Source organism: Chiloscyllium plagiosum, unplaced genomic scaffold (assembly GCF_037043375.1).
Source record: "Chiloscyllium plagiosum isolate Xiang-an unplaced genomic scaffold, Cpla_swu_hap1 HiC_scaffold_15, whole genome shotgun sequence".
NCBI classification, from domain to species: domain Eukaryota; kingdom Metazoa; phylum Chordata; class Chondrichthyes; order Orectolobiformes; family Hemiscylliidae; genus Chiloscyllium; species Chiloscyllium plagiosum.
The window spans coordinates 4127359-4199447 of NW_028270153.1; the positions used below are offsets into that span (position 1 = coordinate 4127359).

At 46.4% G+C, this 72089-nt stretch overlaps 2 protein-coding genes across 6 annotated transcripts in view; both read right to left on the minus strand.

Moving 5' to 3' along the window:
- Positions 1-557: 557 nt before the first annotated feature.
- LOC122559930 (tyrosine-protein kinase HCK-like) lies at positions 558-38422 on the minus strand. Of its 4 annotated transcripts, none has more exons than XM_043710038.2 (11): positions 38300-38422; positions 35983-36110; positions 32593-32673; positions 26148-26251; positions 22960-23106; positions 20018-20167; positions 14291-14473; positions 8618-8694; positions 7261-7414; positions 5517-5648; positions 558-3305 (listed from the first exon to the last, which is right to left on the minus strand). In XM_043710038.2, exons 2-11 carry the CDS (start codon positions 36084-36086, stop codon positions 3139-3141), a joined length of 1299 nt encoding a protein of 432 aa, XP_043565973.2. In that variant the 5' UTR covers positions 36087-36110; positions 38300-38422; the 3' UTR covers positions 558-3138. The 4 variants fall into 4 exon arrangements, with proteins under 4 accessions (XP_043565973.2, XP_087850728.1, XP_043565974.2 ...); XM_087994602.1 differs by lacking the exon at positions 22960-23106 and adding an exon at positions 24102-24155; XM_043710039.2 differs by lacking the exon at positions 22960-23106.
- A 10034-nt stretch (positions 38423-48456) lies between these two features.
- The window catches only part of mrgbp (MRG/MORF4L binding protein), a 29251-nt gene continuing 5618 nt past the window's right edge, over positions 48457-72089 (minus strand). The window contains exons 3-7 of one of the 2 annotated variants that reach the window (XR_015759510.1): positions 57907-57988; positions 57211-57285; positions 55464-55653; positions 49665-49719; positions 48457-49118 (exon numbers count right to left, since the gene is read on the minus strand). Coding sequence is in view for 1 of the 2 variants with exons in the window: in XM_087994695.1 (XP_087850821.1) it covers positions 55481-55653; positions 57211-57285; positions 57907-57988 (330 nt within the window). In the remaining variant the exon portion in view is untranslated. Of the gene's footprint in view, positions 49119-49664; positions 49720-55021; positions 55654-57210; positions 57286-57906; positions 57989-72089 lie in introns of those variants that run through there. The other variant, XM_087994695.1, reaches the window with a different exon arrangement.

Sequence of the window (72089 nt, forward strand, 5' to 3'; positions counted from 1 at the left end):
AGCTAAGAAATTCAAAGCTCCATTGTGAAAATAGTCAAGGAAGAGGCTGTCAGACTCTCAAGACCAGGAATTGAAAGAAACCTGTAGATATTATAGAAGGGAATCCTCTCTGGTGTTTAAGTACTGTAAAGAGGTGCTGTTAGGAATGGATGGAATATTGTATTTTTACTGTAAGTTTTGGAATCTTTTAAATGTGTTACTTGTAAACAACTTGGTTTTACTATTTTATCTTTCTTTCTTTTGCATAATAAACTTTTGTTTCATTGTTAAAACCAGATCTGCACTGTTATGTTTTTGTATTTCAGTAAGAGACCACATCATTAAATAAAAATGAAAAGATCTATCGAACCAGATTTCAGAGTTGATCTGCTGGGGCAGCATGGTGGCTCAGTGGTTAGCACAGCTACCTCACAGCACTAGGGACCTGGGTTCAATTCTAGCCTCAGGCGACTGTCTGTGTGGAGTTTGCACATTCTCCCTGTATCTGTGTGGGTTTCCTTTGGGTGCTCCGGTTTCCTCCCACATTCCAAAAGATGTGCAGGCCAGGTGAATTGGCCATGCTAAATTGCCCATAGTGTTAGGTATATTAATCAGGGTTAAATGCTGGGAAATGAGTCTGGGTGGGTTACTCTTCAGAGGGTCGGTGTGGACCTGTTGGGCCAAAGGGCCTGTTTCCACACTGCAGGGAATCTAATCTAATGATAACATTATATCCAAACATTACATTCACAGAGTGGGCTAGCATCAATCTATTAGACTATAATTGAGGAGCATGCATTAATAAAGTGTGCTGCTTCAAGTCATTGAAGGTCGGGTGGAGATATTTAAATCTTCAGGTCACAATACAATGATACAATAATGATAGCAAGAACATAACTCATAAAAGTTACACTGACATACTGACTGCGAGACGGAAGAAAACAGAATGACAAATCTTAGTTGATATTTTCACCCTTATCGAAAATGAAATAATGCAGCACTAACAAAGGACTAAACTGTGAAACCACTGGTCTGGGTAAATTGGGAAGATTCCCTATCAGGCTATTTTTCTGAAGGTGCAGTGAACTATTTCCTAGAACAGAGTAGAAAAAAACCCTTTCTAAAACAATCTGAAATTCATAACAACCAGCAATCTGCAACAAATCCAATCAGTGGATTTTAATAAGGTAATCTCCTCAATCAAATCAAATTTCTTGATTTTGTGCTTTAAATAATTAATGCATTTCAGAATCAGATAATTGAATACACTGATGAGAATATTGTAGTTCAATTTCTGTTTCAAAGAGCTTCTCGAATCAGTCTTACTAATGAGATATCGATAAACTGGAGCTCTGGGCAACGAACATTTCACACAAATAAGTAACCTCTCCAGGAGACACCTGGTCTCAGACTGCACATTTTTCTCACTAAAGGTCTTCACATCGCTCAGCAAAGTCAAATTGGTTTGAGTCATTCTCAGACAAGAGTTCATTCAATTTCCACACCAAGTCAAGATTTCAACTAGAGTAGCCAAATGTTTACAAGAGGACTAGGAAGCCAAGTGGATGCGGATACATAGAAAGGATTTACGTTTCTATAGTAAGTACCTTTCCTGACCTCAGCACCCCCCAGTGTGCTTTATAACTAATGTTGTACTTTTAATGTGTCGTCACTATTTCGTTAAAGATCAACTTGCTAAGACATCTCTACTGCTCGAACTTCAAATGATATTGATCTTGCTTTGTGCACCTCCTGTGTAGCCGTAAGCCAGTCTGTCTCGCTCAGATTAAGCTCCCTATGATCCGTATGCTTTTGTTTGCATTGATCTGCCTGCACTACTCCCAAAACAAAACTTTTCATTGTACTTAGGTACATGTGACTACAATAAACCAAATCAAATAAATTCAAATGGGACTTGAACCCATACCATCAGGCTCAAAGGCAGGGACACTACCATTGAACCTCAAGACCCTTTGTGTAGTCAGGGTTATTCTGTAGGAAATGCAGCCAGTAATGTTGAACATATCAAGCTCCCAGCAATAGCACTGAGCTAAATCACCTAATTAATTAATATTGACCAAGACACCAGGAAGAAACCCTTTGGATTTTCTTCAGACATCATGATGTAATGCTCTATATTCATTTGAAAGGACAGATGGGGCATCAGACCCAAAGCCAATGCCTGTCCATATTGGTACTGTGTTAAATTGATATAATCTCTGTTACCCAATGAGAACATATACCTTTTTGGTCCAGTGTAGAGAACCGCATCTAGAGAGAGCAGAAGGGTGGTGAGGGAAATTGCAATGTTGCAGTGATGTCGAATGGTGTGTTTACATGACACCGAAACAATGGAAAGAGCTACTAGACTGTCCTGTATCTAACCTGGTAATGCTCAGTGTATTACTGTGACGTGGAACTTATCCATGCCACCTAACTCTGTGATCTGCCTGCATTGCTCGCAAGACAAAGCTTCTCACTGCGCCTTGGGACACGTGACAATAAATTCAATTCAATTCAATTCAACTCAACTGCAGCAAGGCAGAGAGCCACCACGTTAAAGAGAGCAAAATTGATAAAGTGTGTGTCTTCAAATTACAACTCATTCCTCTGTTCTCTGTTAGAAACTGGAGGACACTGTGGTTATAGAAACATTCTCAGTCACCTTTCCCAGTGAAGGATTCAAACTGATTTTTAGCAAGGCATTGGCTTTGACATTTCTGTCTTCCTTTCGGATTAGATTAGATTAGATTCCCTAAAGTGTGGGAACATGGCCCTTCGGCCCAACAAGTCTACACCGACCCTCTGAAGAGCAACCCAACCAGACCCATTCCCCTCCACCTAATACTACGGGCAGTTTAGCATGGCCAATTCACCTGACCTGCACATCTTTTGGACTGTGGGAGGAAACCGGAGCACCCGGAGGAAACCCACGCAGACACGGGGAGAATGTGCAAACTCCACACAGGCAGTTGCCCAAGGCAGGAATTGAACCCAGGTCCCTGGCGCTGTGAGGCAGCGGTGCTAACCACTGAGCCACTGTGCTGCCCACAATAATTCATTGTGGTTTGGTTTATCAGATATAGTCAGTCCTGGAAACAACAACACACTCTGGATGATAAAACAAGGACTGAAAGAGTTAGCACAGCAAAGGAAGGGTCAGAGGTTTTGCAGCAGGTCACGCAGTAGTTGAAATGATGGCCGGCTGCAGGGCTCCTCCTCCCAGCACATCAACATGACATAATACAGCTCCTCTGGGCAGCCCAGGGGGCGTTGCATGCGAAGACCACTTTCCAAAAACTGAACAGTTTGTGCAAAGGTTAGACCTAAAAACAAGGAGACAGCAATGAATTGCCCAATACAGGTTAACCAGTAGAAAGAAAGATCCATCAATAAAAATCAGATGGCAGTGAATGTGAGCATGAAGTCATTGCACTGTTGTAAAGGCTATCTGGTTCCAAAATGTCTTTTATGGACGCAAACTCAGTCACTGAAACTCAGTCACCGAGTTTTAAGTCTCTGATGAAATGTCACTGACCTCGACCTTTTCTTTATTAAAGTCACAGAGGGGATGTAAGTGCATTGGCTGGGTCAGCATTTACTGCCTGTCCTTAGTTGCCTTTGAGAGGGTGGTGGTGAGGTACATGAACTCTCAGCACAGACCCTCTGACTGGTTTTAGCATTTCCTGTTTGTAAATTAGCTGCATTTTGTTTCTCTATTTAATAAAATCAAGGATCCCAAATGCTCACAACTCTCTCACCTTTCCCAATTTCTGGACGTAAAGCCCAGGGCTTCCAGCCCATGCACATCCTATCAAATAGCACCCTTTAGTTTACATTGCCTATTCATGATCTTCCAACCAAAACATACCGATTCATACTTTGCTATGTTAAATTCCATTCCCATGTGTCAGCCCGTTTCTCCAATCTGCCTGTATCCTCCTAATGCCTGCTACCTCTTCATTGTTTTGTACTTTTCCATGTCTCATGCCATCTGCAAAGTCTCAAATTACATCCTGTATACCCGAACCACAGTCATTCATGTTCTCATGCTCAGTTCCATAGAGACATAGAAAATAGGAACATACAGCCCTTTGAGCCTGCAACAACCTTCAATATGATTGTAGCTGGTCATCCAACTCATGAGGTGAAGACATTCCTCCTCATCTCAGTCCTAACTGGCTTAACCTGTATTTTTAGACTATGATCCTTGGTTCTGGACTCCTGATCATCAGAACATTCATCCTGTGTTTACCCTGTCTACTGCTGCTCGAATTTTATAGGTTTCTACGAAACCCCCTCATTCTCCAAAACTCAAGTGAATATGGTCCAAAGCAATCCAGTGTCGCTTCATACGTCTGTCCGACCATCCCAGGAATCCTTCTGTAGATCAGTCTCCATTGCACTCCTTCTGTTGTCAGAATATCCTTCCTCAGATAAAGTTAAAGATCACACAACACCAGGATATAGTCCAACAGGTTTATTTGGAAGCACTAGCTTTGGGAGCGCTGCTCCTACATCAGGTGGTTGCCTGATGACCACCCGACGAAGGAGCGTCGCTCCGAAAGCTAGTGCTTCCAAATAAACCTGTTGGACTATAACCTGGTGTTGTGTGATCTTTAACTTTGTCCACTCTAGTCCAACACCAGCAGCTCCACATCGTGGCTTCCTCAGATAAGGAGACCAAATTACACACAATACTCCATGGTCTCACCAAAGTCTTTACAATTGCAGCAAGATATTCCTCCTCCTGTATTCGAATCCTCTCACTATGAAGGCCAACATACCATTTGCCTTCTTCACTGCCTGCTGCACCTGGAATTCTTACTTTCAGCAATTGGGAGAGAGTTAAAGACGGGTCATGGGACTTGAAACAACATCTCTGCTTCTCTCTCTTCAGATGCTGCCTGACCTGGCTGAATTTCTCCAGCATTTTCTGTTTTTACCTTTCATGACATTGAATATCCAATGGACTCAGGGTCTGTCACTCCAGATGAAGTCTAACCAACAGTTTGAACATAATTTTTGCATCTTTGTGCATTAGCTCCAGAATCTGGGATCTTCCTAAGTTTCTGAAGAAGGGCTTATGCCCGAAACGTCGATTCTCCTGTTCCTTGGATGCTGCCGGACCTGCTGCGCTTTTCCAGCAACACATTTTCAGCTCTTCCTAAGTTAGGCAATCCAGTTAGCCCTAACCCTTATTATTAATGCTTTCTGATGGAAGTTATTTATCTGGATGCACAGCTCATGATTCTATGATCTCATACCACTCCATTCTCAATATTTCTTTTCTCCAACTCATTTAGTTTTACACAGTGAATTGGTAAATGCTGCCAATTGACACTCAGGCTGCATCAGCTGGTGTTGTATGAACACACATCAGTCACTGGAGATATTTCAGAAATGTGACTTGTCTAAAGGCCAAGATTATGTCAGTGGTTGTTGGAAGCAATGTTGGATGTTGTCAGTCTATAATTGGCAGTTCAACATCTTCACCATTCACAATCATTGGTTCCTTGGGTAAAGGTGGCACTTACCTGGGTATGGTGTCTGTCCAAAAGTCACCAGTTCCATCAAGAAAATCCCAAAGGACCAGACGTCAGATTTTGTAGTGTGTGTCTCCTCTCTGAAGACTTCAGGTGCAGTCCATTTAACTGCAACCTTTTCATCTGGAAGCACAAAAGCATGGGTATTAATTGGACAGCTCTTTCATAGAGCTGACACAGGTATGGTGAAGCGAATGGCCTTCTTTGCAGGATTCTATGATTTTATAAATGGCCCGCATGACGATGCATGGACTGAGATGGATAGCCATATGGGTAAAGTTTGTGTTGGATGGTAGGTCAATGGCCACTATTTTAGGTAAACTATTGCCTTCCCACCCCTCCTGAGGGACAGTGTAAAATGCAGTTTGAGGGTCATGTGAAATGAAGCGAGAAATTGCATATCTACAATCACATAACAGCCATTTAATTACTTTTGAAGAGTCTTTGCCTTCTAGGGCAGTCCCTCGTGGTTGAGGATGACTTGCACTCCTGTTTGATGAGGTTCTGGGATGGCCAATGCATGATTTGCACATTTTACCACATGCATAGCATGTGGTGCTTGAAGGGTCAGAGAGATGAGAGTTTTGTTTGCTCCCTCTCATAGCTCAATATCTCCTTCACATGATCTAATGGAGTTTCTCAAAGAGCTCTGTCCTTTCCCCAGCAAGTCTTCTTCATTTTGGGCAGACACAAACCATTGAGCCATGTTTGAATCGGGTCAGATTAATGCTGTCACCGTAGCTACTCAATGGCAGTTGACTATTTGACTGCTGTTGACCTCACATCCTGACAGTACGTTTGCTGATGTCTACTTGTCTGTACATGGACGTTTTCCAACAAAATAAATGTGCAACTTAAAACAGAATTTTGCCTCCTCTGCCCACCCTGAAGGTGGCGAGGTTAAATCAGCCTTTCTACAGTGACTCAATGGTTAGCACTGCTTCCTCACAGTGCAAGGAACTGGGTTCAATTCAAACCTTAGGTGACTGTCTCTGTGGAGTTTGCACATTCTCCCCGTGTCTGTGTGGGTTTCCTCTGGGTGCTCCAGTTTCCTCCCACAGTCCAAAGATGTGCAGATTAGGTGGATTGGCCATGCTAAATTTCCCCTAGTGTCCAGGGAAGTGCAGGCTAGGTGGATTAGCTATGGAAAATGCAGGGTTACAGGGATAGGGTTGGTCTGGAAGGGTTGCTCTTTGGAGTTCAGTGCAGACTCGATGGGCCATATGGCCTCTATCTGCACTGTAGGGATGCTTGATTCTGTTCAGTCCCTAAATTAGATCCATTCACTCAGTACAGGGAGGATATGTATCCTGGAGCTTGGTCATTCTCAGAGCTCAGCCGTGTATTAGATACATTCATATAGCTCACTGCACTTTATTACCCAGAGTGTCTTCCGGGTTTCTATTGAAACACAGCAGGAAGTGACCACTGAGCCCCTTGATCCTGCTCCACCAGGACATGGCTCATCTTCTGCTGGAGTCCCAGAGCCTGCTCTATTCTCTTCATTGTCTCACACTCTAAAATCTATCAACGTTTGTCTTGGACATCCTCAATGACTGAGCATCCACAGCCCTCAGGGAATACCAAAGATTCACTACCCTCAGAGAGAAGACATTTCTCCTCAGCTCAGTCTGAAATGGCCACCTATATCTCATTCTGTGCCAATGACCTTGTGCTTTTGATTCCCCAGCCAGGAGAGACATGGTCTCAACATCAAACTTTCAGTCACACATACCTTTCAAGAGGATGTATCTCTGTTCTTTCAGTTTCTGAGTGAGGCTGAAATCTCCAATTTTGCACTCCAGGTTACCATTGAGAAGAATGTTTGCCGATCTCAGGTCTCTATGCACATACGCATTCTCTTCCATATAAAGCATTCCATCCAAAACCTGCAGAAATCCAGAGGCTTGTCACCACTGGTTGATTTCCTCCCATATTGTCTGATTTCACTCTCTCTCAGTGTGATTCCCAAGGGTCCTCCAGGTGGTCTTTGGTAGGGGGCTGCTCCTGAATACAAGTCACTGACCCAGCAATGTCACAGCTGAGAACCAGCAGAACTTCCACCCTGACCACCCTCACATTGTCACACACCAGCCCAGATCCCATGTACCCAGCCTGAGTCAATATACATGGAATTACAGTAATGTGATTTCAAAGCACCAACTATGTTGTTTGTTTGAAATCAGCACGAAAAAAATAATAGTTCATCAGAAGAGAACTACTGTGATCATATTATAACTTTTTAGAACATTTCAAGTAAATATATCTGTTATAATTGTATTTTATTCCTTGAATTTCTAAGAAAATGAATTAATGCGATGTGGGTGTCACTGGCTGGGTCAACATTTATTGCCTGTCCCTAGTTGCTCCTTGAGAAGGTGGGGGTAAGCTGCTTTCTTGAACTGCTGCAGTCCATGTGCTGTAGGTTGACCCACAATAGCCTTAGGGAAGGAATTCCAGGATTTTGACCCAACAACACTGAAGGAATGGTGTTATATTTCCAAGTCAGGATGGAGAGTGGCTTGGAGGGGAACTTGCAGGGGGTGGTGTTCCCATGTATCTGCTGCCCTTGTCCTTCTAGATGGAAGTGGTCGTGGGTTTGGATCGTCGGTGAATTTCTGCAGTGCATTTTGTAGATGGTACTCACTGCTGCTACTGAGCGTCAGTGGTGGAGGGAGTGGATGTGTGTGGAGAATGAATCAATAATTCCCTTGTGATATTTAATGAAAAACACGAACGCACATACATTTATTTCATTTAGGAATTAAAAAGCAGCAAATCACATACAACCTATATAAAAATCCCCTTAACTCCAAGAAGTTGTTTGCAGTGGCAAGTGAAAAGTGGATGGGGAAGGACTGGGAGGTGGGTCAAAAGGCTTTTGCCCGAAACATCGATTTTCCTGCTCCTCGGATGCTGCCTGACCTGCTGTGCCTTTCCAGCACCACTCTAATCTTGACTCAAGTCTCCAGCATCTGCAGTCCTCACTTTCACCAAAAAGGCTGTTTACCCCAGTGGTCGGTACAACAATATGTTTGTGAACTGCATCCTGTTAATTGGAAAAATGCAGCACCTCACTCAGGTACACTTACCTGTAAAGCAAAGTCAATCAGCAGCACCAATTCCAACTGCCTACCAAGGTCACTCCTCAAGTAACTGTTTAGATTCCCTTCAGGAGCAGAAAACAGATCGATTATTTCAAGTATCTCTACTTTTTAAGCTTTGCCCCTTTGTCCTAGACTTTCCAACCAGTTGAAATAGTTTCTCTCTGTTGACATTATCTGTTCACCTTAATATCTTGAACATTTCTATCAAACCACACCATAACCATGCAAAATAAAAATCAAAAGAAATGTGGATGCTGTAAATCAGAAACAAAAACAGAACTTGCTGGAAAAGCTCAGCAGGTCTGGCAACATCTGTGTAGAGAAATCAGAGTTAGTGTTACTGGTCCGGTGACCCTTCCTCAGAACTGATGGTAGGCTGGGAAAATGGCAGTTTATATGCAGAAGGTAAGGTGAGGGGAGAGAGTAAAGAGTAAACAATAGGTGGGGATAGAACCCAAAAGGAGAGAAGAACATTTGGGCAGACAAAGGAGTGGATAACAATCTGACTAGGAGGGTGAATAGCTGTTAATGGAGACTGTTAGTGGCTAACAATAGGTAGTGTGTAAGGGCAGACCGTTAAATAACAAGGCCTGGTGTGTGGGGATTAGGATAAGGACATGACTGAGCTCAAACCTTAAAGTTATTGAACTCAACGTTAGGTCTGGAGGGCTGCGGGGTCCGAAGTGGAAAATGAGGTTTTGTTCTTCCAGCTTGTGCTGGGCTTCACTGGAGCACTGCAGCAAGCCTGAGACAGAGATGTTGGCTGGGAACAGGGTGGGGTGGTAAAGTGGCAGGCAACTGGAAGCTCAGGGTCATTTTTTGTGACAGAACGTAGATGTTCTGTGAAGTCTATGCTTCATTTCCCCAATGTAGAGGAGACCACGTTGTGAGCAGCAAATGCAGGAGGCTAGATTGAGTGAAGTGCAGGTAAAGTTCTGGAAGGTGTGTCTGGGCCCTTGGTTACTGAGGAGGGTGGAGGGAAATGGGCAGGTGTTACACCTTCAGCAGTTGCAGGGGAAGTTGTCATGGGGCTGTGGGGGTGGTGTTGGGAGTGAAGGAGGAGTGGACCAGGGTGTCCTGGAGGGAATGGTCCCTGCGGAAGGCAGGCAAGGTGGGGAGGAGAATGTGTGACTGGTGGTGGCATCTCACTGGAGGTGGTGCAAGTGTCCACTAATGATCTTTGGGATATGGATGCTGGTAGGATGGTAGGTAAGGACAAGGGGAACCTTATCAGTATTGTGGGAGGGAAGAGAGGGCGTGAGGGTGGAAGTACAGGAGATGGGTCAGACCTGGCTGTGCTGAGGAATGCTCGGTTGAGGAAGAAGGTGAACATTTTGGAGGCTCCCTTGTTGAAGTTGATATCATCAGAACTGATACAGTTAAAAATCACACAACACCAGGTTATAGTCCAACAGGTTTGTGGGCGGCACGGTGGCACAGTGGTTAGCACTGCTGCCTCACAGCGCCTGAGACCCGGGTTCAATTCCCGCCTCAGGCGACTGACTGTGTGGAGTTTGCACGTTCTCCCCGTGTCTGCGTGGGTTTCCTCCGGGTGCTCCGGTTTCCTCCCACAGTCCAAAAGATGTGCAGGGTCAGGTGAATTGGCCATGCTAAATTGCCCGTAGTGTTAGGTAAGGGGTAAATGTAGGGGTATGGGTGGGTTTCGCTTCGGCGGGTCGGTGTGGACTTGTTGGGCCGAAGGGCCTGTTTCTACACTGTAATCTAATCTAATCTAATCTAATCTAATCTAAGGTTTATTTGGAAGCACTAGCTTTCGGAGCGGTGCTCCTTCGTCAGGTAGCTAGTGGGACATGATCATAGGACACAGAATTTATAGTAAAAGATTAAAGAGTCATACAACTGATGAACAAACCTAGATTACTGTTAAATCTTTCTTCCTTTAGAATTGGTTGCAGGATTTGATTCATTAATATGTAAATCCCACAACTTCTTTCAATCACATTCCTGAGATAGCTTAAGGTTTTATAGATAAAGGTGACATCTCAACTCAGACAATGCACTAGAGGTGTGAAGATAGAGTCTGTCTGTATCCCAATCTTGAATCAGACTGTTTTTTGAGTAAAATAGGCTCCAATTTGCATTTACAGATTTGTAATTGCAGATACATTCTATTTTGTTCAATGAGCCCACAATCTGTAGGCAGTCGGTCCATGTGACATTTTATAAACTCCTACTTTGGAATTGGAACCTACTTTTGAAATAGAACCAGACAATGCATCAACCTTTAATGCATTGTCTGAGTTGAGATGTCACCTTTATCTATAAAACCTTAAGCTATCTCAGGAATGTGACTTGAAAGAAGTTGTGGGATTTACATATTAATGAATCAAAATCTGCAACCCATTCTAAAGGAAGAAAGATTTAACAGCAATTAGATTAGATTAGATTAGATTAGATTAGATTAGATTAGATTAGATTAGATTAGATTACTTACAGTGTGGAAACAGGCCCTTCGGCCCAACAAGTCCACACCGACCCGCCGAAGCGCAACCCACCCATACCCCTACATTTACCCCTTACCTAACACTACGGGCAATTTAGCATGGTCAATTCACCTGACCTGCACATCTTTGGACTGTGGGAGGAAACCGGAGCATCCGGAGGAAACCAACGCAGACACGGGGAGAACGTGCAAACTCCACACAGACAGTCGCCTGAGGCTGGAATTGAACCCAGGTCTCTGGCGCTGTGAAACAGCAGTGCTAACCACTGTGCCACCGTGCCGCCCAATCTAGGTTTGTTCATCAGTTGTATGACACTTTAATCTTTTCCTATAAATTCTGTGTCCTATGATCATGTCCCACTAGCTACCTGACGAAGGAGCACCGCTCTGAAAACTAGTGCTTCCAAATAAACCTGTTGGACTATAACCTGGTGTTGTGTGATTTTTAACTGTATCGGTTCTGATGATACCAACTTCAACAAGGGAGCCTCCAAAATGTTCACCTTCTTCCTCAAGGTTGGGATACAGACAGACTCTAACCTTAGGCTCGGGAATGTGACTTGAAAGAAGTTCTGGGATTTAGATATTAATGAATCGAAATCTGCATTCCCCATTCTCAAAAACAAAAGACTTAACAGCAATCTAGGTTTGTTCAATCCATCACAACAGTTGTAAGACACTTTGATCTTTCACTGTAAATTCTGTGATCCTATCCCACTAGCTACCTGACGAAGAGCAGCGCTCTGAAAGCTTCCAAATAAACTTGTTGGACTATAACCCAACTTTGTCCACCCCAGTACAACACCAGCACCTCCACACCAAAACAGATATGCCAGAGACGGAGAAATTGGGAGAATGGAATAGAGACTTTACAGGAAGTAGGGAAGCAGTCATTCAACATGGTACCTGTCAGGCAGGGAGGAAAGGGTCATGTGAGGGAGCTGTGGTTTAATAAGGAATTGGAATCCCTTGTTAAATGGAAGAGGGGACATGAAAAGATGAGGCGTGAAGGTTCAATTGGGGCGATTGAGAGTTATGAGGTAGCCAGGAAGGATCTGAAGAGAGAGCGAAGAGCAGCAAGGAGGGGACATGAAAAGTCCTTAGTTGGTAGGATTAGGGAAAACCCAAAGGCTTTCTATAGGTATGTCAGGAATAAAAGAATGACTAGGGTAGGAATAGGTCCTTGGATGCTGCCGAAACGTCGATTCTCTTGTTCCTTGGATGCTGCCTGACCTGCTGCGCTTTTCCAGCAACACATTTTCAGCTAGGAATAGGTCCAGTCAAGGATAGTAGTGGGAAGTTGCGTGTGGAGGCTGAAGAGATTGGGGAGACACTGAATGAATACTTTTTGTCAGTATTCACTCAGGAACAGGACATTGTTGCTGATGTCAATATTGAGTCACAATTAATTAGAATGGATGGCTTTGAGGTATGTAGGGAAGAGGTGTTGGAAATTCTGGAAAGGGTGAAAATAGATAAGTCCCCTGGGCCTGATGGCATTTATCCTAGGATTCTCTGGGAAGCAAGGGAGGAGATTGCAGAGCCATTGGCCTTGATTTTTATGTCCTCGTTGTCTACAGGAATAGTGCCAGTAGACTGGAGGATAGCAAATGTGGTTCCCTTGTTCAAGAAGGGGAGTAGGGATAACCCTAGTAACTATAGGCCGGTGAGTCTCACTTCTGTTGTGGGCAAAGTCTTAGAGAGAATTGTAAGGGATAGGATTTATGAACATCTGGATAGGAATAATGTGATCAAGGATAGTCAGCATGGTTTTGTGAAGGGCAGGTCGTGCCTCACAAACCTTATTGAATTCTTTGAGAAGGTGACTAAGGAGGTAGGTGAGGGTAAAGCGGTAGATGTGGTGTATATGGATTTTAGTAAGGCGTTTGATAAGGTTCCCCATGGTAGGCTACTGCAAAAAATAGGGAGGTATGGCATTGAGGGTGAGTTGGAGGTTTGGATTAGGAGTTGGCTGGCTGGAAGAAAACAGAGGGTAGTAGTTGATGGTAAAGGTTCATCTTGGAGTGCAGTTACTAGCGGTGTTCCGCAAGGATCTGTTTTGGGACCATTGCTGTTTGTCATTTTTATAAATGACCTGGAGGAGGGGCTAGAAGGTTGGGTGAGCAAGTTTGCGGATGATACGAAAGTCGGAGGAGTTGTTGACAGTGAGGAAGGATGTGTCAGGTTACAGCGGGATATATATAAATTGCAGAGCTGGGCAGAAAGGTGGCAAATGGAGTTCAATGTAGGTAAGTGTGAGGTGATTCACTTTGGTAAGAGTAACATAAAGACGGGATACTGGGCTAATGGTCGGATACTTGGTAGTGTGGATGAGCAGAGGGATCTTGGTGTCCATGTACACAGATCTCTGAAAGTTGCCACCCAGGTAAATAGTGTGGTGAAGAAGGCATATGGCGTACTGGCTTTTATTGGTAAAGGAATTGAGTTCCGGAGTACTGAGGTCATGTTGCAGTTGTATAAGACTCTGGTGCGGCCGCATCTGGAATATTGTGTGCAGTTTTGGTCGCCATACTATAGGAAGGATGTGGAGGCACTGGAACGGGTGCAGAGGAGGTTTACCAGGATGTTGCCTGGTATGGTAGGAAGATCGTATGAGGAAAGGCTGAGGCACTTGGGGCTGTTTTCATTGGAGAAAAGAAGGTTTAGGGGTGACTTGATAGAGGTGTACAAGATGATTAGGGGTTTAGATAGGGTTGACCATGAGAACCTTTTTCTACATATGGAGTCAGCTATTACGAGGGGGCATAGCTTTAAATTAAGGGGTGGTAGGTATAGGACAGATGTTAGGGGTAGATTCTTTCCTCAGCGAGTCGTGAGTTCATGGAATGCCCTGCCAGTAGCAGTGGTGGACTCTCCCTCTTTATGGGCATTTAAATGGGCATTGGATAGGCATATGGAGGATAGTGGGCTAGTGTAGGTTAGGTGGGCTTGGATCGGTGCAACATCGAGGGCCAAAGAGCCTGTACTGCACTGTATTTTTCTATGTTCTATGGTAAAAAGGGTGTTGAGTGTGGTGACACTTAAAAGTTTTCACTGTTCTTTTTTGAAATGCATGTAACAATAAATCATTTAGTTTGAATCAGATAATCCAATTGCCCTGTGTCAGTACAAAGTGGGTGTGTAGGTGATTGTTAGTGGGACTTCCAAGCACCTGTACCAGGCTTCAGCATTACCTTGGCTCATGAACTCGGTGATAATGAGCATGGGCTGTGATTGTGTCACCACTGCCAGAAGTTGGACCAGCCGGCCATGCTGAAGAGCTTTACGAATGCTGACCTCCCTGAGGAAGGCTTGGTTTGGAGTCCCCTCCACACTCTGCATCTTCACAGACACTCGGACATTATTGCCATTCAACCCTAACGGAATAAAGAGTCCCATGTTTATATTGCACTTTTCACAACATCCAGATATTCTAAAGCAGCTGCTGTCCAAGGTTTGTAGAACCATTTGTAGCCTGGGTGCCAGTTGCTGTGGTTGTGGGTATGTTCGCTGAGCTGGGAAGTTGGTTTGTAGATGCTTTGTCCCCTGTCTGGGGGACATCCTCAGGGCTTTGGAGCCTCCTGTGAAGCGCTGCTGTACTGTGTCTCTGGGAATTTATTTGGTTTTGTTACCACTTCTTCCAGTTGTTGGTTGTAGTGGTGGGTGTATTGGGTCTAGGTCTACGTGCTTGTTGATGGGGTCAGTGGATGAGTGCCATGCTTCTAGGAATTCTCTGGCTGTCCTCTGTTTGGCTTGTCCTATTATTGTTGTGCTGTCCCAGTTGGGTGTTTGGTCCTTGTTGTCTGTGAGTATAGATACTAAGGATACAGCACAACAATAATAAGACAGCAAACAGAGGACAGCCAGGGAATTCCTAGAAGCTTGACACTCATCCATGGACTCCATCAATAAACACATTGAGTTAGCCCCAATATACCAGCCACTGCAATAAACAACTGGAACCAGCAACTGGAAGCAATAGGAATGAAATCAAATAAATTCCAATTGACCCAATATAGCAGCGCTTCACAGGGGGCTCCACTGAGGATGTCACCTAGACAGAGGACAAAATGTCTGCAAATCAAAATCCCACCTCGGCCAACACACCCACAACAACTGTGAGACGCTGTACCTTTCTGAACTGTTGTGTGAGCTATACTCATTGTGTCTTTTTATTTTTCTGTATTTTTGACTGTGGACTGAAATTGGGAATAGAGCGTTTTAAAAACCAAGGATTGTTGAAGGACTGCTTCAGTGTTTGGAAAGCTTGGAACCTGATCTTCATTATATGGGTTGTTTACACAGCTGCTGGTTCAGGCAGACCCGGATGGTTTGCAGACAAGCTGGAGCCATGGGCTGTGTCCAAATGGAGTTTCAGCTGGAAACATGGGCTGATCAGTCTGTGGACTAGTGACCAATTAACAATGACAAAGGCCTACTGCATGTCAAAAGAAACATGATTGCTATGTATCTGAACCGTGACTAAGATCGAGAGGAGCCTCCTGACCTACACAGGTCATAGAAGTCAACCACAAAGAAAATGACCCTTCGGCCCATCATGTCTGCACCAGTGGAAAGCAACCATCCAACTATTCTAATCCCATTTTCCATGCTTGGCCCATAGTCTTGTATACCTTGTATACCTGTGTATTTTTGACAGTCAAAAGCAACCATCCAACTATTCTAATCCCATTTTCCATGCTTGGCCCATAGTCTTGTATACCTTGTATACCATTCCTGAAGAAGGGCCTGTGCCCGAAACGTCGAATCTCCTGTTCCCTGGATGCTGCCTGACCTGCTGTGCTGTTCCAGCAATAAAGTTTCAACTTGTATACCTTGGCATTGCAAGTCCACACCTAAATTGTTCTTCAATGTTATGAGAGTTTCTGCCTCTCCCTCCCTTACTGGCAGTGCATTCCAGATGCCCACCACCCTCTGGGTGAAATTAAAATTCCTCACATCCCCTTTAAACCTCCTACCTCATTACCTTATGATCCAAAATTCAACTCCTCAGAGGACACTCTTGAAAATCACTTGGAAGCATTTTTTGCTTAAGACATTTTCTATGCAACCAGTTCAGAGATGTTATGACAAACTCCTGGAGCAAGTGAGTCTTGAACAGAGGACTCCTAGCTCAGAGGTAGGAACACTACCACTAGATTAGATTAGATTACATTACATTACAGTGTGGAAACAGGCCCTTCGGCCCAACAAGTCCACACCGACCCGCCGAAGCGTAACCCACCCATACCCCTACATTTACACCTTACCTAACACTATGGGCAATTTAGCATGGCCAATTCACCTGACGTGCACATCTTTGGACTGTGGGAGGAAACCGGAGCATCCGGAGGAAACCCATGCAGACACGGGGAGAACGTGCAAACTCCACACAGTCAGTCGCCTGAGGCGGGAATTGAACCCGGGTCTCTGGCGCTGTGAGGCAGCAGTGCCACCGTGCCACCCACCACTGTGCCACAAGAGCCCCTCACTCCAAAAGCACCCTCTGTTTTCAGCAGATGAACACTTGAAGCCCAAAGAAAACTAGGTTTATTTTCCCTCAGCTGTTTCTGTAAGCTGTGACTTTTAAATAATAAGACAGAGATCTTTATAATGTGAACCAGTCACTCTGTGCCTGATAGAACAAAGAACAGTACAGCACAGTACAGGGCCTTGATATTGTGATGATCTTTTATCCTATTCTAAGATCAGACTAACCGACATACCCCTCATAGTACTATCCTCCACGTGCCTATCCAAGAGTTGCTTAAATGTCCCTACCACTCTACTCCCACTGCTGGCAGTGCAATCCATACACCCATCACTCTCTGTGTAAAGAACCGACCTCTGACATCTCCCCAAAACCTTCCTCCAATCACCTTAAAATTATGCCCCCTCATCATAGCCATTTCTGCCCTGGGAAAATGTCTCTGACTATTCACTCTATCTATGCCTCTCAATATCTTCTACATCTCTACCAAAGTCTCATTTTTCTTCAGTCCAATGAGAAAAGCCCTAGCTCCCTCAACCTTTCTTCAGATGACATGCCCTCCAGTCCAGGCAGCATCCTGGTAAATCTCCACAATATTCCAAGTGTGGTCTAACCAGGGCTCTATAGAGCTGGAGCATAACCTCATCGCTCTTAAACTCAATCTCCCTGCTAATGAAAGCCAACACATTATACACCTTCTTAACAACCCTATCAACTTGACTGGCAACCTTGAGGGATTATTGGGCATATACTCCAAGATCCCCCTGTTTTTCCACACTGCCAAGAATCCTGCCTTTAACGCTGTATTCTGTATTCAAATTCCACCCTCCAAAATGAATCACACTTTTCCAGGTTGAACACCATCTGCCACTTATCCGCCCAATTCTGCATCCTGTCAATGTCCCATTGCAACCTATGACAGACCTCCACACTATCCACCACTCCACCAAACTTTGTATCATCAGAAAACTTGCTAACCCACCCTTTGACTTCCTCAACCAAGTCATTTATAAAAATCACAAACAGTAGAGGTCCCAGAACAGGTCTGTGTGGAATACCACTGGTCACCGAGCTTCTGGCTGAATACTTTCCATCCACTACCACTTGCTGTATTCTTTTGGTCCAGCCAATTCTGTCTCCAGACAGCCAGATTTCTCTGTACCCCATGCCTCCTTACTTTCTGAATGAGTCTACCATGGGGAACCTTATTAGACACCTAAAATCCATGTACACCACACCCACTGCTCTACCTTCAACTATTTGTTTTGTCACTTTCTCAAAGAACTCAATAAGGTTTGTGAGGCATGACCCACCTCTCACAAAGCTATGTTGACTGTCTCTAATCAGACTATGGTTTTCCAAGTAATCATAAATCCTGTCTCTCAGAATCCTCTCCAATAATTTGGCCACCACTGACGTGAGACTGATTGATTTGTAATTCCCAAGATTATCTCTTTTCCCTTTCTTGAACAAAGGAATAACATTTGCCACCCTCCAATCATCTGGCACTACCCCAGTGGACAGTGAGGAGACAAAGATCACCGCCAAAGGTGCAGCAATCTCTTCTCTAGCTTCCTGCAGTAACCGATGGTATATCCCGTCTGGCCCAGGGGAATTATCTATCCTTCTGCTTTGCAAAATTTCCAGCACATCCGCCTTCCTAACATCAACCTGTTCTAGCATACCAGTCTGTTCCAGGCTGTCCTCAGAAATGTCAAGGTCCCTCTCAGTAGTGAATACTGAAGCAAAGTTTTTATTAAGGATCTCCCCTACCTCCTCCAACTTCAGGCACAAGTTCCCTCCATTACCCCTGATCTGCCGTACCCTACTCTAGCCATCCTCTTGTTCCTCACACAAGTGTAGAATGCCTCCTGTAAATATGTGAAAGCATCTGGAGAAGGAAACTGAAAAGCATCATTCTAATCAGTATAAGAATTATCTCGACAGACCCTGTGAACAGGGCCCAACTGAACTGCCTCCCCAGCTCCTCCCTCCATCTATAACACACATGCTTATTTTTCCTGTGTGTTTGTGCATATGTGTGTGTGTGTGTGTGTGTGTGTCAGTACGTGTGTGTGTGTCAGTACGTGTGTGTGTGTGTCAGTACGTGTGTGTGGGTGCATGTGTCTGAAGTGTGTGTGTCCGTGTGTGTGGTCCATAGTGGTTTATCTATAGTCAGAGTCTTTATTTGCAGTAAATAAATTGTAATAAATAATATGTAATAAATAAATAACACATGTTAGATACAGAAACCTTGTTTAAGCTCTCAGGCTAGGTCTAATCGGGATATTTGTGGGTTCTTTAAGTTTGGTGATGCTTCTGTGAATGGCAGGCTTGACTTCCAATGTGGGGCATCATTCCTGTAATATAGGGAATGTGGTGGCTAACAGACACATGGAAAACTCCCACAAACAGTAACGTGACTGTGATAAGACAACCATTTGTATATATAGATCCTGGTGAGAAGGTTAAGGACAACTACCCTACTCTCCTAAAGAATAGGATCTTTCATATCCCGGGAGTAGATGTGACCTAAGTTTAGTGTCTCATTCAAAAGATGACACCTACACCTTAAACAGTGCAGCACTCCCCCAGAGTGATAGCTCAAACTGTGGGTTTGGGTGTCCGGAGTGGGACTTGAACCACAAACTTTGTGATACTGAGGAGCTCAAGGTACTCTTAGCCAACCTTTACTGGCATGTTACTGAACAGTCTCTGGAACAGGTGGGACTTAAACCTGGGGATTCTGGGCTAGAGATACGGAAAGTACCACTGCATCACAAGACCCTGGCAGAGGAGCTACATAATGAATCATGTCCCAATGCCAATGTGCAGCCACGTGGAGCTCAGGGATTTGTGATAGGTCCGAATTGTAGCAGAGAGATCAAGGAAGGTGGGAGAGCTAATGGAGATCAGAGGCAGGAAGGACATGGCAATAAGGATGAAAATGTCAACATCAAGAGATTGTCAAATTGGGAGCCAAGGTTGATCAGAGGGCACAGGGGTTATGGGGAAAGGTGGTGTGAGTTAGGAGATGGATGTAATTAAATGCTGGGCAATATGGAAACATATTTAAATGTAGGATGTTCACAACCTTTCATAGAGAGAACAGAGAGGTTACTGTATTATAGTAGTTACATCACAGAGCTATTAATGAGTTCAAAAGTGACCTTGAGGCTGTTAGATTGTGGCAAAAACCTCAATTGGTTAATTAATGTCCTTTAGGGGAATGAAGCTTCCATCCTTACCTGATCTGGTCTACATGTGACACCAGACCCAGAGTAAGGTGGTTGATTCTTAACTGCCCTCTGACATGGCTGAGGGAGCTCCTCAGATGTATCAAAGTAAAAGTCCATTCAGCCATCACCTCCTCAGGGTAAATACAGACAGCCAGTGATGGTCACAGCGAGTGGAGTGAACATTTACTTACTCATCCTGCCTTCTGCAAAATGTCCAACTTCTCGTTTACTTTGCAGAAGAACGCACTTCCTCGGAATTTCAAAACCATCCGTTTTTGAAATACTTTGAGACTTTTTGAGCGGGGGGCTCGCGAGCCTTTGGCACAGACCATTTGCATTTCCTACAGAAATAGATTCAATCGAACATTTTAGTTTGTTTGATGGTGCAATTTGGGACAATCAGCGACCCACAACACTCCTCCTAGATGCAGGGAAACTCCACCCAGCATTATTTAGCATTGCTACCTGAGCATCTCTCTTTAACAAGTATGTTCAGGTTAAGACTCCAGCCTGGAATCTGAGCACACAATTTAGACTCAGATTGAATGAGAAACTGAAGGAGAGCTGCAATGTTGGAGCTGAGTCTCAGACCAATGACTCCAGCTGTCTGTTTAAAGGGACAGAAAAAACCCCCTGCTGCTTTAGAGAGAAACTCATGCTGCTGATCAACATTTTGTTTGCTTTACAGAAGAAAGCTAATGGCTATTAGGCCCGTTGTGTAGATACTGACTCTCTGCAGGAATAGCATCAACAAATCCTCCTCTTTCCCAACATCCTGTGAATTCTTTCACTTTAGATAATTCCTCCTACTCTCTTTTGACACCTCGTTGGGTCTTGCTGCCAGCAACTCAGGAGCAGCACATTCTGGATCCTAAACCTCCTGTTGTGGAGAAAGGTCACCTTGTGGTGCAGCTCAGTGGTTAGTACTGTTACCTCACAGTACCAGGGATCCCACGTTCAATTCCAGCATTGGGTGACTGTCTGTGTTGAGTTTACACATTTTCCCTGTGTCTGTATGGGTTTCCTCCCACAGTCCAACAATGTGCAGGCAAGGTGGGTTAGCCATGGGAAATGCAAGGTTACGGGGATTGGATGGGATTCTCTTCAGGGGGTCAGTATGGGCTGAATGGCCTTTTTCCATATTGTAGAGATTCAATGATGAAGTTCCCCAACAAATCATATACTCTCTGCTTATGAATTCCTCTACCAATTGGACGTTTCTCTGTATTTGCTCTGTCCAGACCCCTCGTGATTTTGAACACCTTGATCAAATCCCCTTGCAACGTTTTCTTCTCAAAAGAAGACAAGCACAGCTTCTCCAGTTTGTACACAATGTTTCATCCCTGGATCCATTCTTTCCCTGCACCTTTCTGATTTTTTTTTAATATTCATTGAGAAGTTGTGTCAGTTTCACTGCCTTCCCTAACTGCCCCTTGAACTCAATGGCTCCTTAGGCAATTTCAAAAATGGTTAAGAGTTAAACACATTGCTGTGGGTCTGAAGTCACATGTAGGTCAGGCCGGGTAAGCCCAACAGATTTCCTTCCCTAAAGGACAAGAGTGACCCAGGTGAAGTTTTACAACAATCAGCAATGGTCACCATGGGGCCTGCCTTTTATTCAAGTATTTTATTGAATTTAAATTTCACCACCAGCCATTGTGGGATTTGAAACCCTGACCCCAGAACATTAGACTAGGGCTTTGCAATATAGAATTACTGAAACTCAGAACTATTCCAGCACATAAGGAGGACGTTCAGTGCATCATGCTTCTACTCGCTTTTCAAATGAACATTGTTATCTTGTGCCAATCTCCTGCCTTTTCCCCAGACCCTTGCACATTATTTCTATCCAGATAACCATCCCATCCTCTCTTTAATGCCTCACTAGAACCTGCCTCCACCACATTTCTAAACAGCTCATTCCTCACCCTAACTCCTTACTGAGTGAGAAACAGCTTCCCCCTGTCAACACTGCCCAGGCCATTCATGATTTTGAAACCTCCATCAAATCTCCTCTCAGTCTTTTTCTGTCCAAGGAGAACAGTCCCAACCTCTTCAATCTATCTTCATCACTGAAGTTTCTCATTCCCGGAGACATTCTTGTAAATCATTCCTGCACTCTCTCCAATGTTTTCCCATCTTTCCCATAACAAGATGTCCAGAACGGGACACAATACTCTGGCTGGGACCTAAAAAGTGGCTGATACCGGTTCAGTGACACTGCTCCAACTGCCAGCCCCTCTGTCTGATGCCTTCACATCCCTCCAGGGTGAGGAGTGAGTGCTGGAATGACTCCAAAACCAAATATCAGCCAATGGGAATCAGCAGCAAGATTCAGGGTGGGGGTGGAGGAGAGGGGATTGGGTTAAGTGGGATGGAAATAAAATTGGGAACTGAAATAGTATGATAGTAATAGGATGCACTCCACGTGTAACATGTATTTCTGGGTCACAAGCAAAGGTTCAGGCTCAGTCCTTCAACTATGTTTTCAAACTCATACACACAGTGACCATTCAGCCCCTCGTGTCTGTATCTGTTCTTTGAAAGAGTTAATCAATTGAAAAATATTTTTGCATTTGAGGAATGCCTTGCATGTCCTCAGGACATTGGAAAGCTCTTCACAGCCAATAAAGCATTTTTAAAGTGTAGACACTGTTGCAATGTAGGAAATTCAACAACCAATTTATACATAGGAAGATCCCACAAGCAGCAGTGTGATAATCAGAGAATCCCTACAATGAGGAAGCAAGTCATTCGGCCCTTTGGGTCCACACCACCCTCCGAAAAGCATCCCACCCAGTCCCACACCCCCCACACTATCCCTGAATCCCTGCATTTCCCAGGGCCAACCCACCTACCTGCACATCTTTGGATTTAATTATATATTTTGTGAAGTTGACTATGGGAATAAACTTTGGACAGGGTACTGGAGAGAAATCCCCTGCAGTTCTTCAAAATAATGATGGGAATCTTTGAATCCACCTCCAAGGACAGATTAATCCTTTCGAAAACTGAATATCTTTTGGAACTCATGGTGTTGTCAGCTACCAAAAGTAATCCCACTTCCCTCTGTTTTATTAACCCCAACAGCTCAACAGGTTCACCAAAGCAGATAAGCAAAATCAAAACTTACTGTGATAATACTTGACTAGCTCTGATAGGCTGATGAACTTGACCCGTGGATTGATGTAATAGCCACTGGGCCTGTTGGATACTTTGTAGGACATGACTCTAAAATCCAGCTTGGGATCCCAATGCTTCACCAGTAAAGCATAGCAACCTAATGCAGTAAAGGAGAAATGCTTCAGGAGATGGGAGAAACTAAATCTGGCTCCATCCGATCCTATCCTTGGATACTTCTCCAATACCAGCTCTATCCCAGGAACATACCATGCCATAGTCTGATAAATACAATGCTATACCTCACCACATCGCCTTGCCTTGGTTAGATCCCAATGACATGCTTAATGAACACCTTCTCCATTTGACTGTGTGCACTTCTCAGTAATGTATGGTATTGTTGACCAGGCAATGTGCAGATGGTGAGGGAGATGGAATGGTCTACTATTGTTTTTGTGATGATGTGGAGGTGCCGGTGTTATACTGGGGTGTACAAAGTTAAAAATCACACAACACCATTTTATAGTCCAACAAGTCTGATGTAGAAAGTCTCTAACCTCACACCCTTAATGCAATTTCTGAGCTGAGAAGTCACCTTTGTTTTTATAAAACTTTAAGTCATCTCAAGAATGTGACTTAAAAGAAGTTCTATGACTCATATATTAATGAACTAAAACCAGTAACCCATTCTAAAAGACGAAAAACTTAATAGCAATCTAGGTTTGCTCAATATATCATTTAATTGCATGGCACGGTGGTCTTTTGCTATAAATTCTGTGTCTTATGATCCTGCGCCACGAGTTACCTGATGAAGGAGCAGCATTCTGAAATCTGGTTCGTTCTGAAGTTGAAGGCGTGTACTGTACCTTTAAGAGAGAGTGAATGCAGGTACCTGTCATGTGACTGACAGCAGTCTCAGTGTGTGTTGGAAAATTGAAATTACGTAACATTTGGCTGTGACCAAGCAGTTTAAATTATGCTCAAAGATACTAAAAATCAATCAAATTTGAATTTTACTGTTTTGACAACATTGAACCAATGAGAATATCTGACGTTTTGGGGAGAAAAAGCAGGCATTTTGGAAAGTTAACCAGAGAAAGAGCAGCAATAGCCATTTGAACAACTACTTTTTGCCATATTTTCTCTAAAAGGTACCTTTTTTGTATGAAACATCTTTGCAGAAGAAGATTGAAGATGATCCAGGAAGATCTATAAACAGAGGAAGGTCAACACTATCTGGTTTAGAAACTTGAGTTGCTGTAAATTTAATAGGGGCTTTATTAGATCAGTAGGTTGTTTTAGAGTGGGAGGGAAAGAACAAACCTTCAAGAGGAAGGAGGCTTAGAGTTGTAAATAATTGTTGTTTCATATTCATTTTAGAGTTAAGGAATAAAATTGTTGTTTTTCCTTGAAATAGTGGAATTTGGGAGTTCTCTGTCACTTGTACTTTAACAAATTGAGGTGAACTTTTCTGGGTGTTTGGTTTAATTAGCAGAGGGGTTTACCCTGTATTGAATCACTGCCAGATAAACCTGTTGGACTATAACCTGGTGTTGTGTGGCTTTTGATCTTGTTTTTGTGTTCAATGTCAAGATGGGGGCATTGCTGACAAGGCCAGGGTTTATTACCCCTCCCTAATTGCCCTTGAAGGTGGTGGTGAGCTGTCTCCACAAATCCATCTGAGTGGTTTGCTTGGCTACTTCAGTTTGAACTAGTTGCATTGGTCATGGGTCTCAAGTCTGTTTGGTCAGACTTGGTAAGGAGAGCAGGTTTGATTTCTGGATGATACAAACTTTGTACATGTTAGTATGGGGGGGGGGGGTGCGGACAGAATTCAGGATGAAATGAAACATACAAGTGGAAACATGCATTTAGGTGGAAATATGCAAGCAGTTTTCAGAATGAAACATTGCTGCTCATGCACAGCACTGCAGGAGTGCAGGGGCTCCAGATACACCTTTACTCACTCACTCTGAGTAAATATCACCCATTCTCGACAAAGTCATAAAGGGCTATTAAACTGTCCCTAAGTATCAAACAACTCAAATTCTCAAAGAGGATTGAGGGCAGAGTAGTGGATGTGACCCATATGAACTTCAGTAAAGCGTTCAATAAGGTTCCTCATGGTAGACTGGTTAGCAAGGTTAGATCTCATGAAATACAGAGACAACTAGCCATTTACGTACATAACTGGCTTGAAGGTAGACAGAGGGTAGTGGTGGAGGGTTGCTTTACAGACTGAAGGCCTATAACTGGCAGTGTGCCACAAGGATCGGTGCTGGGTCCACTGTTTCTCGCCATTTATATAAATGACTTGGATGTGTTTGTTAGTTATAATTAGTAATTTTGCAGATTGTAGTGGAGAGCGAAGAAGGTTACCTCAGAGTACAACAGGATCTTGATCAGATGGGCCAATGGGCTGAGGAGTGGAAGATGGAGTTTAATTCAGATAAATGTGAGATACTGCATTTTGGAAAGACAAATCAGAGCAGGACTCTTACACTTAATGGTAAGATCCTGGGCATGTTGCTGAACAAAGAGACCTTGGAGCACAGGTTCACAGTTCCTTGAAAGTGGAGTTGCAGGTAGATAGGATAGTGAAAAAAGTCTTTGGTTTGCTTTCCTTTATTGGTCAGAGTATTGAGTCCAGGAGTTGGGAGGTCATGTTGCGGCAGTACAGGACATTGGTTAGGCCACTGTTGGAATATTGGGTGCAATTCTGGTGTCCTTCCTATCGGAAAGATGTTGTGAAACTTGAAAGGGTTCAGTAAAGATTTACAAGGATGTTGCCAGGGTTGGAGGATCTGAGCTTTAGGGAGAGGCTGAATAGGCTGGGATTGTTTTCCCTGGAATGTCGGAGGCTGAGGGGCAAAGATAGGATAAATAGACAAGGCCTTTCCCCTGGGGTGGGGGAGTCCAGAACTAGAGGGCATAGGTTTAGGGTGAAAGGGGAAGGATATAAAAAAGGCCTAAGGGTCAACTTGTTCACGCTGAGGGTAGTACTTGTATGGAATGAGCTGCCAGAGGTGGTGGAGGCTGAATAGGAAGGGGTTGGAGGGATCTGGGCCGGGTGCTGGCAAAAGGGACTAGATTAGGTTAGTATATCTGGTCGGCGTGGACCAAAGAGTCTGTTTCTGTGCTGTACATCTCTCTGACTCTATAACTTCCAGGACAAGCTCACACAGTCACTCCCTGAGTTACCTTTCTTTGACTGGCTCTCTCTGATCAGGAAAGTTCCCTCTTTGTTTTCTGGTTGGAGAATTATTCTCTCTGCTTCTTTGCCACTCACTCCTTTGAAGAACCACCTGTGAAGAACAATGACAAACCATGCTCTCAATTTCTGGTGGAATGGCAGCAAATCAGAAATATCAATGTTAAGCTAGAAATCACAGGTATCCACCACCATTCTGCTCTCAATCTGGCTTAAAGCCAAATCATCTGCATTGAAACACAGTCACGGTTGTAATGTAGGTGCTAGGTCATGTGACATGTGCTAATGTCCCTGGACTAGCAATCTAAAGGCAAAGCCTAACATCTTTAAATGCAGTGACTATGTCAGGAATACTGAGCTAGTCTCAGTTATGGTGTCCAAAGCAACAAACATTAAGAAACTCATCTGGTTGACGAATGACCTCTCGGGAAGGAAATGTACCATCCTTTCCTTCCCTAGTCTGGCCTACCCATCACTGCAGACCCAGTGTATTATGATTGACTCTGAAATGGCTGAACAAGTTCGTCAACTCAAGGGTCATGGGGATGGACAACACATGCTGGCCATGTTATACTGACATGAAATAATGAAAGAATAAATTTGGTAATGATCACCAATTTGGGTGCTGTAAGATCCTGTAAAGAGAATGACCACTTGATCCTCTGATGTTTATGGATGACTGCATGCAGACTTCAAAATGTGTCATTCCTGAAGAAGGGCTTATGCCCGAAACGTCGATTCTCCTTCTCCTTTGATGCTGCCTGACCTGCTGCGCTTTTCCAGCAACACATTTTTAAGCTCTGATCTCCAGCATCTGCAGTCCTCACTTTCTCCTGCATGCAGACTTCACCTGCTCTTTGAAATCATCCAATGAATGAATTCTTTCACATCCACTTCAGAGGGCAGACAAGGCTGAGATGACTGACCTCCAACAACCACAACCATCTTCCTATGTGTCAGGTATGACTCTGACCACCAGAGAGTTTGCCCATTGATAACCATTGATTCCAGTTTTGCCAGGGCTCCGTGATGTCACACTCGGTCGAATACAGCCTTGATGTCAGGGGCTGTCCCTCTCCCCTCCCCTCTGGGATTCAGCTCTTTTGTCCATGTTTGACCCAAGGCTGTAATGAGGTCAGGAGCTGAGTGGCCCTGGGGGAACCCAAACTGGGCATCACTGAGCAGGTTATTGCTGAGCAGGTGCTGCTTGATAACACTGTGGATAAGACCTTCCATCACTTGACTGGTGATCGAGAGTAGACTGATGGGATGGTAATTGGCTGGGCGGGATTTATCCTGCTTTTTATGCACAGGACATACCTGTTTGGGGAGATGCCAGTGTTGTAACTGTATTGGAAGAGCATGCCTTGGAGTATGGCAAGTTCTGGAGCATAAGTCCTCTTTACTGCAGAGGGACCTCAATTATCCAAATATCGGATTACCCGAAGGAGATCTCGAGGTCCTGATAGAAACATTACATCAAACAGCTGTTTCAACCCTGATTATGTCTTTTGTTTACACTGATTAAAAACGAACTCAGCTCACTGAAATGCTGCTGAGAACAGTCCTGGACAGTGCAGGCACCGTCTCCAAATAACTGACTCTCTGTCTCTCTGTCTCTCTGTCTTTCTGTCTCTACACTTTTCCTGGAGCTCTACACAAGGGTGTACTCTGAATCCCCCCTTCCCCAGATAATCTCTCCAACATTGTCCTGTACAGGGCAAAGGTGGAACCTGTCAAAAAGTTGCAGTAAAACGTGGTCTGTGTGTGTGTCTATGTGTGTGTGTGGGTGTGTGGGTGTGTGTGTGCATGTGTGCGTGGGTGTGTGTGTGGGTGTGTGTTTGTGTGGGTGTGTGCGTGAGTGTGTATGCATGGGTGTGTGTGTGTGTGTGTGTCTGTGTGTGTGTCTATGTGTGTATGTCTGTGTGTGTGTCTGTGTGCGTGAGTGTAGGTGTGTGTGTCCGTGTGTGTGTATGTGTCTGTGTGTGTGGGTGTGTGTGGGGGGGGGGTGTCTGTGTGTGCGTGTGCGTGCGTGTGTGTGTGTGGGTGTGTGTGTGTGTGGGTGTGGGGGGGTGTCTGTGTGTGTGTGTGTGTGGGGGTGTCTGTGTGTGTGTGCGTGTGTGTGTGTGTGCGTGTGTCTGTGTGTGTGTCTGTGTGTGTGTGTGCGTGTGTCTGTATGTGTGCGTGTGTCTGTGTGTGTGTGTATGTGTGCGTGTGTATGTGTGCGTGTGTGTCTCTGTGTGTCTGTGTCTGTGTGCGTGTGTCTGTGTGTGCGTATGTGTGCATGTGTCTGTGTGTGTGTGTCTGTGTGTGCGTGTGTCTGTGTGCATGTGTCTGTGTGTGTATGTGTGTGTGTGTCTGTGTGTCTGTGTGTGTGTATGTGTGCGTGTGTCTGTGTGTGTGCGTGCGTGTGTCTGTGTGTATGTGTGCGTGTGTCTGTGCGTGTGTCTGTGTGTGTGTATGTGTGCGTGTGTGTATGTGTGTGTGTGTGTCTGTATGTGTGTGTCTGTGTGTGCGTGTGTCTGTGTGTGTGTATGTGTGCGTGTGTATGTGTGCGTGTGTGTCTCTGTGTGTCTGTGTCTGGTCTGTGTCTGTGTGCGTGTGTCTGTGTGTGTGTATGTGTGCATGTGTCTGTGTGTGTGTGTGTCTGTGTGTGTCTGTGTGTGCGTGTCTGTGTGCATGTGTCTGTGTGTGTATGTGTGTGTGTGTCTGTGTGTCTGTGTGTGTGTATGTGTGCGTGTGTCTGTGTGTGTGCGTGCGTGTGTCTGTGTGTATGTGTGCGTGTGTCTGTGCGTGTGTCTGTGTGTGTGTATGTGTGCGTGTGTCTGTGTGCGTGTGTCTGTGTGTGCGTGTGTCTGTGTGTGCGTGTGTCTGTGTGTGTGTGTGCGTGTGTCTGTGTGTGTCTGTGTGCGTGCGTGCGTGTGTGTGTGTCTGTGTGTGCGTGTGTCTGTGTGTGCGTGTGTCTGTGTGTGTCTGTGTGTGTGTGTGTGCGTGTGTCTGTGTGTGTCTGTGTGCGTGCGTGCGTGTGTGTGTGTGCGCTCTTTGGAGACTCACCCCACAAAGGCAGCTGCAGTCTTACTGTTGATGTCCACTCTGGCTGTCCTGGAGGAGGAGCTGGGGGGTGGCAGGGGGCAGGTATGCATGAGGGGGCGGGTAAACAGGGGGTCAGGGTGGGCAGGAGTGCAGATGGGACTCGGTCGGTGGGTGGAGCAGACGGGGGAGGGGGTGAATGGGGGTGCAGGTGGCGGTGCTGAATGGGTTTGGGGGCGGCTGGGTAGGCGTTTTTTGCGGGCGGGTGGGCAGGGAGCCAAGGGCCTGAGCGCGGTGTACTGCTACTTTGTCTCCTGAATGGGGAGCAGACTTAACAGAGAACTCTGAGCCCCAGAGGAAAGGCAATGAATCGATTAACCGAATAATCGATTATCTGAACGAAATAGTGCCCTCCCATCTTGTTCAGATAATCAAGGTTCCTCTGTATTGCTGGCATGTTGGAAGAGCATGTAGCCTTTACAATATCCAGTGTCTCCAACTATTTCTTGGTATCACTTGGAATGAATGGAATTGTCTGAAGCCTGTTATCCGATGCTGGGGACCGCTGCAGGAGGCTTCGATGGATCATCCGCTCGGTATTTCTGGCTGAAGATTGCTGTGAAAGCTTCAGCCTTATCTTTTGCCCTGATGCGCTGGACTCTTCCATCATTGAGGAGGGGGATATTAGTAGAGCCTCCTCCTCCAGTGAGTTGTTTAATTGTCCACCACCATTCCCGACCGGATGTGGCAGGATTGCAGAGCTTAGATCTGATCCGTTGGTTCTGGGATCATTTAGCTCTGCCTATCACTTGTTGCTTATGCTGTTTAACATGCAAGTAGTCCTGTTTGGTGGCTTCACCAGGTTGACACCTCATCTTCAGGTCTGCCTGGTGCTGCTCCTGGCATGTCCCCCTGCACACTCCATTGAAACAAAGGATTGATCTCAGGAACAGCACCTCTGACAGTGCAGCATCCCCTCAGTGTTGCACTGATATGTTAACCACAGCTCACAGCTCTGGAGTGGGACATGAATGTATAATCTTCTCAACTCTGAGCCAAGCTGATATTTGTGGTGCTTTGTGATGGTGATTCCTCACAAGGTTGGCTCCTTGGGTGCCACATCTACCACGAAGAGCCCTCTTGCTGAACAACAGCTGCAGCCTCTGCAGCTCCTGCTATCCAATTACTGTTCCCTTTCAGATTTGTTCATTGTGTCCTGATGAATCTCAGCTTCAGCTGAAAGTCTCCTTTCTCAGCAATCCATCACAGGTTCGAATAAGAGACAGTGCAAGATAGCAGACAATGACACATCCCTCCCAGATTGTCTCAACGCTTTCTATGCTCACTTTGACAGGTCCTGACGAACTGATCCAACAGTCACTGCATCAGAGTCAGGTCAGTTTTCCTTCGTGTGAATCCAAGGAGAGCGATGGGACCAGACGGAGTACCAGGCCGTGCACTCAGAGCATGTGCAGACCAACTGGCAGAGGTCTTCTCGGACATCTTCAACCTCTCCCTGCAGCAGGCCACTGTCCCGGCCTGTTCCAAGAGGCCAACATCATCCCTGTGCCTAAGGAGGCTCATGCAGCATGTCTCAATGACTACCGCCCAGTGGCCCTAACCTCGGTGGGCATGAAGTGCTTTGAAAAGCTGGTCATGGCAATAATCAACTCCAGCCTCCCCACTACTCTTGACCCACTCCAATTTGCCTATCGGACCAACAGATCCACGTCAGATGCCATACCATTTGCCCTTCACTCCTCCCTAGAACATCTTGACACCAAGAACAGCTACATAAGAATCCTACTCATTGACTACAGGTCAGCCTCCAACACTATTATCCCCTTGAGACTGATTACAAAACTTAGTGATCTCGGACTAAGCCCCAGTCTCTGCAACTGGATCCTCAGTTTCCTGACCCACAGGCCACAATCAGTGAAGATTGGGGACAATATTTCATCCTCACTAACACTCAACACTGAAGCCCCCCCAGGGGTGTGTACTCAGCCCCCTACTGTACTCACTATATACCCATGACTGCGTCGCCAAATACCAGTCTAATGCCATTTACACATTCGCTGATGACACCACCACAGTCGGTCGAATCTCAGATGGCGACGAAACAGACTACAGACGGGAGGTGGAAGACCTGGAAGAATGGTGCACTGAGAACAACCCAGCTCTCACTGCTGGCAAAATCAAGGAACTCATTATTGACTTTCGGCGGGATGTTACTCATTTCCCCCCCTACACATTAACAGCACAGAGGTGGAATGAGTGGAGAGTGTCAAGCTCCTGGGAGTGGTCATCCACAACAAGCTTTCTTGGACTCTTCATGTGGATGCACTGGTTACAAAGGCTCAACAACGTCTCTTCTTCCTCAGGCAGCTGAGGAAATTTGACATGACGGCGAATACTCTTGCTAACTTTTATAGGTGCGCCATCGAGAGCATTCTGTCTGGATGTATCACTACCTGGTATGGCAGCTGTACCATTCAAGATTGGAGACAGTTACAGAGAGTGGTGAACTCGGCCCAGACAATCACAATGGCCAACCTCCCATCTATAGAATCCATCTACCAGGCCCACTGTCAAGGAAAGGCCGCCAGCATTCTCAAAGATCCACCCCATCCTGGCAATGTTTTTCTACAACCTCTACCATCGGGGAGAAGGTACAGAAGCCTGAACACACACACCAGCCGGTTTCGTAACAGTTTCTACCCTCCTGTTGTTAGAATACTGAATGGACTCACAAACTCTTAACATTCACCTGTACCTGTGTTTTTGTTTTTGCCGCTGTTTACTTATTTACTATCTATGCTACTTAACTCTGTGATCTGCCTGCATTGCTCGTCCGACAAAGATTTTCACTGTGCCTCGGTACATTCCTTTCCATTCCCATGAGATTTAGCTTCAATCTCAATCTGTAATGATTGATCCTTCCAGGGAGCTAACAACCTCCCCAAAGTCAACCCTGTCAGTGTATACCCTGAGGACTCCCAAACCCCACTGCTCTATAACTTTCTGCGATCTTTCTCCATTTAAATAATGTTCAGCTCCTCTATTCTTCCTGCCAAAGTTCACAACTTGACATTTCTCCAAATTATATTCCATCGCCAAGTTTTTGCCTACTCATTAACCTGTCTATATCCATCTGTGGAATCATTGGATCATCCCACTAATAGCCTTCCCACCTAACTTTGTGTCATCCACAAACTGGCCTATGGTCCATTCACTTTCCTCAGCCAAATCACACTGATCTTTACTCTGATAGGTCCTTGCACACTGATCTTTACTCTGATAGGTCCTTGCACAGATCTTTATTCTGATAGGTCCTCACGCACTGACCTTTGCTCTGATAAGTCCTAAGAGTTGAGGTGTATTTAACAACAGCTGTTCACCTACGTTTCCGCCTCCAGTGGTTTGATCTCAGTACCTTGATCCCTCAGAGACTCTGCCCTGAACAGAGACTTAAAGCTTTCTGATCTGAAAAACAGAACAACAATTAGAAAGATGAGCTACAATTTCCAACTCAGAAACTGGCCTTTTAGCCCCAAGGACTGTTTTGGTGCCTCATGAGCGCACCCCGCCACCCCCCTCAAACTGTCATGATCTCATTCCACCAAACATTTCCCGATTCCTTCCCTCCCCCCCATGTGTTCCTCTAGCTATCACCTTAACGTGTCAGTTTATTCCCTGTTGTTTCAGTCGTAACAAATCCCACTTCCTCACCACACCCTGGGGAAGGCTGTTTTGGTGGAAAAAAGGCTTTGTTTGAATTCCTGTTTGCATTTTTATTGATTTGTTAAAAAATCATTTAATGGGATGTGGGCCAGTATTTATTGCCCGTCCCTAATTGCCCCTTGAGAAGGTGGGGGTGAGCTGCCTTCTTGAACCGCTGCAGTCCATGTGCTGTAGGTTGACCCACAATGTTCTTAGGGAGGGGATTCCAGGATTTTGATCCAGTGACAGTGAAGGAGCGGCGATATATTTCCAAGTCGGGATGGTGAGTGGTTTGGAGGGGAAATTGCAGGGGGTGGTGTTCCCATGTACCAAGGCTCACTCGACTAAAACCTGGAATGGCTGGATTGTATTAAAAGGAAAGGCTGGTCAGTCTAGGTCTGTACCCTCTGGAGTTTCACTTCTGACTTATCTGAAATGTATAAGATCCTGAGGGCACTTGACCAGGTAGATGTGCAAAGGGTGGCTTCTCTTGTAAGAGAATCTAGAACTAGGGGTCCGAGTTTAAAAACAAGGGGGTACTCATTTAGGACAGAGGTGAGGAAGCTTTTTTTTTTCTCAGAAGATTGAGAGTCTTTGGAACCCCCTTCCTCAAAAAGCAGCGGATGGTCTGTAAATATTTTTAAGGCAGAGGTTGATAGATTCTTGATGACCCAGGGGCAGAAAGATTATCAGAGAAATTCAGGAGGGTAGAGTTGGGGTTAAAATCAGATCAGCCATTGAATGGCAGAGCAGGCCTGAAGGGCCGAGTGGCCTTTACTTGTTCCTTGTTCATATGTTGCTATTTTTGTATCTGCTGCCCTTGTCCTTCTGGATAGAAGTGGTCATGGGTTGGTAAGGTGCTGTCTAAGGATCGTCGGTGAATTTCTGCAGTGAATCTTGTAGATGATACACAATGCTGCTACTGAGAGTCAGTGGTGGAGGGAGTGGATGTTTGTGGATGCGGTGCTGTTTCAAATAGCTCTTAAGGAGCATGCAAATTAATTATTTTTTTATTTTTGTTTGTAATAAACTTTAACGTTCTTGTTAATAGCACATTGGCAGCCTCGTGTGACCGTGTTCAGCCTCACTGGAATCAAATTCCAGAAATAAAACCAATGTCTCATCAAGTCAGGTTTCACTCTGGCATCAGGCGTGTCCAGAATGGGTATCAGCTACAAACACATCAAAACAGGATGGAAGGAGACCTGTAAAGATATCTCACAGTATATGAAGCTTTGGTGAGACACATCTGGAGTATTGTTTGGAGTTTGGGGTTCTCAGCTACAAAAAGATTTATTTCCTGTGAACGGAATACAACAAAGACTCACCAAACTAATCCCCGAAATGGAGAGGTTGACTTCTGAGGAAATATTAAACAGACTGGATCATTATTCTCTGGAGTTTAGAAGAATGAGAGTATGTTTTATTCAAACAGACATAATCCTTACAGGGGACACCAAAAGAGAAAATGCTGGAAAATCTCAGCAGGTCTGGCAGCATCTGTGAGGAGAGAAAAGAGCTGACGTTTTGAGTCTAACTGATTCTTTGTCAAAGCTTTGACAAAGGGTCAGTTAGACTCGAAACGTCAGCTCTTTTCTCTCCTTACAGATGCTGCCAGACCTGCTGAGATTTTCCAGCATTTTCTCTTTTGGTTTCAGATTCCAGCATCCGCAGTAATTTGCTTTTAATCCTTACAGGAATTGAGAGGATGGATGTGGGAAAGATGTTTCCCCTGACTGCTCGTATCAGTGGTTTAGGATTAGGGGACCCGGGCTCAGATAGAGGCACTGGCCTTGCAGGGCTGGCATGAGGAGGGGCTTCCTCACTCAGAGGGTGGTGGTTTTCATTTGTTCACACTTTGTGGGTGTCACTGGTAAGGCCATTGTTTAATGGCCAACACCAAATCTCTGAATCTTGAGAATTCTCTGTCTTGAGGGAATATGGAGGGAATACTTAGTACATTCCAGACTGAGATTGATAGATTTCAATAAGTTAAAAATTTCAAGGGAATGGAGGCACTGAGGGAAATGATGTTGAAGTAGGTCAGCCCTGATCTCATTGAGTGGGAGAGGCATATGTTGTGAGAGGGTTGGCGGGTTGGCGGGCACAGGATGAGTGCTTTGCAGAACACCTAGGTTCTGTCACAAAAATGACCCTGAGCCTCCAGTTGCCTGCCCCTTTACCACCCCACCCTGTTCCCAGCCAATATCTCTGTCTCAGCCTTGCTGCAGTGCTCCAGTCAAGCTCAGCACAAGCTGGAAGAACAGCACCTCATTTTCCACTCGGGAACCCTACAGCACGCTGGACTCAATATCGAGTTTTCAAATAATGTTCATGTTGACCTTACATTGTACACTTCCTGTACAGTATAACCTGTATACCTCGATCTGTCTAACCTCCCGATGATCTGTAGGTCCTTATTTGCAATAATTTGCCTGTACTGCTCACAAAACAAAACTTTTCATTGTACTTAGGTACACATGACTAAAATAAATCAAATCAAATCGATAATTTTACAGCCTGATTCCATCCTTCCTTGTTTTTTTTTTACCAACCCCTGCATCCTGGACCTATCATGAAATGGGCTGTTGCTTTCAACATAGCCACCCCATTCTGTTCATCTCTCGACTCTCAGCTCTCATTCAGCATCAATAATCCTCTCATCTCATCTAACCCTTTCATATCTCCCGCTCTCTCTCTGGGTGCTAGCTCCATCTATCCACTTCCTTCACCACCACCACCCCCCTCGCTGCCACACCCCCTTTGGCATAAATACCACCTTTTCCTAGTAGCTATCAGTTCTGATGATGGGTCACTGGAATCAAAATGTTAGCTCTGTTTTCTCTCTCCACAGCTGCTGCCAGACCTGCTGAGTTTTTCCAGCAATCTCTATTTTTGATTTTGAATATCTTTGGCCAGCTTTCTTCATATTCCCAGACAATCCTTATAACCCAGAAACCGCCACTCACTTCCTCATTCCCTCTACCAGAGTTTCTCTGACCTCGTTGTACTGAGCATTCTGGATCACAGTATGAAGTACGCACCAAAGCAGGGACAGCCTCAGGAACATACCTGGTGTTGTGCTCCTTCACATCCTGGTCTTCACTTTGCTGCTCCTCATTTTCTCTGTCACCTTGCGGCTCAGCACAAGGGCTTCCCTCCTGGCCATCAGACATTTTGCCCAGCTCTAGTCTACCAGCCTGAAGTGGAGAAAAGGCAGGCTCTATTTTGTCAGGTCTGTTTCTGAAAAATATTTCGGGTCAATTGAGAGATTTGGTTTTGGTTGGTGAGAGAGGAAGCCAAGATGGATCATCCAATCAGCACCTCTGGGTGAAGAGGGTTATGAATGTTTCAGCTTGATCTTTTGCACTCACCTGCGGGGATCCCCCATCATTGAAGAAGGGGAGATTTGTTAATAATTAATTATCCCGCACCATTCATGACTGGATGTGGCAGGACTGCAGAGCTCAGATTTGAGACGTTGTTTGTGGAACCGAATAGCTCTGTCTATCACTTGTCGCCTCAAGTGTCCAACCTCCATTTTCCTCCCTTTTAGCCCAAAACAGAACTAGCTGTGGTCCCTTACACCCGATTGTTTGATATTACAGACTTCAGAACTTTAATAACTGTTCATGGGTTGAATAAATGAACTGAAGATAAAGTGTTACACACAGAAAAAATTCAGTCTGGAATAAACTGGTAAAAGTCAAGGACAAACTTATACATGAATTGGAAGCAATTGGCCATGTCTAGATTAGATTACTTACAGTGTGGAAACAGGCCCTTCAGCCCAACAAGTCCACACCGACCCTCTGAAGAGCAACCCACCCAGACCCATTCCCCTACATTTACCCCTTCACCTAACACGACAGGCAATTTAGCACAGCCAATTCACCTGGCCTGCACATTTTTGGAGTGTGGGAGGAAACCCACACAGACACGGGGAGAACGTGCAAACTCCACACAGACAGTTGCCCGAGGCAGGAATTGAACCCAGGTCTCTGGCGCTGTGAGGCAGCAGTGCTAACCACTGTGCCACTGTACCATCTAGCTAAAGGAGGAGTGGAGGCTATTTGAACACAATTACCTTGGTACCTGCATGATTAACAGAATGCTTTATGGCACAAAGACAATGATTGGCCTGCAGAAGGATTTAAGGAGTTAGTCACAGAAAAGCTGTGTCTTCAAACAGTCAATGCCAAATATAATAAGAACAAAGTAATACTTCTGATAAAAAGGCAAATTGCAGACTTGTGGCAATTTGGATGAAAGGACCTTAAAGAATCATCAGTATTGGTCTGAAGGATAAAAATCTGTATAGGAATTGAACACGAGAACCCCCCCTTTAGCAGAACTCCGGAGAACAACTTTGCATAAGGATGGAACCCGAGACACATCCAGAGACAGACACCATTGGTGGGACATGGGCAACTTCCACATTAATTGGGTAATAGCCAGGGTGGATTGTGGGTCTGAATTTGCTTACTTGAGGGGTCTTATTTTGGTTGCTACATACAACAAAGTTTACATCATTGTTTCAGTATTTGATTGTCTGCAAGATTTCTTAATAAGCAGCTGAATTAAAGGCAGCTTGTGGTGATTTACCCATTACTGTGTCATTTAGCACCATAGTCATGTCTTACAGCTTGCCAGTGGATATCTTCAATGTGAAGATAGGACTTTGTTTCTGCAGTGCCTGTATGCTGGGGCCTTGCACAGAAAGTTGGAGCCCTCCAGGCTGAATCTCAGCCGAGAAACATCCGGCAGGGGGAGGCTGTGGGGAAGGAATGCAATTTGGAGAGGAGCTGTGCTGAGGGAGTGAAGACTCAGTGAGAATACAGTGCATTTTAGGTGGGGACAGCCTCTGCATTCCTGAAAACGTTGCAGCCCTGTGCTTCTCTATCCCCCTTTCAACAAGGTTTCAGTGGTCATCTCCATACCTCTTCATATTAACACCACAATTTGTTCAATTATGGTCCTGTGAGGTTCCTGAGACATTTTAACTGTATGAAAGACACCTTCTGAAAGCAAGCTGTTACTGCCACTGCATTTGGACAGAAGCAAATTTGCCTTTGACAACAAATGGCAAATTAATTATAAAACCGAAACTGTTGCAAGGGAGTGACTAAAGGCCAATTGTTCAGAAACAGAACTACAGCCTGACGAAACCAATTAAATTGGGTTCCATTGGCATTTGGAATTAATAATTTTTGCTGGCTTTAACCAGATTAATTGTGATTGTACAGAAAACTCTCACTTTTACTTTTTTTTAACTGAGAAGGTAATGATTTGATTCCAGGTCACGTACATCTCCACTGAATAGTCCCAAGTCACTGTATCAAACTAAACAGAATTTAAAGGAACAAACATCTTATAAACTCGATCTTACCTTGCTGTTGGATTCTCATTCTGTAGAATTCCAGATCTTCCTGTCATTTATCGTCAGAATTTGTCTAATTCATGACTTGGAGACAGCTTACCCACTCACAGCAGAATAACCCCAGGAACAAAAGCTCCCTTATCAATTCACTGAAAGTGCAAAGTACATGAGTCCTTGGCTTGGGCGGAAGCACACGACAAGCTTTATAAGGCGTATTGCAGGACTAGGCAAACACTCGCACAGATTAGGGAGAATTAGACACGTGGGGATCGATTATTTCATTGCAGTTTATGTCAGTTTATAGCACATCGTTATTATTTGGAAACTTTGACTTGAAAATAGATTTTAGTTTTCAGTTCTGTAAAGGTCACTTGTAATCTTTGGGAGGTTAGAATGTCATTTTTGAAAAGTGAGTTTAAACACCTTTTCCGAGAAAGAACAAGACTTCAGTTAAATGATTTAGATAAATTATTTTGGGAGTAAATTGTTGAAATGTTGAGTTTTTTTAACAGATTGAGAGACAGAGAGGGCCCCAGTCAGGTCTCATCCCAGTAGAAGGCTAGTTTTGTTTCGGCAAGGCAAGCTGTCAGAACTGGAATGACATTTTGAAAGATTTTAGCAATTTCATCAGACAAGGCTTTTCTTGAAATTCAGTTGGGAAAAGCAGTGAAATATTTGGTGCCATGTAACAGAGTCAATAATGGAGAGAATTAAACCTAGTGACTGGATAGGAAGGAAACTCTTGCAACCTTACATTGGAATCAAACAGTTAAAACAGGAATGATACTGTATTGGGTTTGAGTGTCTGGAAAAGACATTGCTGGGATAGGAGTTGAAGTTAACATCTATCTAAATGTTTATTTATAACCATTTCACATACCTTTGAATAATAAACTTGTGTTCTTTCATTAAAAGAACATTGGCAACTTTGTGTGTGTATAAGTAGACTGGCCAGCTCAGTAACCAAATGACAAAAACATGGTCTATCAAGCCAAGCTTCACTGTCTGGGATCTGATAGGTCCAGCCTCAACATTAGCTGGGGTTATAAAAGAAGGTATGTATTATAAAATATGATAATAAAACAATGATTCTAGCGAAAAGGGATTTGTCTAATGAATTCTATTAGATTGAAAATAATGATGGAAAAGGATAGACCAGGTCTAAAAGTGGAAGTTCTAAATTGGAGAAAGGTTAATTTTGACGGTATTAGGCAAGAACTTTCAAAAGCTGATTGGGGCAGATGTTCACAGGTAAAGGGACGGCTGGAAAATGGGAAGCCTTCAGAAATGAGATACTGAGAATCCAGAGACACCTGTCAGGGTGAAAGGGAAGGCTGGCAGGTATAGGGAATGCTGGATGACTAAAGAAATTGAGTGTTTGGTTAAGAAAAAGAAGGAAGCATATGTAAGGTATAGACAGGATAGATCGAGTGAATCCTTAGAAGAGTATAAAGGCAGTAGGAGTATACTTAAGAGGGAAATCAGGAGGGTAAAAAGGGGACATGAGATAGCTTTGGCAAATAGAATTAAGGAGAATCCAAAAGGTTTTTACAAATATATTAAGGACAAAAGGGTAACTAGGGAGAGAATAGGGCCCCTCAAAGATCAGCAAGGCAGCCTTTGTGTGGAGCCACAGAAAATGGGGGAGATACTAAATGAATATTTTGCATCAGTATTTACTGTGGAAAAGGATATGGAAGATATAGACTGTAGGGAAATAGATGGTGACATCTTGAAAAATGTCCAGGTTACAGAAGAAGAAGTGCTGGATGTCTTGAAACGCATAAAAGTGGATAAATCCCTAGGACCTGATCAGGTGTACCCTAGAACTCTGTGGGAAGCTAGAGAAGTGATTGCTGGGCCTCTTGCTGAGATATTTGTATCATCGATAGTCACAAGTGAGGTGCCTGAAGACTGGAGGTTGGCTAACGTGGTGCCTCTGTTTAAGAAGGGCGGTAAAGACAAGCCAGGGAACTATAGACCGGTGAGCCTGACCTCGGCGGTGGGCAAGTTGTTGGAGGGAATCCTGAGGGACAGGATGTACATGTATTTGGAAAGGCAAGGACAGATTAGGGATAGTCAACATGGTTTTGTGCGTGGGAAATCATGTCTCACAAACTTGATTGAGTTGTTTGATGAAGTAACAAAGAAGATTGATGAGGGCAGAGCGGTAGATGTGATCTATATGGACTTCAGTAAGGCGTTTGACAAGGTTCCCCATGGGAGACTGATTAGCAAGGTTAGATCTCATGGAATACAGGGAGAACTAGCCATTTGGATACAGAACTGGCTCAAAGGTAGAAGATAGAGGGTGGTGGTGGAGGGTTGTTTTTCAGACTGGAGACCTGTGACCAGTGGAGTGCCACAAGGATCGGTGCTGGGTCCTCTACTTTTTGTTATTTACATAAATGATTTGGATGTGAGCATAAGAGGTAAAGTTAGTAAGTTTGCAGATGACACCAAAATTGGAGGTGTAGTGGACAGCAAAGAGGGTTACTTAAGATTGCAACAGGATCTTGACCAGATGGGCCAATGGGCTGAGAAGTGGCAGATGGAGTTTAATTCAGATAAATGCGAGGTGCTGCATTTTGGGAAAGCAAATCTTAGCAGGACTTATACACTTAATGGTAAGGTCCTGGGGAGTGTTGCTGATCACAGAGACCTTGGAGTGCAGGTTCATAGCTCCTTGAAAGTGGAGTCGCAGATAGATAGGATAGTGAAGAAGGCGTTTGGTATGCTTTCTTTTATTGGTCAGAGTATTGAGTACAGGAGTTGGGAAGTCATGCTGCGGCTGTACAGGACATTGGTGAGGCCACTGTTGGAATATTGTGTGCAATTCTGGTCTCCTTCCTATCAGAAAGATGTTGTGAAACTTGAAAGGGTTCAGAAAACATTTACAAGGATGTTGCCAGGGTTGGAGGATTTGAGCTACAGGGAGAGGCTGAACAGGCTGGGGCTGTTTTCCTTGGAGCGTTGGAGGCTGAGGGGTGACCTTATAGAGGTTTACAAAATTATGAGGGGCATGGATAGGGTAAAGAGGCAAAATTTTTTCCCTGGGGTCGGGGAGTCCCGAACTAGAGGGCATAGGTTTAGGGTGAGAGGGGAAGGATATAAAAAAGATCTACGGGGCAACGTTTTCACTCAGAGGATGGTACGTGTTTGGAATGAGGTGCCAGAGGATGTGGTGCAGGCTGGTACAATTGCAACATTTGGATGGGTATATGAATAGGAAGGGTTTAGAGGGATATGGGCCGGGTGCTGGCAGGTAGGACTAGATTGGGTTAGGATATCTGGTCAGCATGGATGGGTTGGACCGAAGGGTCTGTTTCCATGCTGTACATCTCTATGAGTCTATGACTGAATGAAGAGGGATTGAGCAGGTTAGGCCGATCCTCTCTGGAGTTTAGAAGAATGAGAGGAGATCGAATTGACATATCGAAGCTGCTAAAAGGGATTGACAAATTTGACATAGAGAGGATGTTTCCTCATGTGGGACAATCTAGAACACGAGGTGATAGATTTAGGATAAGGGGTAGCAGATTTAAAACAAAGATGGGGAGGAATTACTTCTCTCAAAGGGTTGTGAATCTATGGAATTCACTCCCCCAGAGCGTGGAGGATGCTAGGACATCAAGGAAATTGAAGGAGGAGACAGAAGGTTTTTAATTAGTACAGTAATGAGGTGAAAGGTTGCAGAGAGCAGGCAGCAAAGTGGGGTTGAGGCCAAGATGAGATCTGCCATGATCGGATTGAATGGTGGAGCAGGCTCGTGGGGCTGAATGGCCTCCTACTGCTCCTAGTTGTGTATTCTTCAATGTATGGTCACCATCTGGAGAAGTCAGTCTGAATTTCTATATCAGACTCTAAAGAAAGCAGGATGCTGCTTAAAAGAGGAAAATTAAAGAGTTGCTGATGTTTAATCCACGCTGGAGGAGCTAATAGCTCAATTAACTGGATGGGCAGCATGGTGGCCATCACTAAGGCGAAGGTGCTCAGGAAGCTGAAAGGTCTGAAGGTGGATAAACCTTGAACTGGATGGACCATACCCTGGAGTTCTGAAGGAGGGTGCTGTGGAGATGGTAGAGGGATTGGTGGTAATCTTTTAGGAATCACTGGAGTCAGGGAAGGTCCCAGAGGAAAGGAAAGTGGCTGATGTTATTCCCCCTATTTAAGAAGGGAGGGAGAACACAGGGAACTATAGGCTGGTTAGCCTGACGTTGGCCATTGGTAAGATTCATTATTTAGGATAAGATTACGGAGTAATCAAAGATAAGGAATTAAGGGTTATGGGCAGGTAAATGGAGCTGAGGCCACTAAAAGATGAGTCATGATCTTATTGAATGGTGGAGCACACCCCAGGGGCCAGATAATCTACTCCTGCTCCTGGTTCTTAGGTTGTTCTTATGTAACACTTGGACTCGATAAAATAGGGCAGAGTCAGCATGGCTTCGTCAAGGGACACTCATGCCTGACAAATTCTTTGAGGAGGTGATGAGCAATATAGACAAAGGCAAGCCAGTGGACATGATCTATTTGGTTTCCAGAAGGTCTTTGACAAGGTATCACACAGGAGGCTGATAGATAAGCCAAGAGCCCATGGTGTTAGGGGCAAAGTACTGCCATGGATAGAGGATTGACTGACTGACAGAAGGGATAAAGGCGTCTTATCCAAGATGGCATTATACATTAATGTGTGGTTCTGTTCGCTGAGCTGGGAATTTGTGTTGCAGACGTTTCGTCCCCTGTCTAGGTGACATCCTCAGTGCTTGGGAGCCTCCTGTGAAGCGCTTCTGTGATCTTTCCTCCGGCATTTGTAGTGGTTTGAATCTGCCACTTCCAGTTGTCAGTTCCAGCTGTCCGCTGCAGTGGCCGATATATTGGGTCCAGGTCGATGTGCTTATTGATTGAATCTGTGGATGAATGCCATGCCTCTAGGAATTCCCTGGCTGTTTTCTGTTTGGCTTGTCCTATAAGCGTAGTGTGGTCCCAGTCGAACTCGTGTTGCTTGTCATCTGAGTGTGTGGCTCCAAACAATAGCTGGTCACAAAACGACATGACCAGTTATCGTTAGTAGCCATACACTTAGATGACAAGCAACACGAGTTTGACTGGGACAACACTACTATTATAGGACAAGCCAAACAGAGAACAGTTAGGGAATTCCTAGAGGCATAGCACTCGTTCACTGATTCAATCAATAAGCACATCGACCTGGACCCAATATACCGACCACTGCAATGGACAGCTGGAACTGACAACCAGAAGTGGCAGATACAAACCACTATAAATGCCGGAGGAAAGATCACAGAAGCGCTTCACAGGAGGCTCCCAAGCACTGAGGATGTCACCTAGACAGGGGACGAAACGTCTGCAACACAAATTCCCAGCTCGGCGAACAGAACCCCAACAACGAGCACCCGAGCTACAAATCTTCACACAAACTTTATACATTAATGATCTGAACAGAGGAACTGAGGGCATTGCTGTGAAGTTTGCAGATGACACAGAGATAGGGGAGAGACAGGTCGTGTTGAGGAAGTGGGGCCTGCAGAAGGAATTGGATAGGCTGTGGGAGTGAGCAAAGAAGTGGCAGATGGAATACGATGTGGGAAAGTGTGAGGTTATGCACTTTGGTAGGAAGAATACAGGTGTAGAATATTTTTTAACTTGAGAAATGTTTTGGAAATCTGAAGCACAGAAGGGCTGGAGTAGTTGACAATTTTCAGGTTCAGTTGGCAGTTAGGAGGGGCCATGCAATGTTAGCATTCATTTCAAGAAACCCAGAATACAAAAGCAGAGGTGTACTGCTGAGGGTGTATAAGGTTCTGGTCAGACTGCATTTGGAATATCGTCTAGGGTCCCGAATCTAAGGAAGGATGTGCTGGCCAGGAGGGGGTCCAGAGGAAGTTGACAGAGACTGACCCTGGGATGAAGGGATTGTCATGTGAGGAGCGGTTGAGGACTCTGGGACTGTACTCAATGGAGGTTAGGAGGATGAGGGGGGATCTGATTGAAACTTACAGAATACTGAGGGGCCTGGATAGAGGGGACGTGGAGAAGATGTTTCCACCCGGAGGAGAGACTAGGGTTGAGGGCACAGTGTCAGAGTGAAGGGACGACCCTTCAGAACGGAGATGAGGAGCAATTTCTTCAGCTAGAGGCTGGGGACTCTGTGAGACTCATTGCCGCAGAGGGCTGTGCAGGATAAGTCACTGAGTGTATTTAAGACAGAAGTAGGTAGGGTTTTGGTTAGTAAGGGGATCAAGAGTTGCACGGAGATTGCAGGAGGGAGGACTTGAAAAATATCAGCTGTAATTGAATGGCGTAGCAGACTCAATGGACTGAATAGCCTAATTCAGTCCCGGTATTGTTTGGTCCAGTCGGGTTCAGAATAACAGCAACAACACGGTTTTATGTGGAGCTCCCTCAGCACGGACACTCCGACAGTGCCACACTCCCTCAGCACTGACCCTCTGACAGTGCGGCACTCCCTCAGCGTGGACCCTCCGACAGTGAGGCACTCCCTCAGCATTGACCCTCCAACAGTGCGACACTCCCTCAGCACTGACCCTCCGACAGTGAGGCACTCCCTCAGTACTGACCCTCCGACAGTGCGGCACTCCCTCAGTACTGACCCACCGACAGTGAGGCACTCCCTCAGATCTGACCCTCCGACGGTGAGGCACTCCCTCAGCACTGAGCCTCCTACAGTGCGCCACTCCCTCAGCACCGACCCTCCGACAGTGAGGCACTCCCTCAGTACTGACCCTCCAACAGTGCAGCACTCCCTCAGTACTCACCCTCCGACAGTGAGGCACTCCCTCAGCACTGACCCTCCGACAGTGCCCACTCCCTCAGCACCGACCCTCCGACAGTGAGGCACTCCCTCAGTACTGACCCTCCAACAGTGCAGCACTCCCTCAGCACTAACCCTCCAACAGTGTGACACTCCCTCAGCACTGGCCATCGAATAGCGCGGCACTCGCTCAGCACTGACCCCCCAACAGTGCAGCACTCCCTCAGCACTAACCCTCCAATAGTGCGGCATTCCCTTAGCACCTTCCCTCTGACAATGTGGCACTCCCTCAGCACTGACCCTCCGACAGTGCAGCACTCCCTCAGCACTGACCCTCCAACAGTGCGGCACTCCCTCAGCACTGACCCTCCGACGGTTCGGCACTCCCTCAGCACTGACCCTCCGACAATGCGGCACTCCCTCAGCATGGACCCTCTGACAGTGCCCACTCCCTCAGCACGGACCCTCCGACAGTGCGGCATTCCCTCAGCACAGACCCTCTGACAGTGCGGTACTCCTTCAGCACTGACCCTCCGACAGTGCTCAATCCCTCAGCACTGACTTTCCGACTGTGTGGCACTCCCTCAGCACGGACCCTCCGGCTGTGCAGCACTCCCTCAGCACGGACCCTCCGACAATGCAGCACTCCCTCAGCACTGACCCTCTGACAGTGCCCAATCCCTCAGCACTGACCCTCCGACAGTGCGGCACTCCCTCAGCACGGACCCTCCGACACTGTGGCACTCCCTCAGCACGGACCCTCTGACTCTTCGGCACTCCCTCAGCACTGACCCTCCGACAGTGGGGCACTCCCTCAGCACTGACCCTCCGACAGTGCGGCACTCCCTCAGCATGGACCCTCTGACAGTGCCCACTCCCTCAGCACGGACCCTCCGACAGTGCGGCATTCCCTCAGCACAGACCCTCTGACAGTGCGGTACTCCTTCAGCACTGACCCTCCGACAGTGCTCAATCCCTCAGCACTGACTTTCCGACAGTGCGGCACTCCCTCAGCACGGACCCTCTGACTTTGCGGCACTCACTCAGCACTGACCCTCCGACAGTGCAGCACTCCCTCAGCACTGACCCTCCAACAGTGCGGCACTCCCTCAGCATGGACCCTCTGACAGTGCGGTACTCCCTCAGCACGGACCCTCCGACAGTGCAGCATTCCCTCAGCACAGACCCTCTGACAGTGCTGTACTCCTTCAGCACTGACCCTCCGACAGTGCTCAATCCCTCAGCACTGACTTTCCGACTGTGTGGCACTCCCTCAGCACGGACCCTCCGGCTGTCCGGCACTCCCTCAGCACGGACCCTCCGACAGTGTGGCACTCCCTCAGCATGGACCCTCTGACTGTGTAGCACTCCCTCAGCACGGACTCTCTGACAGTGTGGCACTCCCTCAGCACTGACCCTCCGACAATGCAGCACTCCCTCAGCACTGACCCTCTGACAGTGCCCAATCCCTCAGCACTGACCCTCCGACAGTGCAGCATTCCCTCAGCACGGACCCTCTGACTGTTCGGTACTCCCTCAGCACTGACCCTCCAACAGTGGGGCACTCCCTCAGCACTGACCCTCCGACAGTGTGGCACTCCTTCAGCACTGACCCTCCGACAGTGCGGCGTTCCCTCAGCACTGACCGTCCGACAATGCGGGACTCCCTCAGCACTGACCCTCTGACAGTGCCCAATCCCTGAGCACTGACTTTCCGACAGTGCGGCACTCCCTCAGCACGGACCCTCTGACTTTGCGGCACTCACTCAGCACTGACCCTCCGACAGTGCGGCACTCCCTCAGCACTGACCCTCCGACAGTGTGGCACTCCCTCAGCACTGATCCTCCGACAGTGCAGCACTCCCTCAGCACTGACCCTCCGACAGTGCAGCACTCCCTCAGCACTGACCCTCCGACAGTGCAGCACTGTATTACTCGGTACTGGGCCAATAGTGAGAGTGTACATTATGAGCTCAATGTCTGGATTGAGATTTGAACCCACTGTCACCTGCCTGACTCAGGTCTGTTTAAAACAGACTTTAATCACTCTGAGTCAAGTTCACAGTGATGCTGGAAAAGCACAGCAGGACAGGCAGCATTCGAGGAGCAGGAGAATCGACGTTTTGGGCAAAAGCCTTTCATCAGGAATGAGGCAGGGAGTCTCAGAGGTGGAGAGATAAATGTGGGGGTGGGGGAGGTGAAGGTAGCTGAGAGTGCAATAGGTGGATGGAGGTGAGGGTAAAGGTGATAGGTCAGAGAGGAGGGAGATTGGCAGGTAGGACACGTCATTGGGACGTTGCTGAGCTGGAAGGTTGGAACTGGGGTAAGGCCGGGGGGGGAGGGCAAATGAGGAAACTGGTGAAGTCCACTTTGATGCCCTGGCGTTGAAAGGTCCTGAGACGGAAGATGAGGCGTTCTTCCTCCATGCGTCAAGTGCTGAGGGATTGGCGATGGAGGAGGTCCAGGACTTGTATGTCCTCGGTAGAGTGGGAGGGGGAGTTGAAATGTTTGGCCACAGGGCAGTGGGGTTGATTGGTGCGGGTGACCCAGAGATGTTCTCTGACCCCTCTAAGTTGTGTTTCTGAAGCTAAATCTTTTCTGTGTGTCCAGAATGTGAGACTAATGTACTGTTCTCATTCAGTTTAACTGAAGTCAGCTCCAACCTCTGTGTGAGGGTCGGTGTCCTGTTGAGGTGCTGTAAGTGTGCCAGTTCCTGTTGGACTGTATTCAAGCGCAATGAACAATCTAAACTTTGCAGCAATCAGTGTTCGAGCTAACCCCTGTATGGTACCCTCCTTACAAAGGATTTGATGTGGAGGAGCTGATATTGGACTGGGGTGGACAAAGTTAAAAATCACACAACACCAGGTTATAGTCCAACAGGTTTATTTGGAAGCACTAGCTTTTGGAGTGCTGCTCCTACATCAGGTGGATGTGGAACAGGACCATACGACACAGAATTTATAGCAAAAGTGTTACAGTGTCATGGAGCTGTAATGATATATTAAACAAATTTAGATTATGTATTTCACCTATAAGAATGGGATATGTTAGTTTCAGTTTTTTAATATGTCAATCCCAGAACTCTTTTTAGGTTATATTCTCAAGATAGCTTCAGCTTTTCTAACAATAGGTGCCATCACACTATAGGACTGAAGTTAGGGGTAGGTTCTTCACTCAGCGAGTCGTAAGTTCATGGAATGCCCTGCCAGTAGCAGTGGTGGACTCTCCCTCTTTATGGGCATTTAAGTGGGCATTGAATAGGTATATGGAGGATAGTGGGTTAGTATAGGTTAGGTGGGCTTGGATCGGCGCAACATCGAGGGCCAAAGGGCCTGTACTGCGCTGTATTCTTCTATGTTCTATTAAGGTGCAAAGTTAAAGTCTGTCAGTGTCTCAATATTGAGTCAGACTGGTGCTATTTCTAACGTGGGGCTTACAGAACCTTACATGGATTTATGCAGTTTTTGAGCAAAATAAAATGTAATTCTGCAAATACAAATACATTTCATAAACTTATATGTGTGCGCATGCAGGAGAGATAGAGTGTGTGTGTGTATGTGAGCATGCATGTGGTTTGGGTGCATGTGAGAGTGTGTGTACGTGTGTGTTGAGTGATGAGGTACAAGCCTGTGAGAGGGTGCATGGGTGAGAGTGTGGGGGGTGCATGTATGTGCATGAAACAGCTTGTGTATGAAAGATGGTCATGTTAGTGCGTCAGTATGTAGGAATGTGTGTGTGGGTGTCTGTGTGGTGGAGTGGGGTCACCTGTAGGGTGACATGAACCCGAGGTCCTGGTTGAGGCCATCCCCATGGGTACCAAACTTGGCTATCAGCCTCTGCTTGGCCACCCTGCATTGTTGCTTGTCGCGAAGTCCATCTTAGAGAATGGTCACCCGAAAGTCCGAGGCTGAATATCACGGACCGCTGAAGTGTTCTCCAACAGGGAGGGAACACCATTCATCTGTTGCCGCAGTCTCTGCTCGGTCTTGCCAATGTACCATGCGTCAGGGCATCCTTGCCTGCAGCGTATGAGATAGACCACGTTGGCTGAGTCATCAGTACTCACCGCATACGTGCTGAGTGGTGTGCCCACATGTAATAGTAGTATCTGTGTCGACACTCTGACACGTCTTGCAGTGGTTGCTGTGACAGGGTTGTACAATTTTGTGGTCGATGTTGTACAAAAGGATTTGATATGGTCTGGAGAAACTAACTCCTCTGGTTATGGGAAGGGAGAAAGTGCTGTCTAGCATGGGCGGGGTGGGGGGGGGGGGGGGGGGAGTGGGGGGAGGTAGGCAGTGTAGTGGTGAATGGAAATACATCCTTGCATAAAGGATAGTGAAACTCTGGCACTGTCTCCCCCAACAATGCCGCATTCAACTAATGAACCTAACAAGGAATGGTCTCCTCCAATTCCTCTACAGGTCAGAGGATGCTCAGTGGGTGGACAGAGGTAGATTACTGAAGACACAGAAATAAAACCAGAAATTGCTGGAAAGGCTCAGCTGGTCTGTCAGCATTTGTGGACAGAGTCAGAGTTAATATTTTGGGTCGAGTGACCCTTCCTCAGAACTCTGTTTTCTAACTGGCATAAAGCGTCAGAGGAATCGCAGACTCAAGTGAGCAGGAACTGGATCAGGAGGAGAAAAGACAAAGTCAAGGTAAGGAGAGATGAGTTCTGAGGAAAGGTCACTTGACCTGAAACATTAGCTCTGATTTCTCTCCTCAGATGCTGCCAGACATGCTGAGCTTTTCCAGCAATTTCTAATTTTGCCTTTAATCTTTTCCATGTATAAATGAACATATCTTGGTACAAATAATGCTGCAAACAAAGACCCTGAAATAGAAACACTGAAACAGAGATTCACATTTGACTAAAGCACCAAAGGATTTTCTATGTACACACACAGACACACACACCCCCCCTCCAGCCTCCCTCACCCCTCTCCCCACCCTCGTCACATGGGAATTCGGATGCTTGATTTGAGAGATGGTTGAACTGCCTCCTTTCAGTGAATACCCCAAGACTGATCTGTACTCCACCGTCATACCATCGTTATCCATCAGAGCCTTGAAGGAGCTGCCCAGACTCTGTCGCATGTTTGCAGACTCAAAACTACTTGTATTGATGGGAAATTTAAAAACTTTGGATAATGAAAGCTGATTTCTCATTTGGATCCCACTCAATCTGAAATCCCCATCTTGCTCACTGTCCAGGGCAGCTCAGACAACCTGCCAGCTGTGTGCTGGAATGTGGCTCAGCAGTATTTACGCTCTTCCCCACACAGTGCAGGGCCACTTTTGGAAAGTGATGATTATTGTATGTAAACAAACACTGCTGGCTGTCTGTTTCTTTCATATTAATTTTTGGCATTTAACTGTTGAGGATTTTACGTTCAAAGAACGCATATGTTTCATTTCCACTCAAACCCTGAGTAAGGAAGTTCTGAGATGCAGACAAGCAGATTAGACTGAGTATAAGCTTTCTATTTTTAAACTCTTTGGAAGATTTTATGAGATTAAAGATGCTATATAAAAGCAAGTTGTTGCTGTGATCCTTGGGATTTACTCCTCCACGGTTACATTTACATTAGGCAAGTGAAACTTCACACGGAGAGGAATCTACAATTTGAATAATAAAAACACAGAGTGCTGGAGAAACTCAGTAGGTCTGATAGAGTCTCTAGAGAAAGTGAGGACTGCAAATACTGGAGAGTCAGAGTCAAAAAGTGTGGTGCTGGAAGAGCACAGCAGGTCAGGCAGCTTCCGAGGAGCAGGAGAGTCGACGTTCCAGTCATAAGCCTTCCTGATGAAACGCTCATGCCTGAAACATCCACCCTCCTGCTCCGTCTGCTGCAGACCTGCTGTGCTTTTTCCAGCGCCACACATTTTCACAGAATCTGTCAACAGGGAAAGAGTTAATATTTCAAATCCATAATGACTCTTCAACAGAACTCCAATTCAGAACTCCAGTCATAACCGGACTTGAAACGTTAACTCTGTTTCTCCAGCATTTTGTTTTTAATTCAGATTTGCCACCGTCCACAGTACCTTAGGGTTATCTGGTATTCCAGTGAATGGATTCATAAAAAGCCCATTGAGGTGAAGCTCTAGGATGCCTTTCTTTGAATTTTCTGGCTGGGCCCAGTAATTATTGCGCCTCCCTAGTTGCCCCTTGAGAAGGTGGGGGTGAGCTGCCTTTTTGAACTGCTACAGTCCATGTGCTGTGGGTTAACTCACAATACCCTTAGGGAGGGAATTCCAGGATTTTGACCCAGTGACGGTGAGGGAATGTTGATACATTTCCAAGTCAGGATGGAGTGTGGCTTGGAGGGGAACTTGCAGAGAATGGTCTTTTGTCACAGTCTACTCAGACCCCTTGGCATCATGGTAGCCCACAAACCCACCAACACACTAAAACAGCAGCTAATGAACTTGAAAGACCGTATACAGACAATGAGTAAAACTAACCTCATTTACAAAATACCGTGCAAGGACTGTAACAAACACTACATTGGACAAACAGGTAGAAAACTAGCCACCAGGATACATGAACATCAACCAGCCACAAAAAGACATGACCCTCTGTCCCTGGTATCCTCACATACAGATGAGGAAGGACAGCACTTCAACTGGGACAATACATCCATCCTAGGACAAGCCAAACAAAGACACACACGAGAATTTCTATAAGTATGGCATTCCATACAGAACTCTATCAACAAACACATCGGGTTAGACCCCATCTACCACCCCCTGAGAAAAGGAACAGGAAGTGACTTCACCACAGGAAATAACATCACCACAGGAAATGACATCAACCCAAAGAAACCCAAACATATAAATGGAAAGCAGGAATTTTCAGCATTGCTTCGCATGAGGCCCACTGAAGATATTACCTAGTCAGGTAACGAAACGTCTGGAAATGAACCTTTTAGCTCAGCTAGCAAACCTACATCCAAAACCTCAACTTGAGCTACAAATCTTCTCAAAACTTGCTAAGTGAATGGTCATATAGTCATAGAGATGTACAGCACGGAAACCGATCCTTCAGTCCAACCTGTCCATGCCGACCAGATATCTTAACCTAATCCTACCTGCCAGCACCTGGCCCATATCCCTCCAAACCCTTCCTATTTATATATCCATCCAGACGCCTTTTAAATGTTGCAATTGTACCAGCTTCCACCACATCCTCTGGTAGTTCATTTCATACACGTACCACCCTCTGTGTGAAAAGGTTGCCCCTTAGGTCCCTTTTATATTTTTCCCCATTCAACCTAAACCATGCCCTCTAGTTCTGGACTCCCCAACCCCAGGGAAAAGATTGTTTATTTATCCTATCCATGCCCCTCATGACTTTATAGACCTCTATAAAATCACCCCTCAGCCTCCGACGCTCCAGGGAAAACAGCCCCAGCCTGTTCAGCCTCTCCTTATAGCTCAAATCCTCCAACCCTGGCATCATCCTTGTAAATCTTTTCTGAACCCTTTCAAGTTTCACAACATCTGTCCGATAGGAAGGAGACCAGAATTGCATGCAATATTCCAAAAGTGGCCTAACCAATGTCCTGTACAGCCGAAACATGATCTCCCAACTCCTATAATCAATGCTCTGACCAATAAAGGAAAGCATACCAAACACCTTCTTCACTATCCTATCTACCTGCAACTCTACTTTCAAGAAACCATGAATCTGCACTCCAAGGTCTCTTTGCTCAGCCACACTCCCCAGGACCTTACCATTAAGTTTATAAGTCCTGTCCTGATTTGCCTTTCCAAAATGCAGCACCTCACATTTATCTAAATTAAACTCCATCTTCCATTCCTCGATCCATTGACCCATCTGATCAAGATCCTGTTGTACTCTGAGGTAACCTCCTTCACTGGCAACTACACCTCCAATGTTGGTGTCATCTGCAAATTTACCAACTACACCTCCAATGTTGGTGTCATCTGCAAATTTACCAACTACTCCTCCTATGTTCACATTCAAATCATTTTGAATCTGCTTTCCTTGTCCTTCTACATGGAAGATGCTATCTGATGATTCGTGGAGCTTGTATTGTAGGTAGTCCACACTGCTGCTACTGAGCGTCGGTGGTGGAGGGAGTGGATGAGTTGCCAATCAATGGAAGCTGCTTTGTCCTGGATGGTGTCGAACTTCTTGAGTGGTGTTGGAACTGCCCCCATCCAGGCAAGTGGGGAGTATTCCATAACACTCCTGACCTGTGCCTCATAGATGGTGGACATGCTTTGGGGAGTCAGGAAGTAAGTGACTCACTACAGTATTCCTTGCATCTGACCTGCTCTTGTGGTCATTGTGTTTATATGAATTTCTGGTCAATGGTAACCCCCATAATGTTGGTAGTGGGGGATTCAGTTATGGAGATGCCTTTGAAAGTAAAGGCTGATAGTTAGATCATCTCTTGTTGGAGATGGTCATTGTCTGGTTCTTGGGTGACCCAAATGTTACTTGCCAGCACGATGAATGTTATTCAGGTCTTGCTGCATTTGGACATGACTGCTTCAGTACATGAGGAGTTGTGAATGGTACTGAACATTGTATAATAACCATCAGTGAACAGCCCTGATTATGACCTTATGATGGAGGGAAGGTCATTGCTGAAGCAGTTGAAGATGGTTGGGTCTAGGACACTACCCTGAGGAACTCCTGCAGAGACGTCCTGGAGCTGAGATGACTGACCTCCAACACCCACAACCATCTTTCTATGTGTCAGGTAATGACTCCAACCACCAAAGAGCGTGTCTCCTGATTTCAGTTTTGCTCAGGCTCCCTGATGCCACACTCAGTCAAATGCAGCCTGGATGTCAAAGGCAGTCTTTTGACTCACCTCTGAAATTCAACTCTTTTGTCTGTATTCTTGAAGCCGCAATTCAATAAGCGAATCATGGCATGAAGTAATCCACTTCGAACACGCAGGATTCTGAAGTCTCTGGGATTAAAGAAATGTATAGCAAAAAGCTTTTTCTCCAGAGTGGGGGCCTCAATTACTAGGGGTCACGAGTTCAAGGTGAAAGGGGAAAGGTTTAAGGGAGATATGCATAGAAAGTTCTTTACGCAGAGGGTGGTGGGTGACTGGAACGCACTGCCAGTGGAGGTGGTAGAGACAGACATGATTGGGTCATTTAAGATGTATCTAGACAGAGACTTGAATGGGCAGGGAGCAGAGGGATACAGATCCTTAGAAAACAGGCGGCAGGTTTAGATAGGGGATCTGGGTCAGCGCAGGCTTGGAGGGCCGAAGGGCCTGCTCCTGTGCTGGAATTTTCTTTGTTCTTTGTTCTATACAAACAGAAGTTTTAAAACAAATATTTCAGAATGTAGCAAGGCTTATCTAGTCAATATACCTGGGGACAAAATCTAAGAGACAGTGATATCTTCAGTCTTAAGTGTAACAATAGGTATGTGTCAAATTATTAAGAATAAATTATTTGAATTGTAAAATTGAAGAATACAGGTGACCAAACAGCTATCGAGTCTGCTTCATGATGGAATAAACCTGCTGTGCATAAAACTCTTATGCAAGCTAATAAATAGTGAAGAATTACATTATTTGTGAGCATTCATTCTGTGACATAACAAAAAGATTGCTATTTTAAATTTAAACTCAACATCATTTTAAAATAAACCATTCTGAAATATTTTCCTTGAGGAGAGCAGTAGCAATAGACCCTAGCATTTCCCCACCATCAATCACAGACGCAGTCAGACTTTCAATCAACTGAAACAGTTCTCTGATGCGATGTGACTCAGTAGGCACCAACCCTGCCTACGTTTCACCATCAAGTTTACCAAGCCCCGTGGTGGCTTGCAACTGGGCTTCTTCAATTTGACCTGACTCTCAGTTCACACCCAACTCCACCCAAGTTTCATACTGGCTTGTTCAATTTTACACAGTTCATAAATATATTTTCGATCTGGTTTTAATGTGAACAATCTTGAAAAAATATATGACCCGGAATAATGAGTGAACAGGATAAGATTAAAACGTAAGCTAGCATCCCACAAGAGTCACAAAGACGGTTTAGAAAATTCCAAATGGGAAAGATGCGAAACAGTTCAGAAGCGATTAATTTCTTGTCCAACATCGCAGACCTTAGAAAGGCAGCTATCAGACTGGATTAAAATGTCACTCAGACAACCTGTTCAACATCACGCGCTGCGAATGACAAATCAAACTAAGAGGATGATGAAAGACAAGTCTTTGCATCCTGAGGCAGTTCAGTCTGTGCTCTTTATGCAGTCACCTCAGGTGAGTTGGAGTCTCTCTCAACCCCTCTCTCACTCACTCCAGTGAACCAACATGTTGATTTGTCCAAAACTAACAACAGTGGCTCCTTGATACACACCAGTCGAGAGGTGTCAATTAAATACGCCTGCGTTTGGCTCCACTGGGGCTGGAGGGGTTACTGCTCACGCTCAGAAGGTTCACAGTGGCTCGGTTCCTTTTCCGCTTGTCGATTACCTCCTTAGTCCCAAGCTCACCGGCTACCAGCGTTCTCTCCTTCACTGCTGGCTTCTCCATCATCTTCATGTTACCTGGACATGCAAGAATCAAAATCAATCATTGTTCAAGAAAGATTGAATCATTCCCACAAGATACATTAAAAGCCAATACTCAAATTAATTGCATTGCTGCGTTACATTTTTGACAATTTGTTTTTGCAGTTATAGCCATTTACCATTTCAGACTATGTTTCATGTCAATGCATCAATAATAATGACTAGGTCAATAAGTAGCACACCTATCGAGACACAGTTCACAATGCAGGGTGGCATAAGCACAGAGTAATGGAGAACGCTGCACTGTCGGAAGGTCAGCACCGAGGGAGTGCCGCACTGTTGGAGGGTCAGCGCCGAGGGTGTGCCACACTGTCAGAGGGTCATTGCTGAGGGAGTGCCAGTGTCAGAGGGTCAATGCTGAGGGAGCGGGCACTATCGGAGGGTCAGCGCTAAGGGACTGCTGCACTATCGGAGTGCTGAAGGAGTGCTGCACTGTCAGAAGATCTGTACTGAGGGAGTGCTGCATAGTTAGAAGGTCAGTGCTGAGGGAGTGGGCACTATCGGAGGATGACAGTTGTTCTAATGGAGGTGCCTTCCTCAGATGAATTGTTCCTGGATCTTGTGCAATATTTAATTTTCAACGAACATTATCTAAAGTGACTATCTCCATGTTTATGTGATGCTGTTTATGGGACCTTCCAGCCTCCACACTGGATGCCTGCTTCACAGCTGCAACTAATTGAAACACATGACATTGTGTAACAGAACATACCAAATGTTTTAAATGAATGATGATATCTGTCTGCAATACTGTGTCAAACTTTGTCCATTATTAATTTGGTTGGACACGCAGATGGTGTCACACCCTGAGTGGCGTGATTGCAGATCTCCAGAGATGAGGATGTGGGAGTGTCTGTCCATCATCAGCTTTCATGGCAGGAAGGAAGGCTGTGCCCTTTGCTGGTTGGCCATGTCCAACTGTAAACCGCTTGGAAATGTCTTGATTCCGATCCTAATGAGCTCTGGTTGGGGTGGTGTGGAGACTTGTGTGGACAAGAAAATAGCAGCATGACCAGTTGGTGGGTCTGTGCTGTACATTCTGTAGCAAGCAATTAAAAGTAATTGTATGAATCCGTAAACTACCCTCAATCACCAGAACAATCACATAACATGACTGGTGTGGGAAACAAGACCAATCTTTTAGCTTAGTTCAATGCTATTGGAAACTGGATTGGAAACATTAAGCTGTGTTTTTCTCTCCCCACAGATGGCGCCAGACCTGCTGAATTTGGCCAGTAATTTCTGGTTTTGTTTAATATGGGGTAATCTTATGGAGTTACTGAGACATCATGTCATCTCCCAACCTGCCTGTGCAGTCTGTGAACAGAGACCGTGCAGTCTGAGTGTCCTCTCTGAACCTGATACAAACGTTATATGTCCCTAATGCTCAGGACCAGCTCACCGAACACAGATTCTTCATTTACCATCTGGGGAAGTTCACCACGCGTTTAAGACAAGGCTTTACTGTACTCGCTTCAGGTCTGAGCTTAGCTCCATCTCACTTTGATGCTGTTGAATAGATCGGGTACGTACCCTCGTCAGCAAGTGGCTGCTCCAGTAACTCCTCTCTGTGTTCATCCTTCAGTTCTTCCTCTGTTCCACTCTTGCCTGTGGTTGAAGATTCAAAACATCACCCACCAAATTCATAAAGTGAAACCCAGGGTTGACAATGACCCCTGCACTGGAGAGTGTGTGTGTGTGTGAGAGAGAGAGAGAGAGTGTATGCGAGTGTGAGAGTGAGAGAGACAGAGGGAGAGAGTGTGTATGAGAGTGTTTGAGGAGAGAGAGAAACATACACAGAGTGTGTGTGTGTGTGTGTGTGGTGGGGGATGGGGAGGGTTGAGTGGGTGTGGTGTGTCAGCTATCCCCGCACGTACGTCAGGTGACCATGACAGTTGGAGAAAGTGATGACTGCAGATGCTGGAGACCAGAGTCGAAAAATGTGGTGCTGGAAAAGCACAGCAGGTCAGGCAGCATCCGAGGAGCAGGAGAGTTGACGTTTCAGGCATAGGCCTTTCGCTCTGATGGATTCTCCTGCTCCTTGGATGCTGCCTGACCTGCTGTGCTTTTCCAACGCCACACTTTCTGACTCTGGCCATGACAGTTGTGAGGTTCAGTCCTCACTGTGATCTTCTGGTATACAGGATTGTAACTGAGATGGGTTAGAAATGTGAACTTTAGAGTCGCAAGCCCAGGAAAGAATAAATCGGCTTGTTCACAGCTCCATACCTTCTTTTACTTCATGAATAATGTCTTCAGGAAGAACAAAATTCCGCTCGCCATTTGGGAAAGGGAGAATTTCTGATTCGTGCTGAAAAACAATGGATAACAAAGAAACCTAAACTGAGAAAACAGCAGTTATAAAGTCCTTCACATAGAAAATCTTTGCAAAGTGCTTCAGATGAACACAATGCAAACGTCAGTCCTGTGAAGTATGCTGTGTTGTTGTACTAAGGTGTGTTATGAATGTAAACTTTGTTGGCTATAGAAGACAAGTGCTGAAAATGTGTTGCTGGAAAAGCACAGCAGGTCAGGCAGCATCCAAGGAACAGGAGAATCGACGTTTCGGGCATGAGCCCTTCTTCAGGAATGACTTATGACTTCAGGCTTATGCCCAAAACGTCGATTCTCCTGTTCCTTGGATGCTGCCTGACCTGCTGCGCTTTTCCAGCAACACATTTTCAGCTCTGATCTCCAGCATCTGCAGCACTCACTTTCTCCTATAGATGACAAGTGGCTTGCAGTAAAATGATACTTTGCAAACCTTCAATTCCTCTCTCCAAAATGTGAATGGTGCTGATAATTATAGCACCTTGCATTGAGTAAGCATTTTTAACATTGCAAAGGGTCCCCAAGCATGGAGGGACAAAGGAATGGGAATCCCTGACTGTGGGGGAAGGGTAGCTGAAAGTCTGGTCACTGAGGGTGCAATAAACAACTGGGGCAAAGCGGTTAGATTCAAGGGATAGGAGTGTCCAGCTTTTCGTTACCTTTCCAACTCTATCCTCATGTGCTTCAGTGCTTTGTTGATAACTGCTCCTGTGAAAAGCCATAAATCGTTAAAACTGAGTAACCCATGACGGATTAATCTAGATTAATGTAATAAGCTCTCACAATAGGTAACGGTCTTCAAGAGTTTCTATGTTGCGTTCTGGAAATCAGTGACAGGGTCAGCATTTATTTCCCATGTCGGGATCTAGGAGTCAGTGACACGGCCAGCATTTATTCCCCATGTCGGGATCTGGGATCAGTGACATGGCCAGCATTTATTTCCCATGTCGGGATCTAGGAGTCAGTGACACGGCCAGCATTTATTCCCCATGTCGGGATCTGGGATCAGTGATATGGCCAGCATTTATTCCCCATGTCGGGATCTAGGAGTCAGTGACACGGCCAGCAATTATTTCCCATGTCGGGATCTAGGAGTCAGTGACACGGCCAGCATTTATTTCCCATGTCGGGATCTAGGAGTCAGTGACACGGCCAGCATTTATTCCCCATGTCGGGATCTGGGAATCAGTGACACGGCCAGCATTTATTCCCCATGTCGGGATCTGGGAATCAGTGACACGGCCAGCATTTATTCCCCATGTCGGGATCTGGGAATCAGTGACACGGCCAGCATTTATTTCCCATGTCGGGATCTGGGATCAGTGACACGGCCAGCATTTATTCCCCATGTCGGGATCTGGGAATCAGTGACACGGCCAGCATTTATTCTCCATGTCGGGATCTGGGATCAGTGACAAGGGCAGCATTTATTCCCCATGTCGGGATCTGGGATCAGTGACACGGCCAGCATTTATTTCCCATGTCGGGATCTGGGATCAGTGACACGGCCAGCATTTATTCCCCATGTCGGGATCTGGGAATCAGTGACACGGCCAGCATTTATTCCCCATGTCGGGATCTGGGATCAGTGACACGGCCAGCATTTATTCCCCATGTCGGGATCTGGGAATCAGTGACACGGCCAGCATTTATTCCCCACGTCCGGATCTGGGAATCAGTGACACGGCCAGCATTTATTTCCCATGTGGGGATCTGGGAATCAGTGACACGGCCAGCATTTATTCCCCATGTCGGGATCTGGGAATCAGTGACACGGCCAGCATTTATTCCCCATGTCGGGATCTGGGAATCAGTGACACGGCCAGCATTTATTCCCCATGTCGGGATCTGGGAATCAGTGACAAGGGCAGCATTTATTCCCCATGTCGGGATCTGGGAATCAGAGACACGGCCAGCTTTTATTCCCCATGTCGGGATCTGGGATCAGTGACACGGCCAGCATTTATTCCCCATATCGGAATCTGGGATCAGTCACAATGCCAGCATTTATTCCCCATGTCGGGATCTGGGAATCAGTGACAAGGGCAGCATTTATTCCCCATGTCGGGATCTGGGAATCAGTGACTCGGCCAGCATTTATTCCCCATGTTGGGATCTGGGATCAGTGACACGGCCAGCATTTATTTCCCATGTCGGGATCTGGGAATCAGTGACAGGGCCAGCATTTATTTCCCATGTTGGGATCTGGGAATCAGTGATATGGCCAGCATTTATTTCCCATGTCGGGATCTGGGATCAGTGATATGGCCAGCATTTATTTCCCATGTCGGGATCTGGGAATCAGTGACACGGCCAGCATTTATTCCCCATGTTGGGATCTGGGATCAGTGACAAGCGCAGCATTTATTCCCCATATCGGAATCTGGGATCAGTCACACGGCCAGCATTTATTCCCCATGTCGGGATTTGGGAATCAGTGACAAGGGCAGCATTTATTCCCCATGTCGGGATCTGGGAATCAGTGACAGGGCCAGCATTTATTCCCCATGTCGGGATCTGGGATCAGTGACACGGCCAGCATTTATTCCCCATGTCGGGATCTGGGATCAGTGACACGGCCAGCATTTATTCCCCATGTCGGGATCTGGGAATCAGTGACACGGCCAGCATTTATTCCCCATGTCGGGATCTGGGAATCAGTGACACAGCCAGCATTTATTTCCCATGTCGGGATCTGGGATCAGTGACACGGGCAGCATTTATTCCCCATGTTGGGATTTGGGAATCAGTGATATGGCCAGCTTTTATTCCCCATGTCGGGATCTGGGATCAGTGATATGGCCAGCATTTATTCCCCATGTCGGGATCTGGAAATCAGAGACACATCCAGCATTTATTCCCCATATTGGGATTTGGGAATCAGAGACACGGCCAGCTTTTATTCCCCATGTCAGGATCTGGGATCAGTGACAAGCGCAGCATTTATTCCCCATATCGAAATCTGGGATCAGTCACACGGCCAGCATTTATTCCCCATGTCGGGATCTGGGAATCAGTGATAAGGGCAGCATTTATTCCCCATGTCCGGATCTGGAATCAGTGACACGGCCAGCATTTATTCCCCATGTCGGGATCTGGGAATCAGTGACAGGACCAGCATTTATTTCCCATGTCGGGATCTGGGAATCAGTGACTCGGCCAGCATTTATTCCCCATGTCGGGATCTGGGAATCCGTGACAGGACCAGCATTTATTTCCCATGTCGGGATCTGGGAATCAGTGACAGGGCCAGCATTTATTTCCCATGTCGGGATCTGGGAATCAGTGACACGGCCAGCATTTATTCCCCATGTCGGGATCTGGAAATCAGTGACACAGCCACCATTTATTCCCCATGTCGGGATCTGGGAATCAGTGACAGGCCGAGCATTTATTCCCCATGTTGGGATCTGGGAATCAGAGACACGGCCAGCTTTTATTCCCCATGTCGGGATCTGGGAATCAGTGACAGGGCCAGCATTTATTTCCCATGTCGGGATCTGGGAATCAGTGACAGGGCCAGCATTTATTTCCCATGTCGGGATCTGGGAATCAGTGACAGGGCCAGCATTTATTCCCCATGTCGGGATCTGGAAATCAGTGACAGGCCGAGCATTTATTCCCCATGTTGGGATCTGGGAATCAGAGACACGGCCAGCATTTATTTCCCATGTCGGGATCTGGGAATCAGTGACACAGCCAGCATTTATTCCCCATGTCGGGATCTGGGAATCAGTGACAGGCCGAGCATTTATTCCCCATGTTGGGATCTGGGAATCAGAGACACGGCCAGCTTTTATTCCCCATGTTGGGATCTGGGAATCAGAGACACGGCCAGCTTTTATTCCCCATGTCGGGATCTGGGAATCAGTGACAAGGGCAGCATTTATTCCCCATGTCGGGATCTGGGAATCAGTGACTCGGCCAGCATTTATTCCCCATGTTGGGATCTGGGATCAGTGACACGGCCAGCATTTATTTCCCATGTCGGGATCTGGGAATCAGTGACAGGGCCAGCATTTATTTCCCATGTCGGGATCTGGGAATCAGTGACAGGGCCAGCATTTATTTCCCATGTCGGGATCTGGGAATCAGTGACAGGGCCAGCATTTATTCCCCATGTCGGGATCTGGAAATCAGTGACACAGCCAGCATTTATTCCCCATGTTGGGATCTGGGAATCAGTGACAGGACCAGCATTTATTTCCCATTCGGGATCTGGGAATCAGTGACAGGGCCAGCATTTATTTCCCAGGTCGGGATCTGGGAATCAATGACAGGGCCAGCATTTATTTCCCAGGTCGGGATCTGGGAATCAGTGACACAGCCAGCATTTATTCCCCATGTCGGGATCTGGAAATCAGTGACACGGCCAGCATTTATTCCCCACGTCGGGATCTGGGAATCAGTGACAGGGCCAGCATTTATTCCCCATGTTGGGATCTGGAAATCAGTGACATGGCCAGCATTTATTCCCCATGTCGGGATCTGGGAATCAGTGACACAGCCAGCATTTATTCCCCATGTCGGGATCTGGGAATCAGTGACAGGGCCAGCATTTATTCCCCATGTTGGGATCTGGAAATCAGTGACATGGCCAGCATTTATTCCCCATGTCGGGATCTGGGAATCAGTGACACGGCCAGCATTTATTCCCCATGTTGGGATCTGGGATCAGTGACACGGCCAGCATTTATTCCCCATGTTGGGATTTGGGAATTAGTGACAGGGCCAGCATTTATTTCCCATGTTGGGATCTGGGATCAGTGATATGGCCAGCTTTTATTCCCCATGTCGGGATCTGGGAATCAGTGACACGGCCAGCATTTATTCCCCATGTTGGGATCTGGGATCAGTGACACGGCTAGCATTTATTCCCCATATTGGGATTTGGGAATCAGAGACACGGCCAGCTTTTATTCCCCATGTCGGGATCTGGGATCAGTGACAAGCGCAGCATTTATTCCCCATATCGGAATCTGGGATCAGTCACAATGCCAGCATTTATTCCCCATATCGGGATCTGGGAATCAGTGACAAGGGCAGCATTTATTCCCCATGTCCGGATCTGGGAATCAGTGACAGGGCCAGCATTTATTTCCCATGTCGGGATCTGGGAATCAGTGACAGGGCCAGCATTTATTCCCCATGTCGGGATCTGGGAATCAGAGACAGGGCCAGCATTTATTCCCCATATCGGGATCTGGGAATCAGTGACAAGGGCAGCATTTATTCCCCATGTTGGGATTTGGGAATCAGTGACAGGGCCAGCTTTTATTCCCCATATCGGAATCTGGGATCAGTCACAATGCCAGCATTTATTCCCCATGTTGGGATCTGGGAATCAGTGACAGGGACAGCATGTATTTCCCATATCGGAATCTGGGATCAGTCACATGGCCAGCATTTATTCCCCATGTCGGGATCTGGGAATCAGTGACAAGGCCAGCTTTTATTCCCCATGTCGGGATCTGGGAATCAGTGACAGGGCCAGCATTTATTCCCTATGTCGGGATCTGGGAATCAGTGACAAAGAAGGCATTTATTCCCTATGTCGGGATCTGGGAATCAGTGTCAAGGGCAGCTTTTATTCCCCATGTTGGGATCTGGGAATCAGTGACAGGGCCAGCATTTATTCCCTATGTCGGGATCTGGGAATCAGTGACAAGGGCAGCATTTATTCCCCACGTCGGGATTTGGGATCAGTGACAAGGGAAGCACTTATTCCCCATATCGGGATCTGGAATTAGTGACAAGGGCAGCATTTATTCCCCATGTCGGGATCTGGGATCAGTGACACGGCCAACATTTATTCCCCACGTTGGGATCTGGGATCAGTGACAAGGCCAGCTTTTATTCCCCATGTCGGGATCTGGGATCAGTGACAAGGCCAGCTTTTATTCCCCATGTCGGGATTTGGGAATCAGTGACACGGCCAGCATTTATTCCCTATGTCGGGATCTGGGATCAGTGACACGGCCAACATTTATTCCCCACGTTGGGATCTGGGATCAGTGACAAGGCCAGCTTTTATTCCCCATGTCGGGATCTGGGATCAGTGACAAGGGAAGCACTTATTCCCCATGTCCGGATTTGGGAATCAGAGACACGGCCAGCATTTATTCCCTATGTCGGGATCTGGGAATCAGTGACAAGGGAAGCACTTATTCCCCATGTCGGGATTTGGGAATCAGAGACATGGCCAGCATTTATTCCCCATGTCGGGATTTGGGAATCAGAGACACGGCCAGCATTTATTCCCCATGTCCGGATCTGGAATCAGTGACAAGGGCAGCATTTATTCGCCATGTCGGGATCTAGGAGTCAGTGACACGGCCAGCAAGTATTCCCCATGTCGGGATCTGGGAATCAGTGACAAGGGCAGCATTTATTCCCCATGTTGGGATCTGGGAATCAGTGACAGGGCCAGCATTTATTTCCCATGTCGGGATCTGGGAATCAGTGACAGGACCAGCATTTATTTCCCATGTCGGGATCTGGGAATCAGTGACACGGCCAGCATTTATTCCCCATGTTGGGATCTGGGAATCAGTGACACGGCCAGCATTTATTCCCCATGTTGGGATCTGGGAATCAGTGACACGGCCAGCATTTATTCCCCATGTTGGGATTTGCGAATCAGTGACAGGGCCAGCATTTATTTCCCATGTTGGGATCTGAGATCAGTGATATGGCCAGCTTTTATTCCCCATGTCGGGATCTGGGAATCAGAGACACGGCCAGCATTTATTCCCCATATTGGGATTTGGGAATCAGAGACACGGCCAGCTTTTATTCCCCATGTCGGGATCTGGGATCAGTGACAAGCGCAGCATTTATTCCCCATATCGGAATCTGGGATCAGTCACAATGCCAGCATTTATTCCCCATGTCGGGATCTGGGAATCAGTGACAGGGCCAGCATTTATTCCCCATGTCGGGATCTGGGAATCAGTGACACGGCCAGCATTTATTCCCCATGTCGGGATCTGGGAATCAGTGACAGGGACAGCATTTATTCCCCATGTCGGGATCTGGGAATCAGTGACAGGGCCAGCATTTATTCCCCATGTCGGGATCTGGGAATCAGTGACACGGCCAGCATTTATTCCCCATGTCGGGATCTGGGAATCAATGACAAGGGCAGCATTTATTCCCCAGGTCGGGATCTGGGATCAGTGACAAGGGCAGCATTTATTCCCCATATCGGAATCTGGGATCAGTCACATGGCCAGCATTTATTCCCCATGTCGGGATTTGGGAATCAGAGAAACGGCCAGCTTTTATTCCCCATGTCGGGATCTGGGAATCAGTGACAGGGTCAGCATTTATTCCCCATATCGGAATCTGGGATCAGTGACAAGGGCAGCATTTATTCCCTATGTCGGGATCTGGGAATCAGTGGCAAGCGCAGCATTTATTCCCCATGTTGGGATTTGGGATCAGTGACAAGGGAAGCACTTATTCCCCATGTCCGGATTTGGGAATCAGAGACACGGCCAGCTTTTATTCCCCATGTCAGGATCTGGGAATCAGTGACAAGGGCAGCATTTATTTCCCATGTTGGTATCTGAGATCAGTGAAATGGCCAGCTTTTATTCCCCATGTCGGGATCTGGGAATCAGTGACTCGGCCAGCATTTATTCCCCATATCGGAATCTGGGATCAGTGACAAGGGCAGCATTTATTCCCATGTCGGGATCTGGGAATCATTGACAAGGCCAGCTTTTATTCCCCATGTCGGGATCTGGGATCAGTGACACGGCCAGCATTCATTCCCCATGTCGGGATCTGGGATCAGTGACACGGCCAGCATTCATTCCCCATGTCGGGATCTGGGATCAGTGACATGGCCAGCATTTATTCCCCATGTCGGGATCTGGGATCAGTGACACGGCCAGCATTTATTCCCCATGTCGGGATCTGGGAATCAGTGACACGGCCAGCATTTATTCCCCATGTCGGGATCTGGGAATCAGTGACACAGCCAGCATTTATTTCCCATGTCGGGATCTGGGATCAGTGACACGGGCAGCATTTATTCCCCATGTTGGGATTTGGGAATCAGTGATATGGCCAGCTTTTATTCCCCATGTCGGGATCTGGGATCAGTGATATGGCCAGCATTTATTCCCCATGTCGGGATCTGGAAATCAGAGACACATCCAGCATTTATTCCCCATATTGGGATTTGGGAATCAGAGACACGGCCAGCTTTTATTCCCCATGTCAGGATCTGGGATCAGTGACAAGCGCAGCATTTATTCCCCATATCGAAATCTGGGATCAGTCACACGGCCAGCATTTATTCCCCATGTCGGGATCTGGGAATCAGTGATAAGGGCAGCATTTATTCCCCATGTCCGGATCTGGAATCAGTGACACGGCCAGCATTTATTCCCCATGTCGGGATCTGGGAATCAGTGACAGGACCAGCATTTATTTCCCATGTCGGGATCTGGGAATCAGTGACTCGGCCAGCATTTATTCCCCATGTCGGGATCTGGGAATCCGTGACAGGACCAGCATTTATTTCCCATGTCGGGATCTGGGAATCAGTGACAGGGCCAGCATTTATTTCCCATGTCGGGATCTGGGAATCAGTGACACGGCCAGCATTTATTCCCCATGTCGGGATCTGGAAATCAGTGACACAGCCACCATTTATTCCCCATGTCGGGATCTGGGAATCAGTGACAGGCCGAGCATTTATTCCCCATGTTGGGATCTGGGAATCAGAGACACGGCCAGCTTTTATTCCCCATGTCGGGATCTGGGAATCAGTGACAGGGCCAGCATTTATTTCCCATGTCGGGATCTGGGAATCAGTGACAGGGCCAGCATTTATTTCCCATGTCGGGATCTGGGAATCAGTGACAGGGCCAGCATTTATTCCCCATGTCGGGATCTGGAAATCAGTGACAGGCCGAGCATTTATTCCCCATGTTGGGATCTGGGAATCAGAGACACGGCCAGCATTTATTTCCCATGTCGGGATCTGGGAATCAGTGACACAGCCAGCATTTATTCCCCATGTCGGGATCTGGGAATCAGTGACAGGCCGAGCATTTATTCCCCATGTTGGGATCTGGGAATCAGAGACACGGCCAGCTTTTATTCCCCATGTTGGGATCTGGGAATCAGAGACACGGCCAGCTTTTATTCCCCATGTCGGGATCTGGGAATCAGTGACAAGGGCAGCATTTATTCCCCATGTCGGGATCTGGGAATCAGTGACTCGGCCAGCATTTATTCCCCATGTTGGGATCTGGGATCAGTGACACGGCCAGCATTTATTTCCCATGTCGGGATCTGGGAATCAGTGACAGGGCCAGCATTTATTTCCCATGTCGGGATCTGGGAATCAGTGACAGGGCCAGCATTTATTTCCCATGTCGGGATCTGGGAATCAGTGACAGGGCCAGCATTTATTCCCCATGTCGGGATCTGGAAATCAGTGACACAGCCAGCATTTATTCCCCATGTTGGGATCTGGGAATCAGTGACAGGACCAGCATTTATTTCCCATTCGGGATCTGGGAATCAGTGACAGGGCCAGCATTTATTTCCCAGGTCGGGATCTGGGAATCAATGACAGGGCCAGCATTTATTTCCCAGGTCGGGATCTGGGAATCAGTGACACAGCCAGCATTTATTCCCCATGTCGGGATCTGGAAATCAGTGACACGGCCAGCATTTATTCCCCACGTCGGGATCTGGGAATCAGTGACAGGGCCAGCATTTATTCCCCATGTTGGGATCTGGAAATCAGTGACATGGCCAGCATTTATTCCCCATGTCGGGATCTGGGAATCAGTGACACAGCCAGCATTTATTCCCCATGTCGGGATCTGGGAATCAGTGACAGGGCCAGCATTTATTCCCCATGTTGGGATCTGGAAATCAGTGACATGGCCAGCATTTATTCCCCATGTCGGGATCTGGGAATCAGTGACACGGCCAGCATTTATTCCCCATGTTGGGATCTGGGATCAGTGACACGGCCAGCATTTATTCCCCATGTTGGGATTTGGGAATTAGTGACAGGGCCAGCATTTATTTCCCATGTTGGGATCTGGGATCAGTGATATGGCCAGCTTTTATTCCCCATGTCGGGATCTGGGAATCAGTGACACGGCCAGCATTTATTCCCCATGTTGGGATCTGGGATCAGTGACACGGCTAGCATTTATTCCCCATATTGGGATTTGGGAATCAGAGACACGGCCAGCTTTTATTCCCCATGTCGGGATCTGGGATCAGTGACAAGCGCAGCATTTATTCCCCATATCGGAATCTGGGATCAGTCACAATGCCAGCATTTATTCCCCATATCGGGATCTGGGAATCAGTGACAAGGGCAGCATTTATTCCCCATGTCCGGATCTGGGAATCAGTGACAGGGCCAGCATTTATTTCCCATGTCGGGATCTGGGAATCAGTGACAGGGCCAGCATTTATTCCCCATGTCGGGATCTGGGAATCAGAGACAGGGCCAGCATTTATTCCCCATATCGGGATCTGGGAATCAGTGACAAGGGCAGCATTTATTCCCCATGTTGGGATTTGGGAATCAGTGACAGGGCCAGCTTTTATTCCCCATATCGGAATCTGGGATCAGTCACAATGCCAGCATTTATTCCCCATGTTGGGATCTGGGAATCAGTGACAGGGACAGCATGTATTTCCCATATCGGAATCTGGGATCAGTCACATGGCCAGCATTTATTCCCCATGTCGGGATCTGGGAATCAGTGACAAGGCCAGCTTTTATTCCCCATGTCGGGATCTGGGAATCAGTGACAGGGCCAGCATTTATTCCCTATGTCGGGATCTGGGAATCAGTGACAAAGAAGGCATTTATTCCCTATGTCGGGATCTGGGAATCAGTGTCAAGGGCAGCTTTTATTCCCCATGTTGGGATCTGGGAATCAGTGACAGGGCCAGCATTTATTCCCTATGTCGGGATCTGGGAATCAGTGACAAGGGCAGCATTTATTCCCCACGTCGGGATTTGGGATCAGTGACAAGGGAAGCACTTATTCCCCATATCGGGATCTGGAATTAGTGACAAGGGCAGCATTTATTCCCCATGTCGGGATCTGGGATCAGTGACACGGCCAACATTTATTCCCCACGTTGGGATCTGGGATCAGTGACAAGGCCAGCTTTTATTCCCCATGTCGGGATCTGGGATCAGTGACAAGGCCAGCTTTTATTCCCCATGTCGGGATTTGGGAATCAGTGACACGGCCAGCATTTATTCCCTATGTCGGGATCTGGGATCAGTGACACGGCCAACATTTATTCCCCACGTTGGGATCTGGGATCAGTGACAAGGCCAGCTTTTATTCCCCATGTCGGGATCTGGGATCAGTGACAAGGGAAGCACTTATTCCCCATGTCCGGATTTGGGAATCAGAGACACGGCCAGCATTTATTCCCTATGTCGGGATCTGGGAATCAGTGACAAGGGAAGCACTTATTCCCCATGTCGGGATTTGGGAATCAGAGACATGGCCAGCATTTATTCCCCATGTCGGGATTTGGGAATCAGAGACACGGCCAGCATTTATTCCCCATGTCCGGATCTGGAATCAGTGACAAGGGCAGCATTTATTCGCCATGTCGGGATCTAGGAGTCAGTGACACGGCCAGCAAGTATTCCCCATGTCGGGATCTGGGAATCAGTGACAAGGGCAGCATTTATTCCCCATGTTGGGATCTGGGAATCAGTGACAGGGCCAGCATTTATTTCCCATGTCGGGATCTGGGAATCAGTGACAGGACCAGCATTTATTTCCCATGTCGGGATCTGGGAATCAGTGACACGGCCAGCATTTATTCCCCATGTTGGGATCTGGGAATCAGTGACACGGCCAGCATTTATTCCCCATGTTGGGATCTGGGAATCAGTGACACGGCCAGCATTTATTCCCCATGTTGGGATTTGCGAATCAGTGACAGGGCCAGCATTTATTTCCCATGTTGGGATCTGAGATCAGTGATATGGCCAGCTTTTATTCCCCATGTCGGGATCTGGGAATCAGAGACACGGCCAGCATTTATTCCCCATATTGGGATTTGGGAATCAGAGACACGGCCAGCTTTTATTCCCCATGTCGGGATCTGGGATCAGTGACAAGCGCAGCATTTATTCCCCATATCGGAATCTGGGATCAGTCACAATGCCAGCATTTATTCCCCATGTCGGGATCTGGGAATCAGTGACAGGGCCAGCATTTATTCCCCATGTCGGGATCTGGGAATCAGTGACACGGCCAGCATTTATTCCCCATGTCGGGATCTGGGAATCAGTGACAGGGACAGCATTTATTCCCCATGTCGGGATCTGGGAATCAGTGACAGGGCCAGCATTTATTCCCCATGTCGGGATCTGGGAATCAGTGACACGGCCAGCATTTATTCCCCATGTCGGGATCTGGGAATCAATGACAAGGGCAGCATTTATTCCCCAGGTCGGGATCTGGGATCAGTGACAAGGGCAGCATTTATTCCCCATATCGGAATCTGGGATCAGTCACATGGCCAGCATTTATTCCCCATGTCGGGATTTGGGAATCAGAGAAACGGCCAGCTTTTATTCCCCATGTCGGGATCTGGGAATCAGTGACAGGGTCAGCATTTATTCCCCATATCGGAATCTGGGATCAGTGACAAGGGCAGCATTTATTCCCTATGTCGGGATCTGGGAATCAGTGGCAAGCGCAGCATTTATTCCCCATGTTGGGATTTGGGATCAGTGACAAGGGAAGCACTTATTCCCCATGTCCGGATTTGGGAATCAGAGACACGGCCAGCTTTTATTCCCCATGTCAGGATCTGGGAATCAGTGACAAGGGCAGCATTTATTTCCCATGTTGGTATCTGAGATCAGTGAAATGGCCAGCTTTTATTCCCCATGTCGGGATCTGGGAATCAGTGACTCGGCCAGCATTTATTCCCCATATCGGAATCTGGGATCAGTGACAAGGGCAGCATTTATTCCCATGTCGGGATCTGGGAATCATTGACAAGGCCAGCTTTTATTCCCCATGTCGGGATCTGGGATCAGTGACACGGCCAGCATTCATTCCCCATGTCGGGATCTGGGATCAGTGACACGGCCAGCATTCATTCCCCATGTCGGGATCTGGGATCAGTGACATGGCCAGCATTTATTCCCTATGTCGGGATCTGGGAATCAGTGGCAAGCGCAGCATTTATTCCCCACGTCGGGATCTGGGAATCAGAGACACGGCCAGTATTTATTCCCCATATTTGGATCTGGGAAACAGAGACACGGCCAGCTTTTATTCCCCATATCGGAATCTGGGATCAGTCACACGGCCTGCTTTTATTCCCCATGTCGGGATCTGGGATCAGTGACATGGGCAGCATTTATTCCCTATGTCGGGATCTGGGAATCAGTGGCAAGCGCAGCATTTATTCCCCATGTTGGGATTTGGGATCAGTGACAAGGGAAGCACTTATTCCCCATGTCCGGATTTGGGAATCAGAGACACGGCCAGCTTTTATTCCCCATGTCAGGATCTGGGAATCAGTGACAAGGGCAGCATTTATTTCCCATGTTGGTATCTGAGATCAGTGAAATGGCCAGCTTTTATTCCCCATGTCGGGATCTGGGAATCAGTGACTCGGCCAGCATTTATTCCCCATATCGGAATCTGGGATCAGTGACAAGGGCAGCATTTATTCCCATGTCGGGATCTGGGAATCATTGACAAGGCCAGCTTTTATTCCCCATGTCGGGATCTGGGATCAGTGACACGGCCAGCATTCATTCCCCATGTCGGGATCTGGGATCAGTGACACGGCCAGCATTCATTCCCCATGTCGGGATCTGGGATCAGTGACATGGCCAGCATTTATTCCCTATGTCGGGATCTGGGAATCAGTGGCAAGCGCAGCATTTATTCCCCACGTCGGGATCTGGGAATCAGAGACACGGCCAGTATTTATTCCCCATATTTGGATCTGGGAAACAGAGACACGGCCAGCTTTTATTCCCCATATCGGAATCTGGGATCAGTCACACGGCCTGCTTTTATTCCCCATGT

Excerpts from the sequence above, each read along its gene's own strand:
- LOC122559930 (XM_043710038.2), bottom strand. The coding sequence starts at position 36,086 with ATGTCTGATGGCCAGGAGGGAAGCCCTTGTGCTGAGCCGCAAGGTGAC. Across the intron at positions 23,107-26,147 it reads AGAGAGCCAGTCAAAGAAAG|GTTGCTATGCTTTACTGGTG; the intron begins GTAACTCAGGGA and ends TTACTGCATTAG. Across the intron at positions 3,306-5,516 it reads TGGACAGACACCATACCCAG|GTCTAACCTTTGCACAAACT; the intron begins GTAAGTGCCACC and ends CCTTGTTTTTAG.